Here is a 72089-nt window from a genome sequence, read left to right as displayed (position 1 = left end):
AGTTTTGACATTTCGAGTACAGTCCTGCGTATCTTTGCCTAGGCTGAATCTGTGCTGCATGTCCAGACATCAAACTTCCTGTATTTGACAGGCAAATCAACCAGCTGCGACGACGATCCATACAAAAACAACAAGAATTAGGGAGTGTATGGCATTTGTATATTCAGTGAAAGGGTAGAATGGAAATTACATTACACTATTCTTTGATATCAAAAGTTTCAGCAATAATCTGACTTTGTAATGCAGTAATAGATTGATCAGCTGGTTTCAGTGGTAAAAGTTAATATATTGGATAATCTCTTTTTTTATGGTCCATCTGTTTTATAGGAAGCGTTTCTTTTTTAAGGAAAACTAATGAAAATGACTTGAAAACATTGAGTTTTAACAATAAGGACAAAATAAAGGTTAAAGTGAATAGCATCAGGATTGATTTTTTAGTGTAAAAATGTGGTTGTTCACTTTAACGTGGTTTTTCGTTAAAGTGAACAGGACTGGAAGCTTTTCATTGAAGTTTCCTTTTTTTTTTTTACCGCCTCTATCTGTGAGATTTCTGTTCAAATTTCGTTCAAAAATTGCATATGAAGCTCTCGTGCATGGTTTAAAAATGTCATTTTATAGGTATTTTCCTTATCCGTGAGTTTTAATGACGGCACCATTGACGCTCTCATTAAAGATCATCAATCAGCTCAAAGCCAATGTAATTCTCTCTCTGAAAGTTATGATTTTTTTAGCAGAAATTGTATGTTTTGTTTATGAATTGTGAATTGTAATGGTGATGGTTTTAATGGGTATTTGCAGGAAGAGCTTAAGAACACGACCATTAAAATGGGGGAGCAGAGCAAAGTTCTCAACACTCCCGGGGCCGAAAAGCAGACAAAAAGAGAGCTTTTTGATGCACTAAGGCCATCTCCAACCGAAGGGTCCAGAGGGCCAGAGGGCTGAAAATAGCCCTAAAACCGTCTCCAACCGAGGGCTAGGCCAAAGGGCTCTGGAATCTACGAGGGCCCCACGGGATCGGAGAGGGCTGGAGGGCTGGAGGGCTGGCTATTTTTTTTTTTAATGTTTCCTATTGCTGTCGGTTAAAACCGATAGCATTAAAGAGCTTTTTTTTTTTTAATAGTTCTACTATTAGTGTCGGTTATAACCGACACTAATAGTTTGAAATGTTTTTTAATGTAACGGCTAGCTGAGTCAGCTAGCCGTTGCAACTAGCCGTTGGTTTTTTTATTTTTTATTTTTTATTTATTTATTTATTTTAAACATTTTTTTCTTCTATAAATATGGTGAAGTTCTTTCAATTCTTCACTTCATTTGCAATATTTCCTTCTTCAATATTTTTCAATATTTCCTTCAATATATTTCCTTCAATATTTCCTTCAATATTTCCTTCAATATATTTTCTAATATTTCCTTCATCTATAATATTTGTTTCAATTTTTCAATATTTATTTCAATATATTTTCCAATATTTCCTTCATCTATAATATTTGTTTCAATATTTCCTTCATCTATAATATTTCTTCATTTCATTTGCAATATTTCCTTCATTTTTTTTCAAAAAAAAATGGCCTCATCTGCAATGAAAGGTAGGGCTTGGACTCGAAAAGAAGATGAAGCTCTTTGTAAGGCTTATAGATGGATCTCAGAAGATAGTGTGAGGGGGATTTCTCAAACAAGTGAAGGTGTTTGGACTCGTGTGTCCAAAAAATACTTAGAGTTCTACGAAGGCACCATTCCACCGAATACCCGAAACCACGAAAGTTGTTCTTCAAGATGGAAGAAACATCTTCATCCAAGTTTGAATAAATGGCATCAAGCACTATTAGCAGCAGCAAGTAGACATGAAAGCGGCGCCAATTACTATGACGAAGTTAGTGTTTTTACAGTTTATTTTAAATGTTTAATTATATTACATTAATTTCGTGAATTAATTTCCTAAAATTTTTTTAATTATATTTTCTAGGTACGCCAAGCGGAGGAATTGTATATGGAGGGCAGCTCAAAACCCTTTCAGTTTCACGGTTGTTGGGAAATTTGTAAAGGGTGGGTATTATTTGAAGATCCACCTCAACATAGAGTGGATTCTTTGGAAGCTGCATCCCCATCTGTAGATATGAATGAAGATGGATCTCCTACCATTCAACAAACAAGGGTAGAAAATCCGACTCCGTCCGAAATTTCTTTACCTAGGGCTATGAGACGAAACAAGGCCCGAAGGTTGAGGGAAAATGGCAAGGCAAATGCTGATTACGCCGCTTAACATGAAGTGGCGGCCTCATTTCGATTACTGGCGGAGCAAAATGCCCGTGAGGCGGAAGAAAGGAAGTGTAGACATGAAGAGTGAGCCAAACAAATACGAGAAGAAATGGATGATAAGAATATGGAAATGAACACTTCGAATTACACTCCAATGAGTAAGGCCTATTTTGATAGGAAAAAAAATGAAATTATGGCTCGGCGGCAATTGTTTACCTCTGACTATACTCCTACAATGGCGGATGATGAAGATGATATTGATTATGGATATTAAATTTAAGTCGTTGTAATTTTTAAATTTAAGTTAATGTTGTTTTTAAATTTAATTTGTAGTGTTTAAATATAAGTTGTTGTTTTTAAATTTAAGTTGTTGTAGTTTTTAAATTTAAATAATAAATTATGTTTGGCCCTATGGCCCTTTGGCCCTCGGTTGGAGACGGTTTTTTGTGACAGGGCTAAAACGAGCCCTTTGGCCCTCTGGCCCTCGGTTGGAGACGGAGGCAAATATGGCCATGTACTATTCATTAAAATATTAATATCTTGGGGAATCTTGGAGGGCCAGAGGGCTCAAATGAGCCCTCTGGCCAGCCTTCGGTTGGAGATGGCCTAAGGCAGGAGCTTGAAACCCAAGTGCTCGAAAAGGTCTCTAAGTCTGTTTGGGAGTTGATTTTGGACAACAATGGGTTTGGAAAGGAAATCAGCAGAACTGTTGAAAGGGTTTTCTGTCGATTGAGCGGCTGCGAACCGCCTCTTTTTCCTCCTCTAGCAGATGCCAAAGAAAATGTCAATGCCGATATCAGTGCCAATACTAGTGCCAATGCCAATGTTAATCTGATTACTGATGTCAATGGCAATGTCAACGCTAATGCCAATGCTAATGGCAATGCCAAGGAGAAAGGAAAAGAGAAAGGAAAAGCGAAAGGGAAGGAAACGGCAACACGTGATTCACATGAGAAAGAGAAGTTTAGTATCACTTAATAATTGATAATTTGACAAGGATTTATTCTTGTATAATCGATCTTTCTATGGATTCTAGGATTCAGTGGCGTTATTAATGCATACAACCGACCCTTTGTAGTGCGATAATGCTAATTGGTTGTTGTTGTTGTTGCAATTTTTTGTGGATTCGGATAACTTGTATGATCAGTGGATGTCGAAGTTTTTACACTCGGATTAAATTGGATTAAGCAAGTTATTACAAAATTGTTAAATCGGAATCGGAGAGATTTTAGGGAAATGCCTATTTTGTATGCTCAATCTTGATGAAATTTCAAGAACATCCTTTGGACTCTTCATTGTTTGACAAAAGCATTTCCAAAGCTGAAACCCGAATGCAGTTTTTGAAAAAGTTATTTGGGCTTTAAGATCATCACTAGGTAACGGACCGTACGTGCCATCGATTCCAATAAGAAAGTTAATACTAAGCACTAACTAAACCAAACAAACAGGGAATTAAGCCTATCTAATCCCTCTCTACAAAAATAAAAACTAACCTAACCAGGGGATGAAGCTGAGGCAATATACACTCATCTCCGGTAGGTTTTTCCTTTCATTCGTCTCTGTGAATCATTTCCAGCGGTTGGCCAAATTGTTGTAAGGTGCAAATTCTTCCACAGTCAAATTTTGAGTGAACGATGAAGACGTTGAGTTGTTCTCGGTTATTTGTATCCCTGAGTTCCGGGCAGCCACCCAGCTGCCTGGCTGAGGTGGTGGCAACACCCAGCTGTTCGGTTGAGGCTGAAGTGGGTCATTTGCGCCAGAAACCAAGTTTCGGTTATCAGCCATTTCTTGTACATAATCTGGGTGCTTTATATCAGCTGCTACTGCATAATTCACTTGCTCTGGGAATGAAATGAGTGAGTTGGCCTGGGGCATGACGTGTTTATCGCTAAATTCGATTTGTAAGTCGATCATTAGCTGGTTTTCGAAATTACTCAGCAATTGGGAATCAAGATTAGGGCTTCCTAATCCTTGATTATATACGTTGAAGCTTTGACAAGAAATAGTTGGATTTGCTTGTGCTGCTCCAGCAACAGAAACAAGTCTAGGAAGTTGTTCTCTTCCTAAGAAATCCGCAAAACTGATCATTTCTCGGGTTATTCCTTGATCCCAGTAAACCGGCATTTTTGGATTTTGAACCGCTTGGCTTCCAATAACCTCATCTAAAGGCGAAGAAAAATCCATTACTATATCATCACAAGATATTTGGGGAAACAACATTAGTGTATTGTTCTTCCCAAGAGTTGAAGCCCTAATAAAAGCTTTTCATGTGAAGGAAGCAATAAAAGTACCTGATATTGGTGAAGTGGAATCCTCGATCCTAAGAGTTGGCTTGGGTTGTTCATATGTTTGAACTTGTTGAGTAGGATCAAAACGTGTCTGGACGCACGGCGAAAAGGGTAACTGCAGATTGGAGGGGATTTCCGCCCCGTGTCTATCAAAATTGAAAGAAAATTCAGCAATTCCATTGTGGAAGTCTGACAGAAAGTAAGCAGATCTTTGACTTGGGAAAGGTCTTTGGCTCATCTCTAAAAACCGGTTTTCGCATTGTATGAGCTTTTTGTAGTGTTTGTCAAGGGCGCCTGGGGGAAATTGAACATAATGCCTCCTGCGAACAGAAGATATCGAAAAACTACATCAGCTCAAGTGCTGAAAAATTAGGGTTTAGGAGAAATGTGAAGAGAGAATAAAGATAAGGACCTGTGAATAAGAGCTTGACCATTGGTGAAATCTGATGCCACATTCCACATTGTATGCTTTCTCGGCTGTGGATCCGATTCCCGGTGGAACGTAGGTGGCTGGTTCAGCTGCAAAACATCACCACATTAACACAAGATTCTGAGAACAAAATTACCATAATTAAAGTCAAGTCCAATTAATAGTTAGGGTAAATTATACAAAACTATCTCAACTATTGGGTCATTAACAGTTTCATACCTCGTTTTTAAAAAGTTTCAATGTCATACCTCATCTACGAATTTGCTACAATTTCATACCTTCCGTCACTTGTTCTGTCAATTTCTCCGTTAAATGCTGATGTGGGTTGAGGCGGAACCCATTTTCTATTAAAAAATTAATTGAATATTAAAAAAATAATAATTAAAAAAAAAAAAAAAAACCTCAGCCTTCTTCCCCTAACCCCAAACCAGATCCCCGTCCTTGCAACCCAAATCCAAAACCACCCAAAACCTAGATCCCACCCACGCCAACATCTCTCCCCAGACCCACCTGCTCATTCTCTGCCGTTGCCACATCATTTTGAAGGTCATGAATCCTCAAACCCTCATCGATTGCTTCCTCCAATTCACGCTCAACTCTTTTGCTCTCCTTCAAACTCTCGGATTCGATGTCGTCGTTTCACTTCTTGAAGAACTCTTCCTACGACTCCTTTAGATTTTCATACGAAATGCAGCGGCACATCTTCGAATTTCCCTTCTATTTGCACTTGCAGGCAACATTCGGGTTCTCCTTCTTCGATTTCTTCTTCGTGACGACGAACTTTCTCTCTCGGATCTTGTTCCGGGGCGAACGAACAACCAGGTTTGCGTTCTTGGACGCCGATTTCCGGGACTTCGCTGCCGATTTCGACGCAAGTAAAGCGGTGGGTTTCGGTCCAAGGGAAACATTGGGGTTCGAATTCTCAGTGTATCTCGAGTTATCGTGCTTCTTGGATCGAGACCCATGTTGGTTTTTCACAGGAGTCATTGCTTCGGCGTTCTTGCCGATCAAATCCATCGGAATATGGCGAAAATGAGAGATTAGGAGGTCAAGGGTGGCCGACGGCGAATGCCTGCAGAGGAGGGTGCAATTAGGGTTTAAGGATTTGGGTTTGGGGGTTGGATAGAAGGAGGAGGACGACCGTGGGTGGGAGTGGTTTTGGATTTGGGTTGCAGGGAAGGGGGTTGGGAAGATGGTGTTTAGGGTTTTTTTTTTTTGTTTTATGGTAAATTATTATTTTAATAATTTTTAAATAAAAAATGGGTCCTGCCTCAAGCCACGTCGGCAGAGGAATTGACAGACAACTGACGAAAGGTATTACATTGTAACAAATTCGAAGATAAGGTATGACATTGAAACTTTTTAAAGACGATGTATGAAACTGTTATAATGACCTAATAATTGAGGTAATTTTATGTAATTTACCCTGATAGTTATGAACACGAAGATAAACAAGAGTTACCTCGATTTCTAGAATGCCGGGCTCATTTTCTTTGATAACAGCTCTCATTGCCAAAATATTAGACCACTGCACTTCAATCTTGCTCTTCAAACCCTGATCCAAGATTTCCCACACCAGTTTTCGCTTTGCGTAGTAATATTTCGCCACCAAATCACCTTCATTGTGAGCTACTCTCTGCACAAAACTATAATCAGAATCGAACAAAAAAATTTACTTATGCAACTTCACATTAAGTGTGTCATGGATTGTTTAAAAATTGCCAACCTGCCATGAACCAATTCGGATAAACGATGCATTGAAGTTAGAAGCCTTCAACCTTTCCTTCTCGGTCGTTAACTGAAAAGCATTGAGATTAACTTCGGGTGAACGCTTAGTCTTGATTTTTTCGGGCACAGTCACTTCTGTTAAGTCTATGAAAGAGGGTGTCTCCCCAAGGTTCAAACCAAGAGGACTTAAACTAAGAAGAGTTTGAGCCAATTGAACCTGCAAAGAATGAGTGAAAAAAAAGGTTAAAAAACAATATAGCAAAATGGTAGCATCATTGCATAGGAAAGACATTGCAGAAAATGGGAACCAACGTGTTAAAAAGGAAGGAAATGATAGAAAAAGATAAAGGAAAACCCTAGTTTCCCTTTTTTTCTTTTCTGTTTTTCCAAATGGTAAACTGAAAAGATGAACTTTTTCCAAATGGTTAAACTGAAAAGATGAACATTTAAAAAGAAAATGGAAGAGCAATGCGTGAGCGTATCTATATTGACTTCAATGGATGTACTTTGCACTTTAAATATTAGTCTAAGTGAGTATTGAAAATAGAAGAAAGTCAAAATGATGCATTGCAAAAACCTTAAAAACGCCATGCAAACTCCAAATCAACCCAAAAACAGAAACTAGCATAAATAACACAAAAATAAATCAAGAATTCAAGATCCATCCATCGGGCTGAAAGAAATAAAACAAAAACAACAAACAACAAGCACAATCAAAACAAAAACAAAAACAAGTACAACAACAAAAAAACCTTTTTGTAGGAATCCATTGGAGTTTGTTTGAGCCTCTTATTTGCAGCTTCTGAGATATAAGGCTCACAACAAGAACCAAAACCAATGATACGCTTCGCATTCTTAGAATTCATAGACGAATTTTGCGACCGCTCAGAAGCAGAATCAGAAGCTTCACTACCATCACTATTACTGTTCCACTTGAAATCTCCATTAGAATCCACAACCATTTCTTCTTTTTTGTTCTTATTTCCTTCTTCCTGGTTTTTCGGAGGGAGAGGAGAGGGGAGAGAGAAACGGCGTAAAGAGAGGAAACGGAGGAAAACAAAGCAAATAAACGTGTGCGAGTAGAATTGCAGAGCCAACCATCCGACGGTAGGCTTTGGCTTTATAAAGGGGAGGGATTTTTGGGACTCCTTTTGACGGAGGACTGCTGAGGTATCATTTTACACGTGGATACTTGAACATGACACGGAAGCATTTTGCTCAATGCCATAATTATGATGTATGTTCATCATATATTTAATCATTTATTATCGATCATTTCACTTAATTAATTTATACATTAAATGTTACATTTTTAATTTTGAAAAAAATTAACCAAAATTAAGTTAAAACATAATTTGGAGTATAATGAGCATACACCAAAATTTAGGATGTGAGCAAAAATGCTCCCAATAATTTCCTTATTTGGCTACTCGGCCCCACAAAGTTAAGGGCCATCAATCCCATAACAAAATTAGGGTTTACTCCATTTTTTATTCTCTTTTCTTTTCATATTCGTTTTTCACTTGTTTAGTTGTTCATGGTCTTATTTTCCGAAGGGCGACCTTTGGTTTTGACAAATTCTAATGCTTGCCCAAATGGGTGGTTTTTAAAATTTATTTATGTTCGAAAAATAGCTTCTGTGGAAAAAAAAAATCAAGAATTAAACTCTTGGTATTTGCTGACTGGGTGTGGGCTCTTTCTTTTTAGAACAGTTCAACGGAATTAAGAAGTTGGGTGAGAATCTGAAGACTTGTGCATGACGTGGACCTAAACAGAAATTTCAAATTTTGGCTTAATCACTATGGGGGTATTTGTTTGCCCTCACTAACTGTCACTAGACTAGACTGGACTAATTATTAGTCTAGTCCGGTGTTTGTTATCATCCGGGATTAGTGTTAATGAGACTAGCCAAGACTCGCCTACACTAAAGGGCTTCACTAAAGGTTCTTAGCGAGAGTCCCCGAAAACCATGGGACTAGCTAAGACCTCTCCTTGCTCTCTGTTTCACTCTTTCTTTTCTCTCTCCTCGCCCTGAACTCAAACCCAAAATCAGGCAGATTCGTCACTCACCGCGCGGCGCATCTCGTGTTTATCATCGATCTCGCAGTCGAGAGGCAACAATTCTCCTATGCTCAGATCCTCGACTTGCTCGACCTCCACTCGACTGCGCCTTCATCCGCGACGACACTGTCGCCAAATTCCATGACACCCACCAAAACCCGGATATGGATCTGCCAAAACCCAGAAAACAAAAATCAATTACAAAACCCATATTATATTATTAAAAAATGCTTGAGTTGTAAAAAAGGTGGAGTTTGATGATAATAGTGAAAAGGAATGGAGTTTGATGGTCTGCAATTTCAACATCCAAAAGATGACTTTTTCTGATAATAGTGAAAATGAATGGAGTTTGACGATGAAGGGGAAAGTACAGTGAGAGTGAGAGGGAGTTGGAGGGGTAGGAGAAAAAGATGGAGAGCTTTCGGGAGTGGGAGAGTTTTCTAGAAAAGGGAAGAAAAAAATGTAAAAGATAAGATTTAATTTTTTTATTATTATTTTAGTTATTTAGTCCGATATTGCACCAAACGCTTCACTAAGTTAGTCCAGTTTAGTCTAATCTAAGCCAATCTAACTTAGTCCCTGCAGCTAGTCTAGTATGAGACAGTTCGGTGCAACAAACGCACACTTTCCACTTCAGAGGTTTAATTCTTAATTTGTTTATCACATAGGTTATTTTTTTATTAGCATATCACTATGGGGATCATTTATTTATTTTGTCAAACTATAGATTTTATTAGATTACATATTAAATTTAAATCCACATCATCATGCAAGAATTCAATACTTTTTCACCGCTATGTAAAGGGTCACTCGGGGATCATTTATTCGATTAAGCCTTTATTTTTCGATACTAATTAAAAATAGGAGGCTTATACCATTGATTCTTGAGTATTAAGAGGTATGAGTTGTGACAATTGGATTATGGTGGTGGTGTTGTAAAATCTGTGGATTCTCCGTCATATCATGTTTTTGGCATAATGTTTTATAATATTAGCACGGAATTTGACATAAAACTGTAAGGTGACAGAGAGTTCATAGAGGGTCCAATTCGGAAGAGTTTGCTTAGCATTTCTCATATCTTTTACATGATAGTTAGCAATAACATAATGATTGTCAATTACTTTTTCGTGATCAGCCGGCCATAACAATTACAAACGTACTTTTATAAATGTGTGATAATTAAACATAAATTGTGTGTTAAAAATAAGTGTAAGAAGTATATATATTTGTAACTTATAAAAACAGTATGAATATTAATAAGAACTTGAGACATTGGAGAAAATTAAAAATATGTCATATCAAATATTTGAATATTTATATCGAAATATTCTATAATAGTCATTCTTCGAAAATGTCTTTTGGAAACGACATTTCATTTTTTTTTATTTTAACTCACTCGCACACTTTTATTGTTCTTTGTCGCCATACCTTCTCTTCAGTGTCAATTCAAATTCCATCCACTCTCCCTTTTGTATTATTGTCAATTTAAGTTTTACCAAACTTTCGAAAAATGGATGAAGAATCAAAATGACGATTTTATGAACAAAAACAAACAAAAGAAAAAGTAAAGTCTTACGTAAACCTATAACAAACCCCATACAAACTCCACATAAAACAAAATCTAAACCCCTGTAATAAACCAAACGAAAAATAAATAAACCAAAATCTATAAGAGTTATAATTCATCCATCACAGTCTTGAAAGAATCACAAAAACTAGAAAACAAGATACCAGCAAATAGAAATGCTAAAGAATAAAAACTTTTTGTTGGAATCCATTGGAGTTTGCCAATTTCTAATGCTTGTTAATTAGCTTGGGTAGTTAGAAATGGGTGGAAAATTTTTGTTAGTGAAAACCTTATTCATGACATTTTTAATTCTGTTAATTAAGCAATCTTTCTAGAAGTTTGCTTTTCGTTATATGTACTGTTTATACCATACTTAAGCCTCCGTATTTAGGCATCGTATAAATACTCAGGGGACTTAAATGTAATTATGTAATAAAGGAAGGGGCAAATATGTAATAAGTGAGGAGCCCTTATTCTATAAAAAGACTCCTCACCCTCACAATTAGGGGATGCCATTTCTGAAGTCTTCTCACCCCTCTCACATCCTCTCTCATATTCAGAGGTTCTCTCCCTCACCTCTCAGATAAATACAATAATCAGTGTGGACGTAGCCCAAACATTGGGATGAACCACGATACATCTTGTGTTCTTTACTTTCTTGCAGATTCACGGTCGGATTTACGTTGTTCCAAGACCTCTGGTTTTTTGCATCAACATTTGGCACCGTCTGTGGGAATCGACACGAAAAGTTATGTCGGTTCTCTCTCAATTTTTCACCTCCACCGTGAATCTGCAAAATCTGCAAAAAAAACCCAACAACCCAGAGCTTTTCCAGAAAACTTTCGCAGACCTCCAACCACCTCTTTCTCCTCTCTCAGTTAGTCACACACGGAAACCAAAACAAAAAAAAGAAACTTTCCCATCTCTGTAACCAAACACAAATCGATGCTTTAAACCTGTTCTCAAATTTCGACCTTTTTATTCCATTTCGGCCGATAAATCCCTGAACCTCCCATAAACCGCACACTTCCGCCGCAGCTCACAGTGTCGCAGCCCTATTTCTGATGACCAGCGAAACTCAGCAACACTCAAATGGACATTGATTCCGATTCCCAGAAAATCAAATTCAAATCGCAGGAAGCAGGCGACCCGCCAGTTCCCATGGACTCTGAAAACTCGTCTGCCATAAAAAATGATGGGAAAGAAAATGAGGAGCTTACTAATTCAATGAAGAAACTCCAAGTTGAGGAATCGTCTTTGGGATCAAGGCAGGCAGCAGTGTCCAACTTCAAGAGAAGATCGGTTATCGTAATCGTTGTGGGCATGGCAGGTGAAAAGTGCACTTACTACCAAATTGGAGATGTATTCGTCTGTGAGAACACTAGCCAGGTCCATGTATGTGATGATAATTGCAGAGAAGTCGTTATAGATCCGACCAATAAGCTTTGGGTCTGCACAATACCTGGGCATTGTTTCGATAGGCTCTTATCACCAAAAGAAATAGAGTTAGATGCTGAGCAGCAACAAGGAGCTGTGACAGACGGCAAAGAGGAATAGCACCGTACAGCCCGCGCACTGTGGATGAGGTTTTCACCGACTTCAACTTTGCCCGAGATGGAATGCAAGAAAGGGACTGGTTATCTCTAGTAGCTGTGCACAGCAACGCATGGTTGCTTTCGGTGGCTTTCTACTTTGGTGCCAGATTCGGTTTTGACAAGACTGAAAACGCAGTGAACAGAAACAAAAGCAGAAAGCAAAAGAGAACGACAAAAGCAAAAGAGGGAGGTGCAAGCTGTCACCAATGAGCCCTATTCGTCGGTTCAAGCGAGGCAAACTTCAAAGTTGTAGAGAAAACACAAAAGCAAAAGAAAGGTGCGGTGGAAAAGAGAAAAGCAAAAGTAAAGAATAAACACCTACACTGCAAAAGCAAGGAATAAACACCCCACCAGAATGATGTGATTTACTTTTTTGACAGATGTATGATGTAATTTATTTTTCTTATCTCTCGGAGACATCTGTATAAACCCCATCAGAGGGTAATAATACCAACAAAAAAAAAGGCAAAGCCCAAAGTAAATGGGCTGGAATGTTGTGTGGAAGGCAAAGGCCCATAAGCCCAAAATAGCACTAACCAGGTGACCAAAAGTACGCCCAGTACTACAAAAAATTATTCGGCAGCCTGCCGCTATTACCACCAACCAGGTGACCAAAAGTACGCCCAATACTACAAAAAATTATTCGGTAGCCTGCCGCTATTACCACCAACCAGATGATCAAAATTACACCCAGTACTCCACAATTATTCGGCAGCCTGCCGCTATTACCACCAACCAGGTGATCATAACTACGCCCAATACTCCAAATTTATTCAGCAGCCTGCTGCTATTACCACCAAGCAGGTGATCAAAAGTACGCCTAGTACTTTAAAATTATATATGAGCACTACTCATGTCAATCATACATAAACATTCATGAGCATCACTCATATCAATCATACATAAACATTCATGAACATCACTCATGTCAACATTCATAAGCATCACTCATGTCAACATTCATGAGTATCACTCATGACAACATCCATGAGCATCATTCATGTCAATCAACATAAACACTCATGAGCATCACTCATGTCAATCAGCTTCAAAAGCTTCATTTACAAAAGCTCTAGCTTCAAAAGCTTCATTTACAGAGCTCTAGCTTCAAAAGCTTCATTTACAGAGCTCTAAGCTTCAAAACTTCACTTGCAAAGCTTCACCTACAAAGCTTCAGTGCAGGGTATACAAATACCGCCTCCGAACAACCGCCACTTCGGCCTATACATGGATTCAATTTGAAGTCTCCAGCCAATAGACTCTATTGACCGAAGACTTGAGGGACTACATTATGTACCATGTATTGGGCCTCAACTGGGCCTTATGAAAAATACAAAATACTTGGGGGACTTAGCCCATCACTTATGTATTGAGGAGCGAGCCCTTATTTTATAAAAGGGACTCCCTTATTTTCATTAGAGAGCACTCATGAAAAATACTTGGGGGACTCTAGCCCATCACTTATGTATTGAGGAGCGAGCCCTTATTCTATAAAAGGGACTCCTTCACCATCATTAGAGAGCATCAACTCTAGCCCAAAAGGGGCTCCCTCACCTTCAACGCCACAAGTCGAGCCAACCAAGGCAACATAAGCCACGAGCTGAGCAGCCTCGCAGCATATGCTACTTCTAGTTGAGCATCATTTCAGATTGAACACCGCCTCATATCGAGCATCAGTTCAAGACAACATCTAGTTACTTCGGCCTATACATGGACTGAATTTCAAGTCTCCAGCCAAAAGACTCTCTTGACTGAAGACTTGGGGGACTACTGTTTATACCATACTTAGGGCCTCCGTATTTAGGCCTCGTATAAATACTCAGGGGACTTAAATGTAATTATGTAATAAAGGAAGGGGCAAATATGTAATAAGTGAGGAGCCCTTATTCTATAAAAGGACTCCTCACCCTCACAATTAGGGGAGGCCATTTCTAAAGCCTTCTCACCTCTCTTACATCCCCTCTCATATTCAGAGGTTCTCTCCCTCACCTTTCAGATAAATACAATAATCAGTGTGGACGTAGCCCAAATATTGGGGTGAACCACGATACATCTTGTGTTCTTTACTTTCTTGCAGATTCACGATCGAATTTACGTTGTTCCAAGACCTCCGGTTTTGTGTATCAACATGTACAATGTTACTAATGAAAAGGAGGGACTTATTTGTTATAATCTAGCTGGTTTTTATGTAGTTTTATGGATAATCTCTATTTAGTGCAAAAATTCATGGAGAAAATGGTGCATAATGATTTTTTACATTATTTATAACTGTTTGAACGTCTAATGTTTGTGAAATTGACGGTGTGTTATATGTTGCACAAACTGTGTGATTGGCCTTAAGGGACAAAAAGCATTGATTTAGGAGAAGTTGAAGTTCCATGAAGAATGTTTTTCATATATATTACATTTAGGCTTTACACTTATCGTGTCATTAATTTAATGAAGGACTACACAATTATACTACTCATAGGCATATATCATTATTATTTATATATCATATGATGGGATATGAGAAAATTGAGACTACAGGACTAAATTTGAAAATCACTCAAAAACTAAATGGTGTGAAAATGTAATTCTTGTTGTAGGCCTAATTTATGAACTGTATTTAGGACTAGAGAGGGAGAGGACCGGTGGCAAGAGAGAGAAAAGAGAGATTTAATTATGAGGTGTGTGTTATTCCACCCCATTGTGCCTTTATTTATAGTAGTAGGGAAGGTAAATTCCTTATCCCAATAGGATTACAACTCTACTAGGATAATATATAGTCTAAGAGATATGGTAAAATCCCATAAGGATATCCTAGATATGTTAGGATTTACATGATCACATTCCTAATCTAATAGGACTGCAACACCCGCCCTTGAGTGTGTAAATACTCAAACAAATGGTGCATCAGGCATTCAACAATGAAGTAAGTACATTTGATGAAGTCATTGACACAATGAGCGAATGCAAGTCTCAAATCAACGGAAGATTGCATAAAAGGTAAAACTCACAAAACCTCGCTATGGTAAAACCCAATGTGGGATAAAAACCCATAAACTAAGGAGAAAAGTAAGAAGTTGCATTAAGTTAAAACTATACGTCTTTTGGATGCAAGTAAATGAGCTCACAATGGTATGACCAACCCAAGATAGGTGCCTCGTCAAAACCTAGTTAGGTAGCAAAAACCCAATGTGAAAAATGCTCCTAATCGTAGGGAAAAATAGTACATTAGGATCAAGTGAGTATACTTCTGAATACTCCTAATGAGTTTGACAAAATTTCCAAATGAAAACTACAAGCATTGCATATGAATAGTTAGGCATACCAATTTCTCGGACAAGCTTCAGGAAGGTTGACTTTGGCAATGACGTCGTGTAGAGGTCGGCAATGTTGTTTGGGATCGGCTTGCATGACTTCAATCTCCTGATGCTTTACTGATGTAGATATAGACGTAATATGTCTTGGCGTTGACTTCATTGATGTATTATGTCTTGGTCGGGTTGATATATACGGCATAATCTTTATGGATCATTGTTGGGACTTAACGATGGATCTCAACTATGTCTCACATGTCGCATAGTGAAGTAAGGTGAGTCTTAGAATGATTTGAAGATTTCACAACTAAGGTCATATCGTGGACCTCCAAGATATTATATCCCTTAACAGTAAAGACATAACTGTTCGGGGATGTGCCTTGTGCAGGTTTGATAAGTAATTTGTGTCAACATAACAAACAAGGCAAGCATCATTCCGAGGATTAAGGGGGTCGGATCCGTTCAGGATGTGTTGGGATTAGCCTAAGTCTGTAATACCTTTTAGGGTAGTGGATAAACGTCTTTAATACCAATTCATTGGCTGCGTGTAGGCGCATAGTTGTATCTTTACCAATAGATCAACAACGAATGAGATGTCCTATCTAATGCAATGAGCTATGTACAACAAAGCGCAAAGTTGAACTGACATATGGAACTTTGAATTTCATAACCTCTTCAAGGGTCTCATTTGCATATATATCATAGGTATACTCAAAGGTAACACCTTTGGGGTGTAATCCAACTGGTAGACCAAAGTACAATCAGAACAACGCTTGAACTTCAGGTCAAAGCATAAACGAGTTTTCCCAAGATCTTTTATCTCAAATTTCGTCTTTAAGTGCGAGACAATTTTCTCAAGCTCTTCCAGAGTCTTAGTGAGATTCATGTCAACAACACAAACTGTAACTCTAACAATTTGGAATAAAACTTCATAGTTTAACACACAAGGACATACTTTCAAATTCTTAACTGATCAAAAATCACTTAGGTATACCATATCCGCCGGATTGCTTCAATTTGTAAGTGAACTCCTCAAACAAGTTGAGAGGGTGTTCCATGCTTTGAAAATATTTGAATTAGTCCATGCAATTCTTCGAGAAGTTTCATGTAAATCTCTGTATCAATATCCCCATGGAGAAATACTAACCACATTTCATGATGTTGCAGTCAATCACATGGCGTTTGAGAGAAACCTTGCGCCGTAAGGCATGCATCATATCGCACTATTTCATTCATCTCATTACGCTTCATTTCCCACTAGTAACACAACAGGGTTACCTTGGGCAATGTAGGAACTATAGGTCCAAACACACTTTGGTAAGGAATTTAACCTGGATTGTGATTTTGGTTGTCCAATCAGTTCTACGTTGTCACTAATCAACGAAACACGGTTCAATATTATCATTTTTCATTTATGTCAATAGCTACCATATAAGTGAAAATATCATCGATGATATTCTCATTCCAATTTCATTATCTTATCCAAACTAGTATACTAGACCAAGAGCGTCAAGCCTCGAGAGTAATTCGGATTAATCTCATGAGATGAAAATGATTGAGACAGCGATCAAATATGGATTCATGTTTGTGTCGTGATCTTCATCTTCTAAGGAAATGAATCTTATGAACTGAGTGATCTATTATGCTTCAGGCCGAGACAGATTGATTGGCTATCCGTCGGTGTACCAGACCATCCAACAGGGGCAGTCAAACCGTCCAATAAGGATGGCACATCCTTCGAGGATGTTGACTCGACGTCCGTTAAGTACGTCTATCCTTGTAGGTATGTGTACAACTAGTATATGATCTTGTCACTTTAGTTAGATCAGAGGAATGTGTTTGGAGCAACATTATAAAAGTTAGAATTCATCGCACTTTCTTATCACACTTGTGCGGTACGGGGGTCGAGATGAGACATAGTGGGCAATATCCACGTAAATTTACTTCGTTCTACATGAATGTTGACGTTCTTATCTGCCCATAAGGCGGGAATATTGTCTCATTGAAGTGACAATCCGTAAATGAGCGGTAAAGAGATTGCTTGCAAGGGCTCTAAAGAAGCTAGTGTGAAGGAGAATCATGATCAACAAAGATTCACAACCTTCTGTGATAACCCATATTGGTACATCGCGATGGTGTAACTTGGCACATGGAATGCACACCCAAATGCGTAAGTACGAAACGTCAAGTTCATACCCAGTAACCAATTGTAACGTCAAATAAGTTGGGTGGCAATGGGCCTCAAGGCGGACTAACATAGATGCGTACAAGATTGCATAGCCATAGGTAGAAACTGAAAGCTTGGTGTGTTCACCAAAGTCCAGGTGATCAATTAAATTGCGCTTTATGATCACTCAGCGAGTTGTTTTTGGGTAAACATGGAAATTTGATGTCCAATTATAAACCCAAAAGATATACAATACTTATATATAAAAAAAAAAAAAACCTTCGATATCAACTCTCCTGCATTATCTAGTCTTCCAGACTTTGTGGGATAAGTAGGGTGGTGAACCCTTAAAATCAGCTAGGAGGTTTAGTAGCAATGTGTGTGGACAAACATGTAACCAGTTTGTCGATTCATTAATCAAAACCATAAGTATTCATATGGTCCACATTTTGGTTAGATTAGTCCACAAATATTTCCTTGAATCTGCTGTGAAAAAAGGGTCGTTTCGTATCTTTGCTATGGATAATGTAAAAAATCAATTTCCCCAATGAGCAAGCTTGGCTAATTGTGCTTGTAAGCACAAGATCCTTACTTCGGGTAAGGACATGCGTCGTGGCATCATTGATCGACCTAAGTATCCCAAATGGCTTGGCAGAATATAAAGTCTCTTAAATGGTAATATAGTATCATTCATGCAACGAGGAGTTTGCCAATGTTCTTAATCAGGTTGGATATACCTAAATCCGTTATTAGAGATGTGATTTTTACGTACAAAGTTAGTGTGCGTAGTATTGCATTCATCCAAACAACTAACTTTCCCACATTCGTACCTCATCACGTGTTTAAGTGAATTCGGTCACATGTATTAGAAACATGATTTAATTAACTTATATTCGAGGACAACATCGATAAGATTATCCTTAACTAAAACAAACACCAAACTTGAATCCATAGAAAAATGTTCAAAAAGCAAACCAAAGTTACTAAGGGGATGCGACCAATATGGCCATCCAAGTCAAAATTATGTTATTCCAACAATGTTCGGTGGAGCAAAATTAGTCTCACATATTGACTACGAGAATGGTACTCCTCAACGACATTGGTAGAGGCACCAATAGGTGCATAACCAGTGATCTATTTTATCGAGATGGAAGTAGATTCTATAGGGTTGAGGTTTGGGGATAAATATCCCTTATTCTTGAAGTTTTAGGTCTTAGGTGCCAAAGATCACACTTCAAGCATGATGCCATACCTTGGTTGGCCTTTATTTTACCATATGTTGTAAAAACAAACTCAAAATTTGATTGTGAGAAAGATAGACCCATACTTGGGTTTGAAAAACTCCAGCCAAAGCTGAAAGGTCTGTTCAGTAGGCCACTGCCGAAGTAGAGCAATATCATTTGGTGCACTTTTGTTGAAGCATAGCATGCCCTTTGGTGAACCTCTGTCGAAGCAGAGTATGTATGTTTGGGGCATCTTTGCTGAAGTAGGGCACTACCACTCGGTAGATTCCAATCGAAACTAGGTTTATTACTGAGGTACCTTTCTCTCACAAGTGTGGTAGTAATCAGATCCGAGAATTTGGTAAAACTTCCATTCTTTATATTGTCGCTTCAGAAGCAAGTTAGAAACTTGGAAGGACGAGAAAAACATTTTCCAGTCAAAATTTGGTTAAATTTATAAACTTCAGAATCGTACTCATTCATGGACGTAATTATGGTGTACTTTAGGCAATATCTTTCATGATTAGACAATCCGTAGAAGTGATCTAAAGAGTCATGGAATCCTTGTTCGGGAGATATTTTCATTTGTAATGCTTCTGGCATAAGTCTTCACATGAAGATCATGGTGGAGGCTTATTCAGCTATTCCATGCCATGGTTGGCTTCAATGGTTTCTCAGCTTCTTGATAGTCAAGTGGAGATTCACGTCTTGTATCCACATAAAGTGGTTTCGGTTAGAAACATCCAAATAAGTGAAATCGAACTTGTAACAGTTCGACAACCCACTGAATGGAGGGAACAAAATTATGTTTGGTGATATGAGAAATAAAGCATCCATATGCATCAAAGTTAGAACATTCGGGTTCTAAGACATGGTTTTCATGAAAAACGTCGGGTTTTCATGGGTGTATTATTTTATGAAAACTTCGAGTTTCAAAGGCACTAAATTCAAAACTACAGGTTCAATTTAGTTATGAACGTCTAGTTCATATGTAAGGGTACTTGCAAGAACATAGAATACAATATACAACTAAGTGTAGTGAATTTGTGGATTGCTTCAAGAACCCAAGTATGAGTGTGTTGGGACTACGAAAGATAGTTAACAATTCAAAGAAAAGAAATAATTTATTGAATCGTTAATTGCCAAAAAGTGAGCTTTAGGCCAATAATTTTGGATTAATTGTTAGATTAATGAACTGCGTAAAGATAAAGATGCCAAGTCATAACAGTTCATATAATTTTAGTTAGAAAATCATTCTTGTTATAACTGTATTATTACATCTGTATAGTTTAGTTAGGTGGTTATGTTTACAGGCTGTCATAGATATTTTGGTACATAGCCTTAACTATATATAGATATCGAAATGTAAGTGTAAAGACGAGTTGTGAAAAGTAAATGAGAAGAGGAATATTAAGATAGAAAACATCTCTCTGTTCTTTAAGTCTCTTTATGGTATCCATCGCCACCGCCTTACGGCTCTCTTCGATCATCCTCCCTTCCGCCGTGCTCTCGTCTCCGTTCACTCATCTCATCTTCGATCTGTGAGATATTACCAGTGTTGTTCTTCGATCTCGCATCTTGGATCTTGCATCTTGTTATCTGATAGCGTCGCCCACCGGTTCCTCTTCTCCGACTCCGAATCCCAAATCCTCTTCTTCAAACCCTAATTTGTCTAATTCGTACGCTTCTCTCACGATTCAGAACATCGGCAGCATGGTGCCGATCAAGCTCAAGCGTTCGAATTACCTACCATGGTGTGCTCTCTTTGCCCCTAATCTTCGCCGGTACAAGCTTCTCGGACTCATTGATGGCACTGAGCCCTGTCCGGCGCCATTTCTACCAGATCGATCGATCAATCCTGCTTTCGAGAGTTGGTATGAGAAAGATCAGAATCTTCTCATCTGGTTCAATTCAACACTCTCTGAAGAAGTCATTCCCTTCACTGTCGGCGTTTCGTCTTCCAGAGATCTGTGGCTTAAACTTGAGCAGCGCTTCGGTGGTGTTTCTGATGCGCACATTCATCAGCTTCGTTCTCGCCTTCAGTGCATTCAGAAGAACTCTCAATCAATGGCGGATTATCTGCAGCAGATCAAAGAAATTTCAGATTCCCTCACTGCAGCAGGCGCTTCGATTTCAGATCGAGATCTAATTGCTGCTACACTGGCTGGTCTTCCTGATAAGTTCGAATCATTCATCGACTCCATCATGCTTCGTCTCTCTTCCACATCTCTTGATGAGTTACATGGATTATTACTCACCAAGGAGCTTTCCATGAATCGACGGAAGCAACTTGCCTCTTCTGCACCTACTGAACCGTTTCATGCTCTCTCGGTTCACGCTTCACCGCCTCTTCTTCCTACACCACCTCAGGCTTTTGCTACTCAACAGACTCCTCTCCATAACTCTTCTCGATATAACTCCTATCGTGGCCGGAATAATCGATTTTCTAATAATCGAGGACACATAGGCAATCATCGGGGCAACTACACTCATGGCTTCACTTCTGGATCCAATCGTGGTCATCATTCCTCCTATCATGGTTCATCTTCATCGGGTGCTCGTAATCCCTGCCAGATCTGTAGGAATCCAAGTCATGAGGCAATCGATTGCTTTGATCGCATGAATCCAGATATTTCTGGTAAAATCCCTCCAGCAAAGCTTGCTGCAATGTGTGCGCGCTATCAATCCAAGTCCTCTTCTCCTTCCTGGCTCATTGATTCTGGAGCAACTTCTCATATAACCAATGACATCTCCAACATCTCGTCTCCATCTCCTTATACTGGTGAAGATAAAGTCTACATTGGTGATGGTAAAGGTCTTCCCATCACTCATACTGGTTCCTCTTTGTTACATGCTCCTTATCATTCCTTTAAATTGAACAATGTACTTCATGTTCCTCAAATGAAGCACAACTTATTGTCTGCTTTTCAATTTGTTAATGACAATTCATGTTCATTAACCCTTGATTCTGATGGATCCTCTGTAAAGGATCGTTCTACGGGGAAGATGCTTTTGCGGGGACCAGTTAGAGATGGCTCCTATCCTTTGCAAAGCTTTCCTTCCAGAGGTATCTCTTCTGTTTCTTCATCAGCATTCGTCAGTATTAAAGCTCCAGTGAAGATTTGGCACAGTCGATTGGGTCATCCCTCCTCTACCATTTTTCGGAAAGTAATCTCTAGTAATCGTCTTGCACTGCATGGTAAATCCTCAGTTGACTTCTTCTGCTCAGATTGTGCCATTGCTAAGAATCATAAACTGTCTTTTTCTCCTGCTAAGTCATCAACTCCTTATAGTTTAGCTTTAATTCATTGTGATGTATGGGGACCTGCCCCTGTGACTTCTGTGAGTGGTTTTCAGTATTATCTGTTGTTAGTAGATGATTACACTAGATATAGCTGGTTCTTTCCATTAAGACGAAAATCTGAGGTGTTTTCTACCTTTGTAAATTTCAAGAACTATGTGGAAAAATCTGTTGGCAATCAAATAAAGACTATACGTTCTGATTCAGGGGGTGAGTTCACTAGTGCTTCTTTTCAGTCTTATCTCCATTTGAATGGCATTTCTCATCAGTACAGCTGCCCACATACACCTGAACAGAATGGATGTGTAGAACACAAGCATCGACATCTTGTAGAAACAGCACACACACTGTTAGTAGCTTCTCAAGTCCCTTCAGTTTATTGGGTTGAAGCCTTCTCCACTGCCATTTACTTGATCAACAGGTTACCCATTTCTGGTCTTCTAAAATCTCCATGGGAGTTACTATTTCACACACTCCCTGACTACACTCGCCTACGGATCTTTGGGTGTAGTTGCTTCCCATGGTTAAAACCTTATGTTCACTCTAAACTTGATGGCAAAAGCAAGCAGTGTGTTTTTCTTGGGTACAGCTTACAACATAAGGGTTATAGGTGCTTAGACACAGCCACTGCCCGAGTTTACATCTCTCGGCATGTTCAATTTGATGAGAACTCATTTCCCTTCACTACCAAGACATCTTCATTCTCTCCTTCTACCCTTCCTATCTCTCCTACCTTTGATCTACATTTTCCTATTTCTACCCTAAACTCTGCTCCAACATGCTCTCATCCTATCAACCCTATTACCCCTGCTTCTTCTCCTATTGCTCCTGTCTCCCAAGTCCTGATCCAATCTCCATCACCTTCTCCACCTTTGCCAAGTCATAACACACATCCAATGGTCACTCGATCGAAAAATGGTATTTTTAAGCCTCGGGCCTACAATGCTACCAAACATCCCCTCTCATCCTCTATTGATTATATCCCCACAACTTACAATCAAGCTTCTAAGTTTGCTGAGTGGAGAACTGCAATGCAAGCCGAATTTAATGCCCTCCAATCCACTGGTACATGGATCTTGGTTCCTTCTTCTTCCAATCAGAATATTGTTGGCTGTAAATGGGTATTTAGAATGGAGAAAGGAAAAGGACAAGGGCGGTCTTGCTTGGCGCGAGCCTGATGGAACAGTTGACAGGTATAAAGCCCGGCTTGTTGCCAAGGGATTTCACCAACAAGAGGGTCTAGACTATCAAGAGACATTCAGTCCTGTCGCAAAGCCTGTCACCATTCGCATACTGTTAACCTTTGCTGTCCAGTTTAATTGGTTTCTTCATCAACTCGATATTAGCAATGTTTTTCTTCATAGTGATTTAAAGGAAGAAGTCTTCATGCATCAGCCACCTGGTTTCAGTGATCCAAACTATCCAAATCATGTGTGTAAATTGAAAAAGTCCCTGTATGGACTCAAACAGGCCCCACGGGCATGGTTTGATAAGCTGTTTCAGTCTCTTCAGTCTCTCGGCTTTACTCAGTCCTCCTCTGATGCATCTCTCTTTGTTCTCAAAGCTCCAGTTCTTGTGGTTGTACTTGTCTATGTAGACGATATATTGGTCAGTGGTCCGGATTCTTCAGCCTGCCATCTGTTCATTCAGAAGCTAAGTTCTTTGTTTCCTGTCAAAGACTTAGGTCCCTTACATTACTTCTTGGGACTTGAAGTCCAACGCACCACAGAATGATTATTTTTACATCAAGGGAAATATTTGTTAGACCTTTTGCACAAGACAAAAATGGAGGGTGCTAAGCCTTGTTCGACACCTCTTGGTACTGTCAAACTGGATCACAGTGGTACACCTTTGGCAAATCCAACCGAGTATCGATCCATTGTGGGAGGTCTTCAGTATCTCACTTGGACTCGGCCTGATATCTCCTTTGCAGTCAACCAAGTATGCCAATTTATGCATACTCCTACTGACTTACATCTGCAAGCAGCCAAGAGAATTTTGCGCTTTCTCAAAGGTACATCTTCTCATGGCATCTGGTTTCTTAAGGGTCCTCTTACTCTATCAGCATACTCTGATGCAGACTGGGCTGGCTGCCCATTTGATAGACGATCCATGAGTGGATTTTGTGTGTATCTTGGCTCCAATTTAGTCAGCTGGAGTGCTAAAAAGCAGTCTACAGTAGCTCGTTCTTCTACTGAGGCTGAATATCGGTCTCTTGCTCACACTGCCGCTGAAATTACCTGGATCTGCAAGGTTTTCAGAGATTTTGGTTTCCCCTTCACGCTCCAACCTACCATCTGGTGCGACAACATCTCTGCCATTTCACTTGCATCCAACCCTGTTTTTCATGCCCGAACTAAACACGTGGAAATCGATTACCACTATATCAGGGAGCTGGTCCTTGCCAATCTGGTTAAAATTCAGTATGTCTGTAGTCAGGATCAGATTGCAGATATTCACACCAAATCTCTGTCTAAACATCGGTTTCTCTTCCTTCAATCCAAGCTCTCTCTTGGAATTCCTAGTCTTTCCAAGCTCAGCTTGAGGGGGTGTAAAGATAAAGATGCCAAGTCATAACAGTTCATATAATTTTAGTTAGAAAATCATTCTTGTTATAACTGTATTATTACATCTGTATAGTTTAGTTAGGTGGTTATGTTTACAGGCTGTCATAGATATTTTGGTACATAGCCTTAACTATATATAGATATCGAAATGTAAGTGTAAAGACGAGTTGTGAAAAGTAAATGAGAAGAGGAATATTAAGATAGAAATCATCTCTTTGTTCTTTAAGTCTCTTTACTGCGGGTGACTTTAATTAATTCAATAGATCATAACCATTCAGATTTGATCGTACACGCAAAATAATAACATTTGGGTTAATCTTAGCAGGAATGCTAAAAAAATTATAGCATTGGATTTAAAAAAGCATAGCCTAATATCAGTGGGTTGATTGTCTTGTATGGGGCAAGGCCCTAAAGAGGTTTACTAGGCCACGGGTTGCTATGAAGGCAGCCCAATCATGGTTGTAGGCCATATGCCGGTTCTAGGAAGGAACCCAGCGGCCCAAGCTGCTAATTTTGGGCCAAAATGGCATGGAAGGACACGGGCCCAACACATGTACGATCTGGGGTGTGGGCTAGAAGCCCAACCGCAGGTTGACTTCGATTTTGGGTTGTGTGAACAAGCACAACCATCTGGGCTGGCTGTGGTGGTTGCGGGCCATGATAGGTGGCAAAACCTAACAAGCCGAGGCTTGCTACAGGCGAGCCAAGGCTAGGACAAAGGCCAGCAAGCACAAAAGCTTGCTGGCAAGTTGGGCCAAGCTGTAGGGATAACCTAGCAAGGCTGCAAGCTGCTGGTGGGGTTGAGGCTTCAGGCCCATGGAAAACCCAACCTAGGCTGAAGCATGGTTGTCTGTGCAGGAGTAGCAAGCCCACGGGGCCACTGCAAGATGGTCCATGGTGTTGAAACGACGTCATCCTGGTGATGACATAGCTGCAGGCTAGCCATGTTGGCTCGGCGGTACGGCATTGAGCCGCGGCTCAACCACGAAAAATCCCAATTTTTTTTTCGAATTCTAGGGTTAAAAATAACCCTAATTGATTTTAAATTAATTTCGATGATTTGACTCACAAATTCCACATAGTATAATTGCGTATTGCATGAACAGATATATATATATATATATATATATATATATATATATATTGACAAAATATATGAACACATATGCAATATATATAATTGAAATGAAAATATAAATATAGGGGGTTCATGCATCATGGGGAATGTTTTCCTGCTTCAAGGTCGTTTCAAATATCTTAATTTATTTTAAAAGAACCTAATTGGCAGAAAACGATTAAGCCTTTGATTGTTTAGAAGAGCCTTTTCCTATGATCCTTCAGTTCCTTAGCTTCTGGCAAGAACATGTTGATAACGTGTTGTAGGCCTAATTTATTGAACTATATTTAAGACTAGAGAGGGAGAGGGTCGACGACAAGAGGGATAGAAGAGAGAGATTTAATTATGAGATGTGTGTTATTCCACCCTATTGTGCCTTTATTTATAGTAGTAGGGAATGTAAATTCCTTATCCCAATATGATTACAACTCTAATAAGATAATATCTAGTCTAAGAGATATGATGGAATCCTATAAGGATATCCTAGATATGTTACAATTTACACAATCACATTTCTAATCTAATATGACTGCAACAATTCTCTCTTATATAAAATAGTTTGTTTTTAAAACAGAGTTGGCATTGTTAATGAAATAATGAATCGAGTTTAACCCAACATTTTCTCTACCAGGAATTTGCTTTGCGAAAATATCTTTGGTCCATCAAAGTCAACCAATAACATTAGTGGCGGAGCAAGTATGGGGTCATTGGTTGTCATTGATCCAATAACTCCAAAAACCCCAAATATATTTGTCTATACATTGTATTCGACCACTATAAAGAGTTAAGACAAACTAAATTACAACCTCCTCTCATACTTCTTCTATTTGCTTCTATAATATTTGTCTTTGTTTTCTCTCTTCCTGTATGAAATACTTTAGTTAATGAAAAGCATTGGAAGTCTTCAACATTACTCCATAGTATCTTGCATTCACCCTCGACAAGCCTCTACAAATAATAGTAGTTGTTGACATATGTTGGCATAAACTTTCGACATATATTGACAGGAATTGGCAAGTACCTGTTAGATGCTTGACGAAATGGCCAATGAAGCTTTTTGGTTGATAATTATGACCCCCCCTATTTGAAAATCATGGCTACGTCACTGAATAACATATATAGGCAACAAAGAAGTCACATTGCAATAAATATGCGTTTTAGCGAGGGAGACACTTTGAGAAAATAAAAAATATACTTTGATCCAATTGTTATATGGGAGTAATTCAACTATTTATAAACACATCACATGCAAGGTCACTCTTTTTTCTGATGTGGGATTGCTACTTTCAAGCCTAGCTCGCGGGACATGGAGCACATGTAGCCATTGGGCTTTGCATGTGAGACAACATGCTTTAATATCATGAAGAAAGTTGAATCCCACCATGAAACTAATTGTCAATATTGAGAGCATCCCAACAATTTACACAAAGCGCATATTCATTATAGGGTTGTGCTTCCCCAATTCATTTAACGATAAGGACAAAATAAAGGATAAAGTGAATAGTACCAGGATTGACTTTTTAATGTAAAAATGTGATTTTTCGTTAAAGTGAACAGTATCGGGAGATTTTCGTTAAAGTTCCCTTCATTTAAAGGTATAAAGTTATAGAAACAGGGTTATCACCCTAAGATACATTGATCGAATTGGGTGAAATATATATGTTAATATATTTATACTTATTAGTTTCTCATGTCGTTACTGCTAAAATTCATCTGTTAATTTGTGTATGTAAAAGTACTATTAATTTGGATTAAGAAATGATTTGTATAAATTTCAACTTACCAAATTTCCATTCATAAATGATTTGTTTAAATTTCAACTTATCAAATTTCCATTCATATATGCTCAGCTTGCCCACAGTTCATGTCAGTTTCAGTTTGTCCAATCTAAGCCCTATCCCATAATTTAGGGCTCGGTTAAAAGTACTTTTAAAATGGTTAAAAGCGTTTTTGGTGAAAATGTTGGATTAATTCTTAGTAAAAATGCAAGTGAAACATGGAAAAGCACTTGAAGTGCTTCATATAAGAAGTACATAACTAACGCTTCTTGCATGAGTCACTTCAGTGCTTTTGGAATAAAAAAATCCTTTCTCCAACAACGCTTTTAGTCATTTTAAAAGCGATTTCAAACGATTCTTTAGTGCAATTGCAATAGTCTGCTTGTACAAGAAAATGCATTGTTATTTTGTTTTTTTTTATTGGAAACAAGAAAGTGATTGTAAACATTTCAATAATAAAAATTAATTAATTTTTGTATTACACCATATCCATTGTGTTTGCTGAAAATGAATCGTAAACTTTTCAAAAATTTATTTTATTTTTGTATGGGAACATTATTTTATTCATAGTATTCATTTTATTTTTGTCTGCGCTTTAAGCATTGTGACATGTGATTAGTGAAGGGCAAGTCGATGATCTTTAATGCACGTTATATAATTACATAAGATTACCAGCCTAATGCTCCAATATGTAGCACATACAAGACGTCGGCATAAGAGGATGATGATTTCTTATTAGTTGGTGATTAACACAGAAGTACTATTAACAATTAACACATGATTACTATTAACATGAATTGTTAGAGATGATTAGCACCTACCCCACGTCATTAATTATAGAATTTGAATTAATAAACCCACGTGTTAACGAGGTAGAAAACAATATTTACTTACTTCGTGGCAATAACAAATTATGTCGCAAGTTATTAAATTAATTAAGTGGCTGCTTGCTGTTGTAATCAGAACTTTTGGTGATTGATACATCAGCAAACTCAAGTGTAATTTTTAAGTTGATGGGATGATCCGATATGATAATTGATTAACTTCACTTGCCTAATTAGGAAAAAAATAATGAATATATGAAACTGGTGTTGGAAATGTTCCAAGTGGATGGGGGTGGCAATCCAAAACGTGAGTGAATATAGTCTATATTATCCCGCTCGTAAATGCATTGTTTTTAGACAAACCTACCAAATCAAATCCACTAGGCCTCCAAATGAGAACTTTTGTGCAACACTAATGTCAATGTAGCATTATTTCAAGTCGAATATAAACTGATTAGGAATGTCAGCTTAGCTAGGGTTTTCTGTCCAAAGGCACTTGGGGACCCCTCTACATTTGATTTTAGAGTACATGCATGCTTAAAGATTTGCTGAGAGATGTTATTGAAAACCTGACCTCGGGGTGGGTTACAACTCGTAACTACACTTGAGTGACAAATCTTTTACAAAAAAATAGCATTTTTTCCGAAAGAACGCATTATAAGTTTTTTTAGAGTCTCAATAATAAATTTCTTCACGAAAACGTAAAGTCAAAACGCAAATAATATATAGCGGTACTTGTAACACTTCATGATGTGGATATATCATATCTTTGCATGATATGGATTAGATTGGATAATGGTAGTCGGGCGCCTCCTATTTGCCATATAAAGTAAAAAGGCAAAATGATGAAATCAATTTGGTTGAATGTCACAGGCTCAATTTATATTTTGCAAAAATTTCCTCCACTTTTGACTGATTATACGCACATGATTTAATCTTAGACCTCTCTTCTTTTCTTTTCTTTTTTCTTCCAAAAAAAATTATAAAATAAGAGCAAGCACAATTTCGATAGTGAAGGTTTTCATAGATTCAATTCAACTGGTTTTTGGGGTCCCATTATTTCTGTGACTTTAAAAACCTAACATTCCCTTTGATTTTCCTGGTGGAAATATGACCCAGTGTAGGCCCTCCTTTTTCTCTTCTTCCTCGAGTCATGGCATGCTACTACTTAATCTCGAAGGTTCATGCATGAAATCTTGATGGGGTCCTTTAAATTTGGATACTTTCTTCCTTTCTTGCAGGCTGCAGCTTTATCAGATTTTGGATGCACTCATTAGGGTACCCAAGTTGGGAAATCATTAGGGTTTCCCAAGCAGGTTCATCACTAGGGTTTCCACGTAGTCATTAGGGTTCCCACGCAGGTTAAATTTGAGATTTGGTTTTTATTAGATAAATGCTAAGTAAACTCTCTTTAAAGTTGAACTCTTCGTAAAATAGTGCAAAAAACGTGAGGTGGCAGAAAATCAACGGAGAATACCACTTTTGAGACATTTCTCTTTTAATTAGGGGTGTGCTATCCACACACCCCAAATTACTTCCCACACATCCCTTGTTAATTTTTGTCCGTTAATCTTCTTCAAATCATCTGATCCGACGGCCGAAAATTAGAAGGGTGTATGATAAGTAAAATGAGATGTGTGGATATCACACCCCTTTAATTATTGGTAATGATTTAACATGGTTAATCATGCAATTTAAGGGTCTTATCAGCATTACTTTTCGATTATCTGCAAGCTTCGCTGACATGTAGCTATGCACGCGTGATGACATGGCAACAAAAAGGAGATGTAATCTTCATCATATCACGATTGTAATTAAGTTTTATTTTTCTTGCAAACTATGGTAGTGTCAAACCATCGTCAAAGATACTAATCAATGTTAATCACTTTAGTGGACGTGGGAAATCTCATGTATAAGCACAAGAAAATTATCTTATGATTTTACATGTTATGTTATGTCATGTTTTTAAGAGTATTATTAGGGACGTCTTTGACATTTGGGTTTTGTACAAGTTTTACAAAATATGGGTTCTCCTTAAGATAGTATTCCAAGATTTCATTTTTGGACAATGTAATTCATGCCATATTCAACTAACAAAAAATTTCAACTAATTTTTTTTTTCATGATTTAGGGTAAACCCTTGAAAAAGGAGCAAGGATGAAGAGGTAGAGGAAGACGCTTTGTGTTTATGTGAGAAAATAATACACAAGTTAATTATATTTTTATTGTTTAATTGTTAGATAAATGTAGAAACCTAATATCTTGTATAGTCATATGTTAACTGAAAACTTTTTATTGGGAAATATGTAATATATAGGAGGATGAAAAATTATGGGGCCTTCCAAAATTTGGGCTCTAAAATTGGAGTCCTGTTCCGATGAAATGTTTGCACGTCTTCAATGTTGTCATTGAAAAGTACAAATTACTGATAATTTAAAACATACAACTAAATAAGACTTTAAATTTCAAATTTACTGTTTGACAACGTAAAAGTGTCTAAAAAACTATACTGTCATAGAAGTAGTTTAGGTTGGATTGATACTTGATAAAGTCGTGTAAATAGCATGTGCATTCAATCAAAATCTGAGACTAACTTCTAAAGATATTGGCAAAGCTCAAATCTTTCATGCTGGTTTTGATTGGCGTTTGGAGAGAGAGAGAGAGAGAGAGAGAGAGAGAGAGAGAGAGAGAGAGAGAGAGAGAGCTCCACCACGGCTAAGGAAAAAAAATAGTATCTCATGTTGATACAAAGGATTGCAGATGGAGGAGTTGTCTTAATCTAAAAAATCACACTCGGCAGAAAGCGAAGAGCCTTCTTTTTTTCTCCAAAACAGTTGATGGTACTCAAAGAAGTTACACCGGCCCACTTTCTGACTGTCCAATGAGGTAAGAGGTGGACATACATAATGAATCTTCGGATGTCACCATAACACATCTTGGACGATAGGCAGTGCTATGCGTTTAACTTTCTCATATTACATTATATTATTCCTCTGAAATGTTATAGTGACGTTTGAGGTGTGCATATGTAGGTCTCTCAAAAAGAGGAATAAAGACTTGCATGAAATAGGGAGGTCAAATTAACTGTGCCTGTCATGCGCAAGTGAAGTTTAGGGGTGTGGTGCAAGTCTTTCTAAAAAATGATTTGCATAAAATAAGGACACAAAAGTGATGGTTTTTCAAACCAATTATGAGTATATGCCGTTCGGGTGTGCATGTAAGTCTCCTTAAAAATAGGAATTACATAAACTTGTTAAAAAAATGTCAGTTCTTTTTTAAATCCAAGTGTCAATGGAAACAAAAAGCGAGATCATTATGAAGACAATGGCCTTGTCAAAGAGCACTCGAGCATATTCTGACACACACTCCTTCAAACTCATATTTCACACGGCACATTTTGGATGGTCAGGAAGAGATTGAAATGCTAATATATGCTAATAAGATGGGAAATAATGTAATCAAATCATAAACGCACCACCACCAATCTCAATTGTTTTGATTCATCCTTATTCAGCAGCCCTCAGAAGAAACTCGTTTGAAAGTATTTTTAAAATGATTAGGTGAAATACTTTTTGTACCAGTTCTTAGTAAAAAATAAAGGGAACTTTAACGAAAAGCTCTAAGTATTGTTCACTTTAACGAAAAACCACATTTTTACACTAAAAAATCAATTATGATACTATTCATTTTACCCTTTATTTTGTTCTTTTGGTTAGAACTCAAAGTTTTCAAACCCTTTTCATTAGTTTTCCTAAAAATAAATAAATTCTAAAGAAGCACTTCAAGTACTTTTAGGACCCAAAAATATTTTCTCTAAAAACGCTTTTAGCATTTTTGAAAGCACTTCTAAACGAGCCTTAAATTTATAAAATAAAATATAAAAAAACTAACTTCCATATTTATTAAATAATTCGAAAATTTCCCTCATTCGTTCCACAGATATATCAAAATTCTGCTCAAATGTGCTTGTTACAAAATGGGGCAATTGGATGCTTCAATTTCACCAGAACAGTAAGACAAATATAAAAGTGAATAAATTTAAATAAGAAAAAAAAAACTTGTGCCTTGCAGCCATCCAAATGATTTATCTCTCTTCTAATTTGGCTTAGCCCTGTTCTGATGCTTATGGGGATGGTCCTGACCCAAGGACGACAAGAAAACACGCACCGGGCATGTATGCCAGTTTCAGTTCTATCTTGAGAATTGCTGGGGAAGAAGGCCTATTCGTCCTTGTTCTGGCCATCACCGAAAGCCAAATCGAATATCTGATTGTAGTCCTCTACAAAGTGAACATCAAGACCTTCTTTTACATTAGGGGCAAGCTCGTCGAAATCCCTCCTGTTGGCTGCAGGAAATATAATGGTCTTCACTCCTCCCCTCCTCGCTGCTATAGTTTTCTCCTTAACCTAAATTGTATGCAAACATGAAGTTTCGATGAGTTTGAGATGCACCACGACGTACACAAAAGCATTACAGCAAACTTCGATAAAATTTCCTAAATAGAGAATATAATGCAACTTAAACTCTTAATAAATGTCTGATCGCTTAACCTACCCCGCCAATTGGAAGGATCTTCCCAGTTAGTGTTACTTCACCGGTCATTGCTAAATCTTTCTTGACAGGCTTCTTCATGGCAATGGACAGCATGGATGTTATCATGGTGCAACCAGCACTAGGTCCATCTTTTGGTGTGGCCCCAGCAGGAACATGTAGATGAAGCTTGGAATCGGCAAAGAAGGCATTGCTTGGATCTTTATCGAGCAATATCGCTCTTGCAACTGTGTGAGCAATTTGGGTACTTTCTTTCATAACATCTCCAAGTTGACCAGTTGCATGAAGGCCTCCTTTCCCCTCTCCTTCCTCAACCTGAGTGGTCTCTATGTACAAGGTGGAACCGCCCATGGCAGTCCAAGCAAGACCCATCACAACTCCAACCGGAGTCTGATCATAGAGGCGTTCAGCATGGAAAACAGGTTTGCCAACAAAATCAGACAAGTTTGGTTCGTCAACCAAGATTTTTTCAACTGTTTTTGTTCCTTCACTTTCCTGAATTTTCTCAGTCTCTTTCGCATCCTGTAAAGACGAGTACAACCATTTAATCCTTCAGTTGGCAAACACATTCGGATAGCAGAAACAGATGAAATGGGATTGAATTGAGGGGCAGTTTAACAAGCTTCTTTAAAATAAGAATCATCTTAAACGCTCTCAGGTTGGAGGTTCATAAAGATTGCTAATATTGCATGAAGAAAAATAATTCTTAAGATTGTACTCAAGTTGCACCATTACTCATACAGCTTATGAAGTAACCTCTACCCGGTAACTTTATATGTTATCACATACCTTTGAATCCGTAGGTTCATCAGTATCTGCAACCTCAACTTCACCAACTGCAGGTTCGGCTGGGAGATCCTTCTCTAAGGATCCAGTTGCAGTCTGGTCCACGCTTTGATCTACTTTATCAATATCTTCTACTTTGGTTTCAGAGGTCTCTACAACCTGAGCTGCAAGAACTCCAGGTTCGACTGGGAGATCAATCTGACTAGTGGGAGACTTTTGGTCAGCAACTGCAGGTTCATCTGATGCTCCTTGTCTAACAAGTTGCAGAGCTATCTGCCAGGGCATAAAAGATAGGTTAAAGAAATAAGGTCACAAATTTGTTCCACATTTTCAAGCAGTAGCTCTACAGACCTAAACTTTAAATCAAGTGGATAGAGTTTTATGGTTCGTCATATAGAAAAGGTTCAAGTTTGTGGTAGTGATCTAAATCTAGATATTGGCGACAAACCTTGCGGTAGATCTTTTCTATGTGCTTTTGGAGGTTCCTAACTCCTGCTTCGCGGCAATAATTTTCTATAAGAGCAAGAAGAGCTGCATTGGTCACTTCAACCTGTTCAGGTTCAATTCCACATGCTTCACGTGTGGTCTTCTCCAAATAATCTCTAGCAATGTGCATTTTTTCATCAGTAATATACCCAGCTATGGAAATAACCTCCATTCTATCCAAGAGAGGATTCGGTATATTCTCCACAACATTTGCTGTACAAACAAACAGAACCTGTAACAAAATTTCCAAAGGTAGGATCAAGTTAAGAACAAGAGGAATAAAAAGAAACCATCTGTAATCCTTATTACATTTCATCCATGCCGCAAGGCCCGCAACTTATATTCTAAAAGACATTAATTATACTACTCTAACCTTCACACAAATATGTCAGATTGCTTGAAAATTGCAATTATACTACCAGCAAAAGTAGGGACATCAGAATGCCTAAAAATCACATATTAAAAACTAACCTTTGACAGGTCAATTGGAACATCAAGATAATGGTCAAGAAAATTAGCATTTTGCTCTGGATCAAGAAGCTCCAACAAAGCACTTGCAGGATCACCAGCATGCCCCCTTCCCAACTGCCACAAGACAAGGCAAAGTTAAACAACCATGAACTTATTGCAAAACTCAAAGCACTTCTGGTTTTGTAAATAATCATTTTAGAAACCTTTCCTCACTCTAAACTACAAAAGAGACCGACAATATGATGTCTCTCAGGTACAATATGAATCAAGCCAACCAGCCATAATATATTACCTTGTCAATCTCATCAATCAGAACTAAAGGGTTAGCTGTTCCCACGTTTTTAAGGCATTGTACCATCTTTCCTGGCATAGCACCAATGTAGGTCCGACGATGCCCCTGGATGTGATTTTAGAAGTATATAAGGAATAGCTCATGTTGTATAGTTGTTCTCAAAGTTTCGGTGCACAAAGCTTGCTAAATACCTTAATTTCAGCGACATCGGATAATCCTCCCACAGAGAATCGGTAGAAATTACGGTTCAAGGCACGTGCAATTGAACGACCAATGCTGGTTTTGCCCACTCCAGGTGGACCAGAGAGACAAATGATTTTCCCTGTGATAAATATGCAGAATATCAATAATCCGCACTGCTATCATGAAAACTAGCACAGATTTGCAGCATCTTTTACAACCTTGGATATCAATATAAAATAAGAGTTAAATCAGTGCCTGAGAAACAAGATAAACAATGCAATGAGGCAATGCTCCTAAATCAAGGTAGACAATTGTGAAAGATGAAAACTATACCAACCTTGTGACATTCCTCTAAGTTTCCCGACGGCAATAAATTCCAATATCCTTTCCTTTACATCACTTAATCCATAGTGATCTTCATCAAGAATCTTTTGAGCCCGAAGAACATCAAAGTTCTCATCACTGCATTTGGGATTTGGATAAGAGAAGTTAGAATATTTAGAAATCTGCTAAAAAGTTAAAAATACAATAAGGACACATTACTTCAATTAAATAACAAAATAATGCTTACCACAAAATAATAAGAACAGGACAGTAACTCAAATAATATATCTTATATACCTATCAAATATATCTTTTTATAGTTTTTTTAACATTCTCACGCTAGTATCCATTATCCCATTTTAGATTTATATAAACGAATATTCATTACAGATATTCCTATCCAAGTATGGCATGGTGTTAAATTAACAATAAATGGCTTTATAATATAGTTCAAAGAGTCTAAACAGATTATCTTTCAGCATCCGAGCCACAAATATGACATCAATTATTGGAATGTCGATATCCTTCGCAATTTGATTAACTAAATTGAATAGTGCAAAAACCTGTAATTTCCCCATGGAATGGAAGTCAACCAATCTAGGTAATTACGCGTCACATTAAATTCACTTGAACTAGCCTCCAAAAGCTGCAGTTTTGTGAGCTCTTCTTCTATAACTTGCAACACATGAGGTGGGCATTTTTCCCTGTTTGGTTCAAGTCTCTCCCTGAACTTTGCTGCACCACAGAATCACAAAAATGATGCAGCCGTTACCTTCATGTATATGAACAATCAATATTTAGAATAGATTATCAATGTTATCTACAAACATGCTTGAGTCACATTCAGATAAAAACTGATGTGAGAAAGCACCAACAGCGGCCATGATGTGCACATATTTGCAAACATGGTTGCGAAACTTAATGTTATACAAAGTTGGTCTTAGTCCCGATTGTATGCATCATGTGATCACACAATGCAATACATAAACAACGTTTGTCTTACTAAACATCTATAACAATATAGAGAAGGCCAAACATATATTTGTTTTCGACTTCATGGTAATGTAACAGCCTTTGACTTTTGCAAAGGCAGGGAAAACAATACACACACACACACACACACAATATCTAGGTTTGCGAGAGTGTTAAACTTAATAAAATAAAAATATTAAAAAATAATACTAACCAGAAAGTGCTGTTTTGTCATCCGCCTCCAATCCCAGTTCCTGCATCATGTCAAGCCCCGTAAGGTTACATAATCCCCAAGAATGAAATAAAGGAATGGATATAAAACCCCTCGTAAAGAAAACAGATCACTGAGAAATCCTCATCCACATCCAAAGGGGTAATGGCATAAAAAATGTCTGGATGGTTGGAGCGGGGAGACAAACACCTTTTTTATTGCTTTAAGCTGCTCATTCAACAAGTAGCGGCGTTGTTCACCACTTATCTTCTCTTCAATTGCCTTTGCAATAGATTCCTAGATATAACAAAAAAAGGAATTAACAAAAGAGAATCAAACCAGTGGAGAATATATGCTACAAAACAATGACATACTGGCATGTCATACCTGAATCTTGCTGATTTCTATCTCTTTCTTCACTAGTTCCAGTGTGAGCTTTAAACGTTTATAAACCTGAGCAAAAATTGCACAGTTAAAAAGCATTGTCGATATGATAAGATTGAGTATAAATTCACATCAATCATCCCAGTTACGATTTGATAACCTATGCTTACATCTAGCTCTTCAAGCACTTGCTGACATTGAAACTTGTTTGCACCAGATATAGCCGCTCCAAAATCTGCTAACCTTGGAAAATTAAAATCACCTATATGCTGCACAAATATAAATAGGAAAAAAAGGTTTCACATGTTGCAAGCAAATAAATTTATTTTGAAGTACAGACGCATTCAAAATGAAAGATGCCTTAAATTTCACAGATTATGAGAAACTGAACCTGAGTGTATGTTTGAACATGATCCCTCCAAAGGGAACTAGTCTTCAGAACGTCTCTTAAAGTCGATATAACCTCAAATGACGTTGCCTTTATGACATCATCATCCTTGTTATAGGGTTTGTCCTGAAATACAAAGTATAAACCCATAAGAAAAAGAGAGAAAAATCTACTTTATATGTGGAACCTCCAAAAGTAAACAAACTGAATGGGTAAAAATTGAGACAAATGTGGACCTTGAGATGGTCAACTTTTACAGTCAGAGGATCCTCCTCAACCTGCAGACAAGCCATAAGTTTGCTTAGTTTAACTATACCAATTTGAATTATAAATGTGTTTTGAGCGTGTGTTTGCACATGCAAAATCTACAGGCACATACTTAAATACTGAAAAGTTTCACTAGACTAAAATGTTTTAATCAGTTCAATGAAACGTGAAAATGAACCGCGAGACATATATGAGGTGATGAGCCAAAAAAAGATGCTAAATATGCCTGCTAAAGCCATTGACCAAAAGTTCATGCTTACTGATTAGTTTCCCTCACCATCTCTGTAATTCGAAGTCGCCTATGACCAATTAGAACAACTTGGTCCCCTTGAATGCTTGAAATCTGAAATATGAAGACAACAGGTATAAAAATTCATAAAAACTGAAGGAAATTCTACTGTATGTCCAGTTAATCCACAGAATTAAGGGCATATGGAACTTGGGAGTAAACTAGATACCTGGGCAAGAGTACCGACTTCATGCAGACGGTTAAATAACTCCTTCCCTTTTAAGTCTGTTATGTTTTTATCTGTTTCAGAACCTGAGACCACACTAGGGTCAGTCCCTGGCTCATCCTTGAGAAGAAAAGCACCAGCATATGGAGCATGCCGTTTTCGGCTTTCTTGTAAAGCTGCCAACAACTTAGGATCCTACATCAGAAGCGACACATTAGTTAGTTCAGTAAGTCAAATGTTGTATAACACCTTGCAGTAACTGCAATTCAAGAATCGACCCAACAACCAAAATGCCAACTTGATTTTCACTGTATCCAATAGTCTCATGTACCTTCACATAAATTGGCATGTAGAACCCTGGAAAGAGCGGACGATGCGGCAATGGCAACGCTAAAACCTGACCGAAAGGTAATAGGAAACAAAAATAAATGGATAGATAGGGTATATAATTCATGAATCCATCATCCAACTTATCTGTTGGTTCAGAACACACAAAATTTCTGGCTTTCTACTTAACAAAGCAAAACACTTACACAAACAAACTTGAACAAACCATCCCAAGAACTAAAAACATCCTTAACAACACAAACACCAACATAAACTGAATTGCGAAATTTAAGATTACAATTCAAAAACACAACAATTAACAATAAGTTCCTATATCTTCATTTTCTCCTAATCCAATTAAACTATTTTAGCATAACCAAAAGCTCCAAATCCAAACCAACCGTTAGATAATCGTCGAGTCTCGGATTTGTGGGCACAATTGCCGATGAAGATTTCGACTCAGCGGCCTCTCCCTCTGCCTCGGCTTTCTTTACCTCGATTTCCGCCACCTGATCAGACCCATCTTTCCCGTCCGAGCAAAAATACGCTCGGCCAACCGAACTGGGCCGAGTCAACCCGGTGAGCGAGCTAATAACTCGGAGAAACGGCGAGGCGAGCTCGGTGGGCCCGGGACGGAGCCCCAAATTAGGACCCAGGCTGTGGATTCGGCCCTGGAGGCATGAGGAGGAAGAAGACAGAAGCTTCAGCATTTGTCTTTGGCAGCAAATCGATTGAAATTGTGGGAAAAATCGGAAATTGAATTTAGGGTTTAGGGTTTTTGGTAGCCCTAGCGGAGCAGTAGTGGGTTCGAGAGAACCGCCATTGTTGCGGAGCTTAAAACTCCTTGAAGCAAAAGATAGATATTGGGTTTCTTCAAGCGCTTGAATTTAAAGTTAAAGCCCTTCATAAACCCTTGTCGCTTGTACTTTCATGTGACGAAAATGCCCCTGCAGTTATGAAGAACTACATAAAGAATGGTGCGCGCAAAATGCACGATGCATCCAGAACCCCTGAAGTTTCCAGAGAAAATTTCTTCAAACTCTCCCGGTAAACAAACAGAACCTTCGGCTTCTCTGCTCCACACTCTGCCTCTGCGTCACCAAAAATCCTACCGTGCAGTCCTTCAACATTCCGCTCGTTTCGGAGCTGCTAGGGAAGCAGCACTGGTCGGAGCTCAAAACCCATCTCAAAGGCTCGAGCTTTGCCGCAGCTCTTCACCAGCTGTTCGGCTCCGGCGCCGACCAGAGCTAACTCTCAGGTGCTCAAAGATATGAGCTTTCTTAGATGGGTTCGTCCGAAACAGCAAAATGCATTCGATTTCTTTGATTTTTCACATGGTTTCAACTTTCAATGTGTATGTAGCAAACCATTTTTGTACAATTTCGAGTTCAATATGTTGGTGTTGGCATATGTGAAAAGTTTGCAGACACATCTGGGTTTTGGAGCTTTCAGAGAGCTCGAAATTATGGGTTCAAATTATCTTGTAATCCTTTGTTGAGTGCTTTGTTGAAGGATGGTGAAATTGGTTATGTTGAATAGGATACGCCAGAGCACAGTAGAATTTTCGATGTTGAATGCGTATGGTGGAAGGATTGGGAGGAGAAGTAAGGCTGATTTGTGTAAAGTTGGGAAATTGGACAAGGCAAAGGATGTTGCCAATGACACGAAGGCTTGGGGAATTTCACCAAATGTGGTTGCTTATAAGACTCTGATTGATGGGCTTTGCAAGATGGGTGGTTTGGGGAAAATGTACGAAGTTGATGCCGTTTTGACGGAGATGGTGTCGAATAATGTTCGCCCGAGTCAGGTTTATGTTTAATACTTTGATTGAGGGGTTCTGTAGTAAAGATGAGAATGCAGAAGTTGCGATGAAGGTGTTCAAGGCGATAAGGAAGCAGGGTTTGAAACGGACTGTGATTACGCATAATTCACTGATTGATTGGGGTATTACTGCAACGGGAAGCTTGATGAGGCAGGTGGTTTGCTGGATGAAGTGCTTGGCTTGGGTGTGAAGCCAAATGTTGTTACCTACAATGCCCCTTATAAATGCATTTTGTCGAGTGGTTTTAACGACATTAGAAATCAACGCTTTGCACCCAGTCTTAATATGTTGGTAGATGCCTGTTGTAAGGATGGATTGATGGAAAAAGCAAATGTGTTGCGCAGTTTAATGTTAGAGGGAGGGATTTTCCCAACACTCTGGCATTACTGCCGGATTACTGATTTGTGTAGACAGGGAAACGTTGAAATTGCCATGAAGATTTTACATGAAATGGAGGTGAAGGGCTTGGAAGTTAATCTCATAAATCAGTAACACATAATGTATGAATAGATGGATTGTGCAAAGAAGGCGAGTGAAGAAAGGCATTGCGATTCTTAGACCAGATGGCAGACGATAAAAAAGGGCCTTGTTTCCAGTAACTTGACATACAAATACTCTGATGGATGGCTAATGCAGGGAAGGAAACCTCAGGTCGGATTTGAATGTGAGAGAACAGGTGGAGAAACAATGCGCGCGAGCAAATGTAGCAGTGTATGATGTGTTGATCATAGGATATTGTGCAAAGGGCAAGCTTGAAGATGTGAATGAGCTTCTTAATGAGATGTTGGAGAAAGGGTTGATAGTCAAACTACTTACAAAATAATATGAAAGGAAATGACTGATAAAGGTTTTGTTCCTGATATAGACTGGCACCTTTATAGTCTATCTAGCTCTTAATTATCAAAATGAGAAACCGAATTGGTTTCAATCGCACCCTAATGAAGTGTATTTTCTTCTGCATCACCGGCAAAGCATAATTCAGTAAGCATCTGCACACCAGTGATCATAGTACTCTCGTCTCTTTGGTCTCACCTCTTAAATGTTATGATCCTTAGCTGAATGTTTCGCAAGCTTCCACATCATTCTTTATATATTGTGACTTCAAGCTTCTGCCAGCTCTGAGAATTCTCATGGAGAAAAGAAGACGAGGCCATGTATCTACTTGACATTCGATTGGAATTTGTAAGCCATGTTGGCTAAATTTGATTCAGTTTAATAATACTCTTTGATTGAATGTTTGAGCTGTGGACTACAGCAGAAGCCTAAATTTGATTCAGTTTAATAATACTCTTTGTTGTCTCACAAAGTTATGGGGACAATAAGTTGTAGTGCAACTCTCAAACTTCTTTCAGCTAAAAGCCTAAATCTACCAAACTATATGAAGTCAAGGCAGATGCGGTTTAGGCCAGTTGGGCAAAGCAGTGTGGCTCGCTTTCTTGCACTCAAGTTCAAATCCTCCAATTCATGGTTAATATCTTTTATTTCTAAATTTGTAGGTAAATTCTTTTTTGGGTTCTTGACCCCATTTTACGACAAAAAGGAAAAACCACCGGTCCAAGAAAAAGATTGGCAAGAGGAAAATGTAACAGTATTACTTAGAGTATACATGAACGTAGTCATATTGGTTAGAGCATATGTGTCTTCTTTATTTATTCAAATTTAAATCTTTCTCAAAACACTTTAGAGATTAGTTTAAAAGTACAATAATGTGGCAATAGACTTGAGCTCAAGTGTTTCGAAGCACCGAAGCACTTTAGCTAAAGTCCTAGGTTCGACTAGGGGAAGTAATAATTAAACCGACAACAAAACGCAGCGTTTTATTGTCTAGTCGCTCGAATCGAACCCCACAGGAGAAGCCCATCCTAATCTTCATATCTGGAGTCTTGACTTCCATTCACACGGCTTAAGAGATTCTTCATTGTCATTGAAGCTTCTTCATTTCAGAGCTTTTCTAATCCCATCTCCATTCACCATACAAATCCAAAATTAGGGTTTTTCTTTTCTCCCCAAAAGGACCTTAATAATCCCATGGATTTCCAGAAGAAGAGAATCCAACTACTGCTCTTCATAGTTGGCATCATCGTCCTCAGTATAACAGGTACACAAACACATATATACATCTAAAAATTTTCAATTTATTTTGTATTTATGTGAAAACTGATTGGGAAGAATTAAAAGTTTGAAGTATTACTTTCACCCATCTTCTGGGATTTGAAAATTTTCTTACTTGATTAGGTAAAGATCTGTTCTTTTGGTTGTTTCATTGGCTTAGGGTTTTGGGTTTAGGATCTTCGTATAATTAGGTCTCTCTTTTAGGATCTTTGTAAACCCTAAATCATTGCAAACAAACGGTATGAGTTTGAATGAAAATCCCAAAATTTTATGAACCCAGATTGTATAAGGGAAATTTTATTTAAACGTATGTAACTTATTTCTACATCTAACTTAAATTTTAGTAGTGGTGATATTTCCACCCGATGTCTTATTTCCTTACCCACCATTTAATGATAATGTTAATAACATATTTATCCTTTTAAAAGAAGACTTTTAAACCCCTATTTAATTCAGTACTAAAATTTTGAAAAAACAAAAAATAATAATAAATAATGGTGGGTGGGGTGTGATCTTTGGTGGAAGAGGTTGGGAAAGATTTGGGTTAGAATCGACAGAAAGGTTGGAGGAAGGAATGGGTGTGTACTAGACGAAGACGAGAAACTTCATTGGAGAAAAAAGAGAATTGAGTGTGAGATCTGCGGTTTTGACAAAAAAGAAGGAAGAAGAGTGGTCCCAAGTCTGGGGTCTCTGCAGGACGGCGATAGATGTGAAGGAGATGATGAATGTCTAGATCTTAGGTCTTGCATTTTCTTTCATTTTTTTATTTTTATTTATTTATTTATAATATTATTTAAAGATATATTAGAGTTATTTAAAAATATATATAATATGGCTATTTTGGGAATAATGATGGGTGAGGAAATAACATTTTTTTTTTTTAATTTTTTATGGTGGGTGGTATTATCATGTGGGTGAGAAAATAGAACACTAAGATGGGTCTAGTAGCACTCAATTTTAAATGTTGATTGTCTATTTTACCCTATTGCATAATTACTATTAAGTACAAAATAAAATTAATAATAAAACTCAAATTTATCAATAAACCCAAATACTATACTTAAACCATACAATCATTCTTTGTTTATCCTACTTTATTCTGACTAAAACCCTAAGGGTGCGTTTTTTTGGACTCGTTAACTCTCACTAGATCGAATAGGACTAGACATTAAGGTACTCTGGTGTTTGTTGCTCATATGGACTAAGTTAAGTGGGATTAAACGAGACTCGCACGGACTATCTCTTTCACTAGGAGGTCTTAGCCAATCCCCTAAAAAACCATGGGATTGCTAAGACCTTGCTGCGTCCCATTCTCTCTCTGCGTCGCATCCTCTCTCCTCTCATCTGCTCGCTTCGCTGTTGCCTACACTCGCGAACTCTCCTCTCCCTGCTTGCTTCGTCTGCCCGCTTCGCTGTTGCCTGCCTACACACGCGAACCCAATATCTCTTCGTTTGGGTTTGCATTTGGAGTCTAGGTTTCGTGATTCGAATATGGGATTTGCACTTCCAACGAAGTTGGGTTTTATGATTCGAGCGAATTTGGGATTGGATCTGGGTTTTGTGATTTGAACATGGGTTTTTGCAATTCCAGCGAATATGGGGTTTTTTATTTGTGCGAATTTGTAAAGATCTGCAAAATATTGAGATGAAGCTGTGGTTGCAGAGGCTCCACATGGGGATTATCAGAAGAACCCAATCGAGCAGACAATGATTCTGGGTTGTGAGGATAACATTTCAAGAAAAAATGGAGAAAAGGGAGAGCTTTGTTGACAGAGAAAGTGTGTTCTGGAAAATGGTAAAGGAAAAAGAAAAAAAATATTATTTTACTTATTAGTCCGACATTGGAACAAACGCTTCACTAAATTAATCCAGCTTAGTCTAGTCTAAGCCAGTCTAACTTAGTTCCTGAGCTTAGTCCAGTGCAACAAACGCACCCTAATAGTTCTCGTAGAGAAAAACAAGTTTTTTTTATTTAAGGATGGTGATTATGAAGTTTTGATTCCTCCAACCAATGTACGATTTTGAAATTTTTTTAGATAATTAAGCAGCTTGATTTTTTTCAATTTACAACTGCACACAATTGAAATACTTACGCAACTTCTCCCCAGAGCTTTTATCGTCTTTCCTTGTGCAATTTATATCCTAGTTTGTTCTTCGGTACCATGCTAATTAGGCCTCCGCCCAAAAACGTATAACATTTCTTACCTTTATAAATTGCACAGGGTAAACAAATCCTTTAGAGAGTACCATGAGACATTGAGCAAGGGCTTCCTATGAGAATAATATCAGATTCAACATATACTCTTCAGATTACCATGGAACCTAATCAAATGATTCGCTTTCAAGACACAATGCATAACCTATATTCACCTATAAATCAAACAAGGAAGGAAATATATAATGATGTTAAGAAGAATGCTTTTACGGAAGCCATTGAAGGGGTCAATTATGAGAGTTTGATGTCTATGTATGATTGTCTAAGAATCATGCTTGGAAAGATTTCAAAATATTGTCAACATCTATAGAAGTGTCAGTCTTGTTGTTAGCCATGGCCGAATTCACACCCCAATTCTCGGTGTTCATTTCCAAACGGTGTAAGGATAGAGTTAAAAATCAAATGGGTGTAAAAATAAATCCACATATTGAATTAGGTTTATGGGGATATATTAGGTATTAAATTGGGTTTAAAGAGATATTAATAGTTTAGTTAAAAATCAAATGGGTGCAAAGAGTAAGTTAGGTGTAGAAATAGGTTACATGGGTTTAAATAAAATTTCCCATTGTATAATTAGGTCTCTCTTTTAGGATCATTGTGGTGATGTGATTTGTGTATGATATTTGATAGCATGGAGTATCAAATATCAAATCACCCATTGCCACATAATGCTCTAGCTTTCGATGCTGCGGCGTATTGCCAATGTTTAGGAAATTGGGTGTCTTTCTTATTTTGATACGAATCTGTTGAGGGGAGTGGGAATTTGATTTTTCCTGTAGACCTGAGCTGATAGCTACATAACCTTACAAGGTTTGGGACTGGAGTACCTCGTTGAAACATTGCTCGGAGAAACCCAGTGGGAAAAACCCAAGTGAAGGAAAAAGTATCCCGCACCCTGCCACCCACGTTACAAATCAGTATAGAGAACTTATAAATGAAGATGAATCACTATTTTGATGTTAATGTTTTGTTGTTGTTGTTGTTGTTTAATATTACATTTTGTTCTGGACCTCTGGTTGAATGGAGATGCAAATAAAATGTTTCTATTCCTAATATTTTACTTATGTGATAGTTTAGCGTCTGGAGTTTGTGTTTGTGTTTGTTTAGGTTTTGTAAAGCATTTTGCGATTTACTAATATATGTTATGTAATGCAACATTCAGGGTTTTAGTATTTTTGTATAGAAAATGTGTATCCACTACTTATTTAGATTATTTTTGCCGTAGCCGAAAAATGTCGGCAACTGCTTGGGGAAGAGCGTGCATCTCAGAGTGGGAAGTTTACAGTCTTTGACTGCTTTGATATGAGTTCCGGAACACTAGCTTGTGCTGTGAAAGAGGGAGTGAAGCTGTATGTTAACAACATCAGAGCTGCTCATGTTGAGACGATAAAGCATAAAGCGATTGAAAGTGAATTGTCTGATGCATTGTCGCAGGGGATATCTGCTAAAGATGCAGCCAAACAAGCACAGGAAGTAGGAGCAAAGGCAGCGAAGCTGGCAACTCGGAAAGCCAAGCGGATAATAGGTCCTATCATCTCGTCCGGATGGGACTTCTTTGAAGCCATATACTATGGTGGTACAATTACAGAAGGGACCTTCAGGGGCACGGGAACCTTGTTTGGCACCTATGGAGGAGGCTTTGTAGGAGAGCAAAGGCTTGGGAGATTTGGTTACCTTGTGGGAAGTCAATTGGGCAGTTGGGCAGGAGGTAGGATTGGATTGATGGTATATGATGTGATTGATGGAGTGAACTACTTGCTCCAATTTGGTCTACCCGAAAACAGTGAAGTTCGTGAAACTTCTGCTTATGAAAGTTCTGAAGGTTCTGATGACATTAATGTTGATGAAGTCCCCACATATGAGAACCCTGAAGCTGAAGCCTACAAAACCTATGAGAGCTCCGAAGCATATGAACATTCTGAACTGAGGTGAATGAAATGAATTAGGTCCATTCTGTTCTTTTACGCGCAATCTTATTCTGTAGATGTAATATAAGAAAATAGGTCCGGTGACTCGTTCAAATTTGTGTAATTCCTTTGCATACAGATGGTATATCCACAGAATTGCATGCTTCATTCGTACACCGGAGTCTTTTTTCTCGTTGAAATGCATCAATAAACACCATTTTGCTATCGTCTTACATTTGATACATGGCTATGTTTATTCAGAAAAATAGGGGAGGGGTAGTAAGCTAGTAAGCCTCTCCCATTGAGGTCTCTTGAGTAAATTGGGGTTCTGAAATAGAAGAGACTCACTTGGCAAGTTGGCAACCCAACCCTTGGGCCTAGGCTTTGAACATAATTTCAACAACTTTCCTCTAGCTTAAGAGTTGGGCGAAAGGTCTTTTTCTGCAATAAATTAAATCGATAACATTATTGGACTGAGATGAGCTAAGGTTCCTAGATTTGGGCAGTGCTACAACCGGGACGTTAATGTGGCGGTATCTATTACCCTTTAGCACGTGGGAAGTTTGAAATATCATAACATTAACATATTTGTTTCATGTAAGTGGTTCATCACAAGCAAAACATTAAAGCAAATACAGATCAATTATAGAAGCTAAAAAGTTGTGTACCAGTTTATTCAATTATAGTTGTCATGCTGTCGGCAATTCCTTTTGATAGGCAATATGTAAAAACCAAAAAAAGGGCTAAGACCCTCTCTATAAAGTTCTTAAAGAGACTTGTAGTATGTACTGACCGTGGAATGAGTAGTCTATCCTCCCCCCTAAACTTTTAGAAACCATAAAAATTATATTTGTATCCTGTTCGAGTCACCTGTCATGTCTAAAGTTTCCACTTGTAGAGATGAGTCCAATCAAGTTATGAAGAAAGGGGATCAGGATCCTCTCCTGAGCTAAGGGTGAGGATCCTCATGAGCAAGCTCATCGGGTCATTGAAATTTTGTACAAAGGTTACAATTATTATAACTTTTAGAGGGAGCCTCTGTTTGTAACCGTTGAATAAAATTTCAACGGTCCGATGGGCTTGCTCAGGAGGATCCTTACCCTTAGCTCATAAGAGAATCCTGATCCGAAGAAAGGAACAAAGGATTTCGTTTCACCACGAAAAGAGATTTGAAAGCAATCTGTGAATTTGTGAGGGCTCAAGTTTCGGCGTTGCATGGACTAGCAAATAGTGTGGGTGAAGATCTAATATGCCCATCACACTATCAGGGCCAGTGTAAGGCACATGGAATCGTGTGGGCAACACACACTCGTTGCTCAAATGGCCACGGTTCATTTGACTTCATCCTAACCAACCAATATGCTCATGGCCTTTGCTTTAAATTGATTCTTATTATTTAAAATTCATAAATTAAAGATACGAAGCACTATGATTAACTAGTGCTTGATGGCATAGAGCAGGCCTTCCAATACTTTATGTTAAAGAAAGCAGTTGATACACACAACTTAGGATTGCAGAATAATAAATTAGGAGTGTGAATAGCATCTCTCTTGAAAAAACGAAAAAAAATTAACATAAGCAATTGAAGATCCTACCAAACAAAGATCTACAATATAATATCCAAACACACAAATCATATATGTCAGAATTAATCCATGACATCAACTTAGCACATTTGAAAATCATTGTCAAAAGTTTTCACCAGATGCCCACAAAAATGCTACCATCTAGGAGGGAATTTTGGAAGTTATGTAGACCGGATTAAAAGAACAAAAGTTAATTTAATCAAGTTAACCACATTCAAATTTATGATTTAATGCAGATGTGATTTTAGGGTAATGCTAGAGTGATCACATTTTGAAAAAACATATATGATACAGTGTGAGTTTGACTCGAAATATTTAAAAAGTTCCACAAAATAATCATAGCAAAAGAAAATTAAAAATGAACGTACCAAAATAATTAAATATGTATTTTACTCACTAAACAATCTCAAATTCCCTAAATCCATCTTAGGTCATGGAAAAATAACGAGTTTGACTCGTCTCGTTATTTTCTTTCCATAAAGATATCTTGGATTGAAATGGACTCTAGAAACTCCTAAACACTATTCCATTGAAATTTACAGAATTAGCTGCAATACTTACATTTATTTAGTATAATCATCATCTGAGAATATAACTCATTTTAATATATGTAGTTAATACATGTAAGTATGTATTTAATACAATCACAATTTGACCGTTGAGATTGTAATTGTATTTAACACATGTAAGTATTATAGTCAAATTTAACCAATCTAAAACTGCTTTTCCAGCCCTACTTCACAACAATAAAACATATCCCCGGTAGAGGTTTGACCTATTTCTATTGGTGGTCATACCTTTATCAGGGTCGTAGTACAATGTCGTTTACCCATATGTGATCTCCCGGGTGGCGGTACAATGTGGTTTACCAAAATGTGATATCCTCGTCAAATATCTTCTATGATTTCATATTTATGAAAAGAAAAATATATAAGTTTTCAAAGTTGAACCCACTATTTCTGAAAAGAAATCACAATTTCAGTGTCGAGTAGTCGCGTTGCAGCTATCGTTGGGAGTGAAAGTGGCCAAATTGCCACAAACAAGTAGACTTTATTTCCATCCCTACATTGCATGATAGACTTTATTTCTATCCCCACATTGCGTGCTTCATCCCTTTTTTCTTCCGACCAAAAGGGACATAAAAACATTATCAAAACCCAAATAACCCTATCAGTGGTCTACATCCATGCTTTATTACCTCCCTCAGTGGATTCGATTTCAAAAATTAAGATTAAGGCAAATAAAAATTTTCTTTTTTATACAAGGAATAATTTAACTTTATGTGTGTAAGTTTATTTTACGTTGTCGGTTCTAAGTCCGGATAAAAAAGGTGGAAGAGGGCGTCAAGTAATCGACAGTCAAACAAAGATAAACTTCCAAAGGCGAAAAGCATCTTGTACTACCTAAAAGAATGATTGTATGGGAGTAGGATTTTCTTTTCTCTAAAATCTCACTCTTCCTATTTTTTTCCTCTCATACTTTTCTCTTTGTTAGTCTCACTCTTCCTATTTTTTTTCACATATTTTTCTCTGTCTTTTTCTCTCTATAAAAAAGTTAACACAAAATGTTTAATTGTAAGTGTTCAAACAGGAAGGGACTAGAGGAAAAGGAGAAGATGGAAGAGGAGAGCATCCAGATTCATTTGTATATCGTTTCTAAACCATTGAAAGTAGAAAGAGAAAATTAAAGCTGAAAAAAAAAAGGAATAAATAATATTAATATAACAAAAAGTTGAATTCGAATTAGGAAAGGGGCTTTTACTGATTGGAATTATAGTGGCCATCCAGTTCCTATAAAGCCAACTTAATCTTCAGCCAGAGAAAAAACAGAATTAGCATAGTGGAAGCTACGAGGCACTTTGACAACGTCTAACAAGTAAGAACTCAGTGTATATGACAACATTGTAGATACATAAAGGCCCCACACGATATGTGTTGAAACAGCAGCATAGGTTTTGTCTTCAAATACAAAATAGGGGTGTGCTATTCACACATCATTTTTTACTTCTCACACACCTCTTGTTAATTTATGTCCGTTGATCTTCTTCAATTCATCCGATCCGACAGCCGAAAACTAAAAAGATGTGAGAGAAGTAAAAAGGGGTGTGTGGATATCACACCCCAACAAAATATTAACTTACTGTTGTAACACATTTGAATATCTAATTTTTCCAATCTACGACATCCGAATATCCGATGATGTAAATCGGGACCGATTTTGTGTTTTAGAGATTGAGAAAATGCATAACCGAATCATTAACTTCGCCCAAACTAACTTGAAATTGTTTCTAAAATATATGGAAGAATATAGTTCCAATAAAAATATATATAAACAAAGAGAAGTGATCGACGCACATTCATATTCATTTTTTATCTTTGAATTAAATAACCGAAGAAGAATTACGGGACATATATAAACAAAAGTGTGAATGATATACAAAAATCATTCCCAGAACAAGTAGCAGCTATCATCATTTTGATTTTGAATGAAGAATTTGGGTGAAGAAACTTCAAAACTCAACCAAAATTATGTATTTATTTACTTTTAATCTGGACAATTATATTATATGGACCTGACTATGACATTGTTTATAGTTAGGATAAGGCAAGTGGGTTTCACAACAAAATGTCAAGCCAATTGCTATGGTGTGAACTGAAAGATGCTGATAGTAACTCATGAGGCCAACACTCAAGAAAATGTTTAAATTACTCTCTATATAAATCAGTATTGTGTGAAAGTATAAATTGGAGAATCTTTATCCAACTTACCTCGTCTTGGAGTTCATGGGGATCTAAGCTAGGCCTTATTTAGGTTAAGGAATTGTTTCTCATTATGATATTGATCATGTAACATCAAACATCTAATTAGGTTTTTTAAGTGTCTTCATGTCTATTTGTTTATGTGTTACTTTTTTCTCTTCATTTAATAAGAAACATGCGTTGAGCTATCATGCATATATAATGTGTAAAACTTTGTATCTTTGATGAAGATATACATTTCGTGTTTTACATTGTTCTACTTTGAAAATCTAATATAGTCTACATTTTTATTTACAAACTCCAATGGTAATTAAGAGTAAGTACTATTGTTAAATGTATGATCTTATCAGTTGTCACAAGCTTGTGATCATGAGTGCCTACCATAAAAAGGGTTTTGAGGACTCCTTTCTCCCTTTATTTATTTATTTATATTTAGGTCCCATTTTGTGCATTCAATGTAAGAAAAAAAAAGATGGCATCATTTCCTCCCATCGCTCTACATCACATATCACTACTTTTCCCTGCTAAACTAACCAGAACCGTTGGTAGGGATGGCTTGCTACTTTATCTATTCACATACATATTTTTATCTATCACACACCTCTCAATTTTTAACTGTCAAATCGAATGAACTAAAAATATCAATATACAAAAATTAACAAAAATATGTAAAAATTAAAAAGAAATGTATAAAAAGCACTACCCTACCTGCATATCAAAATTTGTAACTCTGAAACCTAGCTGTATGACTTGGGATCATGGCCATGTCCTCAATTCCGAGAAAAGCCAAGTTTCAGGTTTAAAAACTAGTAAGCACCATCGACTCTGATTGGTAAAGCGTTGAAGGTTAATCTCACCCTTGAATGATATTGTAATGAAAACTAGGATAAACTACATTTTATAATCCTCAAGTTTGAGGTAGTTTTTAAATGGAGTTTAAATTTTCTCATATAACATCATGAAGTTATTAAAATTATATCAATTTATACATTTGTCTCTTTGAATGTCTAATATTCCACTCAATTGAGGACATGCTATATGTGAGACTTATTTCCAAGTTGTCAGACAAACCACACTGTCACTAATAGAGTTTGGACCAAAATGTGCAATTGGTTATCGTTTTAAGGCACAAAGCAACGACTTAAGAGAAGTTCCATATTGAGTAAATATATACTTCACATTAGCCTATACACAGTCATACAATTGATAAGCATAAATTGATACGATTTCAAAACCTAATGGTGCAACATTAGAAAATTGAAGTTCGCTACACCAAAACATACGTTTTATGATGTGCAATGCATGTCGTAGAAGTTGTTTACGATGCACACCGGGCAATCAGTAAAAGGCCATGCCTTAAAAAAGTTCTCATCATTTACTACGTGCATTTTCACGCCTTAAATAAAGAAAAAACACATTGTAAAAGCTTTTTTAGCATTTTTCTAAACTATTATCACCATAATTACTTTCATTGTTATGGCTTGCATGTTTTTAATTATCTAAGGTGTGCACATAGTGTCACAACCCGTCCCAAAATATTATATTTTTAGGAGTGAAATGTCAAATATGCCCTTGAGCGTTTGTGGTGTTGTGTGGTTTAAATTTTGGATTTGGACCAATTCGTTAAGTCCCTAATATTTTGGGACCAATTAGAACTAAAGGACTTAAGGTTTTGTGCTAGTTGGTGACCCAACTAGGACCACACGTGCATACCACATACTCAGATCTCTCTCTCTCTCTCTCTCTCTCTCTCTCTCTCTCTCTCTCTCTCTCTCTCTCTCTCTCTCTCTCTCTCTCTCTCTCTCTCTCTCTCTCATTCCTTTCGAATTTTCTACAAATTTTGTATAGTGTACGGACAAACCTTGGATCAAGCATTTCGTGCACGGATCGAAGGTTTGAAGGGTGGTTTTGAACTCCTAGCAAGCCCAGGAATCCAACCATACCCTTGGTTGAACTCAAAACCTTCGAAAACCAGAGAACCAAGAACCTCCGATTCGAGGTACTATTCATGCACACGTAAATGTGGAGTTTTTGAAAGATTCTAAGGTTATAGGAAGCTTTAGATCGTCTTCACGAAGCTCGGAGAAGAAAAGTGAAGTGATTTGGACGTCGGGAAGTTGAATTTTGACGAGTTGCAGGTTTAGCCGGATTATCGAGGGATTTCCGGCGAGCTCCGTCGGTTTTAGGACTTTTGAAAGGTAAGGTTTTGTTCTACTTGTCTTAAGCTTCATTTTGGTATAACATTTGTGAAATTTGGTTGAAAAATGGAGAAGATATTAAAGTTTTTCGAATTTCCAGTTTCCGGCAACCGTAACCGGCGATTCGCCGGAGAAGAAAGAAGAATATTTCGTCGATATTGATGGAATATTCCTAACAGCAGCTAACAACATCATGTTAGTTTTAACGGAATATTCTAATTTTTAGTGAAATATTCCCTAACGGTGGTTAAGGATTTCGTCAAGGTTGGCCGCGCGTGGGGGTGCGTCTGGCCATGCCTTGGCCGGCGCATGGGACGTCGGAAAATTTTTCTAAAAATATGGGGATGTTCCTGAGGTTAGTAGATCATGGTGGTATATTCAAAAGCCCCATTTGAGCTTTGTATGAGAAGTTATTACCTAATTTTGGTTATGTGCTTTAAATAACGTTTATTCAGTTATTTCGTATATAGGTGAGACCTATCCTAAGGACGAGCGCCATCATCGAGGCTCAGGGGCTACGACCCTTCAACATACCAATGAGTGGGCTTTTGGTTTTCCATATATACCTATATACTTGAGATTTTTCCCAAAAAATGAATTTAAATGAATATATGTCTTGGAAATGCCATGCAAGTATCTATCTATTTTAATTATGCATTAGTAATTGCATACATTCATGATTGGTGATGCAGACGCACAGGTAAGTGCCAGGTAAGTTCATAAATCAAAGGTGTTTGTCCCATACTTAGGGCCTCCGTATTTAGATCTCGTATAAATACTCGGGGGACTCAAATGTAATTATGTAATAAATGAAGGGGCAAATATGTAATAAGTGATGAGCCCTTATTCTATAAAAGGACTCCTCACCCTCCTCATTTGGGGAGGCCAATTCTTAGGCCTGAGATCCCCAAAGCCTTACTCTCACCCTCACAAACAGAGGAGCTCTCATCCTCACATATAGAGGCTCTCTCCCTCACAATCCTCTCAGAGAAATACAATATCAGTGTGGACGTAGCCTAAACATTAGGGTGAACCACGGTACATCTTGTGTCCTTTACTTTCTTGCAGATTAACGGTCGTATTTATGTTGTTCCAAGATCCTCCGGTTTTGTGCATAACAAAAGGTATGAGATTGTTTCGGTTATGTGAGATATGTTGTAATGTATTGAGAGCTCATAAACCTGCACCCCGGTGTTAGTGCTCCCACCCAGAGTTAGGGCACAGTCCTTCACGTGATGTTCACCTCCCGCACCGTATGCTCACCTTGGATCCAAGTTAGGTGCACATGCTTGTCGTACAAACCACTTTAGGTGGTTCCGACTCGTAGGTGACCCGAAATTATTCGCACAGCCTTCACGTGATCGTAACACTAGAGCATATTTACTTTACACCTAGTCTTGTCATGCAAACCACTGTAGGTGGTTCCGACTCGTGTGCAGGATTTGATTTGATTTGATATGATTGAGATTGGTTCTGAGCTATATACTTAGTAGTGCAGTTTGAGTTAGAGAGATTTGGCTGATTCGATATTTGATATTTATATATTTTGCCTGGTTTACCTATAGCATTGCATTGAGATACTTTGGCATGGCATACTTATGAATATCGTTTTCTGAGCATGGTTTTGAGATATGTATATATTCTATTTTTTCTGGGAAAATTATACACGTTTTATAGCTAGGGGTTAGAACTTTTGAGAAATGAAATGATTTTGAAAAGCTTTGTTTTTGCCCACTCACACTTAATGTTTTGCGCCCCTCCATGTTTTAAGTAGAAGTGTTTGGTGGATCACGAGGATTCTAACGGGGGTTCTGACAGAACATCATCATGTAGGATTTGATATTTATATATTTGGCCTGGTTTACCTATAGCATTGCATTGAGATACTTTGGCATGGCATACTTATGAATATCGTTTTCTGAGCATGGTTTTGAGATATGTATATATTCTATTTTTTCTAGGAAAATTATACAGGTTTTACGGCGAGGGGTTAGAACTTTTGAGAAATGAAATTATTTTGAAAAGCTTTGTTTTTGCCCACTCACACTTTCTGTTTTGCGCCCCTCCATGTTTTAAGTAGAAGTGCTTGGTGATCACGAGGATTCTAATGGAGGTTTTGACAGAACATCACCATGTAGGATCACCCTTGGGTGCTATATAATTAGTACTTATTCTGCTTGACTGCATCTAGGATATTTATGCTCTGGTTGTGTATCTCACACTTAATCTCATACTTGCACCTTATCTTATATAGTACTCTAGCTAATTTGGTTTTAGTTTATTTGTAATTTCTTATATCTCTATTGCTTCCGCACTGTGCACATGGCTACATCACCCTCACGTGAGGGCCAGCATGCCTCGATCTAGGTTGAGGTGTGTCACATATTGTTCACCTTAGATAACATTTATTAACTTCACACTTTGACAACATAACATATATAATATAAATATTTGTTGGCGTGAGTTGTAATAAAAAATAGCATTGTAATTATTGTTATTATTTTCCTTTTCAGGTGTATTTTCTATTTTAAATAGAATATTAATGTTATTTTCTTCCTCAACAAGACTATGTACTACAAATATATGTGCCTCCATAAGAAAAATAATATACAAGAAAATTCTAGCATTTTTGTACAAATTTGGATAATACTAGGGAAATAAATTTTTTATTATCAAAGAATATAATTGTTGATAATTAAATTATTAATTAAATGTCAAATATTAAATTATTTAAATTTTGATTTTCTTAACATTATTCTAGAAATTTTACATAACTCATGAATACTAATTGTTACACTAATAAAATAAACTGAAAATATGAGTACACCCCTTGAAATTCAATTTTCTTTAATTAAAACCCATCATGATAAATTTATCTAACAAAAACCCAATGACAAGCAATATCCCTAATTAAGTTTGACTTGGCAAAATTTGTATTTTTGGATGTCTAAATTACCCCTAATAACACTTACTTTGGGTCTCTCACTTATTATCTCCATTTATTTTACATTATTTCATTCAATTAAATGTTCAAATATTTACATGATACCAATGTTCCTTATATAGTTGTTTTCACATGATGCTAACAGGTAAATTAGTATATCCTACAAATATAAAAAAGTTAATTTATTCAAAATTATCAATATTTTAAATGTGACATAGGTAAATTATTTTGCACAACATATATAACAATATAAGTTCCTAGTAAATTATGTAATGATATATGCAAAATAATTTACCTACAAAATAAATAAATAATTTTATTCAAAATTAATTAAATACCAATATTTTGCAAAAAAAAATATATATATAACAATTTACCTACAAAATAAAAGAATGTCGATTGATTGCACACTCTATATAATAATAACAAAATGTGGCTAGTACATATGTAATATCACATGAAAAATAATTTACCTACAAAATAAATAAATTTTTTTTGCCAATTGATTCAAATTAATTAATTACATATTATTTTACATAAAAATATAGATAAATTATTTGTACGCATATATATAATTTTAACAAAATGTGTCTAATACATACATGCAAAATAATTTACCTACAATTATTGTCAAACAAATAAAAGAAATGAAATATATGATGGTAAGAGAAGTATAAAGAAGATAATTTTATAATAATAAGGCACTTATTTCTCACAATTATGGTGGATAATTAAATTCATTAACATAATTAGAGTGTTGTGGCACAATTGTATATAGTTTGAAAATAATAAGTATTTATTTGTTTACATGGCAATTTACTTTAAATTTGGGTCTTATTTGAATGTTTAAAAAGAAATAAGTTTTTGTCAAGAAAATAAATGTTGAATAGACTTATACGTAAAGAACCCTAAAAAAAATTTGTGGCAATCGAGGTGCGATGGACCTACAATCACAATGCATTATAAATCAATAATCAACTCGCAACCCCTCACAACATGGACCCCACAAGTGCCCATAAATAACGACTCCCTGGAGGATGTCACCAAGCCGTGGAGATTCTTCTCAAGGGTGTTTGAAACTTCGAATTTTCAATCTTATTTCCCAATAGTATTTGATCACCATATCCTCATAGTGTCGACATGTGTTGCCAGGGAGATGCTTTGGTACAAAGAGTTTGCGAATTGTATGAGAAAATCTCAAGCCTTGAGAGCCTCAAACCCTCCCAAGATGTCGACATGCTCTTTACCCAACTCGTTCTCACATGCATACCACCAAGTCCAATCGATGTTTCCAAGTTATGCCAAGGGGTGCAAGAAATAAGGTCCAACCTTATAAGGCTATGTGGAGAGGCAGAAGGACTTTTGGAGAATCACTTCTCGACAATCCTAGGCTCATATGAACACCCTCTCGACCATCTCGACATTTTCCCTTACTATTCCAATTACCTCAAGCTTAGCAAACTTGAGTTCAACATCCTTAGCCAACACTTCACTCGTGTGCCTATAAAAATTGCCTTTGTGGGTTCTGGCCCTCTTCCCCTTACCTCAATTGTCTTGGCCTCAAATCACCTCACCAAAACCTCTTTCGACAACTATGACATCAATGCTTCGGCCAACTCCAAGGCCCTTGGCTTGGTGTCTTCCGATCCTGACCTATCGAAAAGAATGGTCTTCCACACCACAGATATAATGGATGTCACAACTGCTTTGAAAGACTATGAAATTGTGTTTTTGGCTGCTCTTGTAGGCATGGACAAGATGGAGAAGCTGAAAATTATCGATCACTTGGCAAAATACATGGCTCCAGGAGCAACTTTGATGCTAAGAAGTGCACACGGTGCGAGGGCTTTTCTATATCCAGTGATTGATCCTTGTGATGATCTTAGAGGGTTTGAGGTTCTCTCTGTGTTTCATCCCACCGATGAAGTCATTAACTCAATTGTCATCGCGCGTAAGTATGCATTGCCTGTTCAGCACTCATCACCAATTGATTCTCAGGGTCTTAATGCTGGTGCCATTATACTTCCCAGCAAGTGTTGTGAGCTTGAAGCCTTCAATCCCCTCCATAAACATGGCAACATGATTGAGGAGTTGGCCTTTGAGGAGCAGCTTTCTTAAAACATCCTTGGATGATCTTTCTTCATGCTTTCATCTATGTTGCTCATATGCATGGAAATAAAATCCATTTATAGTTGGTTTAACTATTATGTGTTTAATGCATATCTGACCTGTTTATCTAGCTACATATTATTGTGGCATATCCAATATGTACTATGGAATCTTAAATTTTAATAAATCACATGGAAATTGGATCCTTTTTTTTTGGATACATAACGTTTGTTGTTTCATTTTGCACTTATGAAAATGAGAAAATTCCTATTCAGATTGTTAATACTGGAACGAAAGGAAAAAAAATTGATTTCAACACACTCTGTTTCTCCATTCCTTTATTCGATCTAAATGTTACACACAACACACAATAAAGCCTTTTTCCACTAGGTGGGGTCGTGGGGATGCAACACGAGAACTTCCCAGGAGATCACCACCCTAGTACTACTCTCGCCCAAACTCGTTTAACTTCGGAGTTCGGATGGGATCCGGTGCATGTGAGCTGGTATGATCGCATCCCAAGGATTCGACGTAAGATAGGAGTGTCGATTGACGACTACCTGACGCACTCCCCCTCCTCCCTTATCCAGGCTTGGGACTGGCAATGTAAGATAAACTTACATAGGCAGAGTTTCGACCTAAATGTTAAAAATAAAAAATATAAAAAGTGTGTGCCGGGAGTAAACAGGTGTGTGGAATTCAATTAGGGTTTATTTTGTTAACAAACAATTAGGGCTAATGTGAGTCAGTTACAAGATCAATTAGCAAGTACAGGAATCTCCAACCTATTCACAATATTCCAAATTAATTAGGGCTGAGAAGGTTGTAACTCAAATTATTCCAAAGTTTGCCAACCATTGATATATGAGACACTAGCTTGCTCATTAATGTTTACTCTGACTTCTGTACCCCAACCAGTTGGGTTTAGGTTAAGAAGAAGAGGTTCTATATTATATGGTTCCAAATAAATTTCTCTCTTTTTTTTGGTACATTGGATGGTTCCGAACCTAGCTTACTCTCACCCTCATTATTAGGCTAACCCCACTTGATAAATTTCCTTTTATGTATAATGTGGATAAGCATGTAGGGTTTTCTTCACAGTTTGAGTGGAGGGGATACCTCTGAGAAAAGAAAAGAAAAGATTGAGAGAGACCAGAATTTTGTTGGGTTTTGCAGTCATTTCATTGGATGAAAATTTGCAATATTGATTGATCCTCGGTTGAAATATTTAGTGTTTTTTGCTTTTTTGACATATTAAAAGGCTGTCACAGTAGGCTATCTGATTGCAAGTCGTTTAGTAAAACAACATTTGATTTGGGTGGCTTTTGTCTAACTTTGATTTGTTCGAAGAGTTTCCCCATTCGTGCTTGTGCTCCTCTATCGATCCTTGTTGCTTTCACATCACATCTCATCTGAAAAGACAAAGATGTGTCTGGCTCTTGAAGCTCCATTAATTTAACATTTTCCCTAGTGGATGCCTATAATTTATCAGCCCTCATTGTATATCTTTGCATTGTGCTATGACTAACTGACCAAGGTTATATATCTGTTATCAAGTCTCTTAACTAATGCCAAGTATTTTAGTAGCTGTATATAGATTTCCATCTGCAATAAATTACAAGATCCAGTGACTAGAGATGCATGAATTTCATCCAATTCTAAAAAATAATTAATTAATTATCTAATTAGAAGGAGATAAAAGAGAGAAAGCTGCAGAATCTTAATTACAGAAATATTACAAAACTCATGTCATTTCATTAGATGAAATTTGCAACATTGATTGATCCTCGGGTGAAATATTTAATGTGTTTTTTACTTTTTTGGACAAACAAGGCTGTCGCAGTAGGTTATCTGATAGCAAGTCGGTTAGGAAACAACAACTGATTTGCGTGGTTTTTGTCTAACTGTGATTCGTTCAAAGAGTTTCACCAATCGTGGTTATTCTCCTCTATCGATCCTTGTTGCTTTCCCATCACATCTAATCTGAAAGGCCAAAGACGTCTGCCTCTTGAAGCTCCAATAATTTAACATTTGCCCTAGTGAATGCCTATAATTTATCGGCCCTCGTTGGATATCTTTGCATTGTGCTATGACTAACTGACTAAGGTTATATATATATCTGTTATCAAGTCTCTTTAACTTATATCGAGTATTTTTCTAGCACAAATTACAAAATCTAGTGACTAGAATAAGGTTGTTTAGCTTTATATAGATTTCCATCTGCAACAAATTACAAGGTCCTGTGACTAGAGATGCATGAATTTCATCCAACGCTAAAGATTAATAAATTAATTATCCAATTAGTGGGAGATAAAATAATGTCAACATTAGAAGAGAGAAAGCTGCATAGAGCCTTAATTACAAAATATTAAGGGGAAGGTACAGAGTAGACTAGTGGAGACTTTCAGGCCTTGAGTTCTTGTACATGTATTTTTTTACCACATTCATTGTCCGGTTATTTAATTAGCTAGAAAGCTAGCAAAGTATACTTGATCGGAAATATATGGAATGGAGAATTCGGAAGTTTCCTAAAAACTATATTTATTGTTTAGATTTGGGCTTGTTGCCCATATCAGTGTGTTCTTCCTTATGCACTCAAGTTTGAATCTCCATCCCCTTAATTAGAAGAATTAGTGCATATAGAATATCGGTTGTATGAAACTCTTAAAAATATATGATTCATTATTTTGGTACATCGATCTAACTTACTATATCAATGTTACATTTACTAACAAGATTTCAGTTAAGTGTATAAGAAAGTTAAAGAGGAAAAATTCGGCTGGGGCTAGGGTTTGTAAACTGTAAGCTCATGCATATGCATGTGGATATATATATAGTGTCGAGTGTCGACATAAAGGGAATGTTGTCATGCATAGCGCACTTAAAATAAGGGCGCTTTTGGAGTGGTGAGTGTTGCCATATGTAGATCTGCAATATGAATCTCTTTCTCATAGTGTCGACATGGGGTGTCAAGGAGAAGAGGTATGGGACTATGGGAGCAAAGCACAACAAAGTTTATAAGTTGTATGAGAAAATCTAAGGGCATCGAGAGTCTCAAACCCTCCAAGATGTCAACATTTCTTGAGTTAGGTTATGGATATATGCTGCACCAAGCCTTGTACATGTTATAGAAGTGTCCAAAGAAAAACAATTATTAACTCACATATTCCAAGTACTCTTTGAATTTTTGGAATAGTAAATCAATAGTAGAGTATTAATGTATAAGAAATTAATTATAATCCCTACAAATTTATATTGAATTTTTATATGTGTTTGCATTCAATTTTGAACAAGTGAACGCAATTCCGTCATGGCTTACATCAGGATGAGCCACACTTTTATTTGTTCATTTGTAGACTTGAATATTTTTTTTCCAAGTATAGCCCTAAATCATTTTGGGTGATGAATACTTAAAATCACCTACATACTAATGTAGTTTGAATTGTGCGTTTTGGACTTTTTTGGGTATGTGCATATATAACATTACCTAATAGCCTAGATAACCAAATTTAATATTCATGTAAATTTAATGGCTATAGTCTGCAATATTTTTATTAGGGACACCACCTTGAGTGAGTTGACCATTCTTATCACCAAAAGAAATTGACATTCCCTTGCATCAATTGACCAACTATATCGATATACACACAAGAGTTTCTCTACCTATAGCCGATTTAAGAGATTTTATGTCACTAGTTTATTATGTGACAATCATTTATTGAATAGTGACGCTACCGAGATTATATAATAGTTGCATGAGAGAACATCTCCTAATTCAAGACTCTTTCACTAGTTGCATTTTTCTAACTTATCAAATAAAATATGAGTTTTTCACACTACAAATAGAGAATAAATTACATAAAACAAAAACGTAATGTCATGCCACGGATCTAGAGTCTATAAAAAAGAGTGACCCAGGTCGAAGGGGCATGACACATAAAGATGATAGTGCTCTTAACCTATCACGCGTTATCATGTAAAGATTAAAACTCATGCCATATTAGAATATAAAAATATATATGTAAGTTCTTCTCCACAAATCAAGATGTAAAATCATGAATAAAGTTAATTCACACATGACTAGACTCTGAGTTACTATAACCAGTAGGATAACACTTGGGCACTCATGTGAGTAATCTATGTACTTAATTTTTTATTTGGTCCAATTAACAAATTTCACGTGTTATTTATTTTTTAAAGCTCAAGAAATATTAATAACATGTTCATTTTTTTTTTCTAACAATAAAATATGTGTTAAAATAGCATGGAACAAATCAAAAGGTAAATACTCGAGACCCAAGTATTCCTAACCAGCATAGGCTATTAGGCATAACTGGCTCCAAAACACTTGCAAAGATTTCAATCCCAAGATTGAATTTGAGATAATACTGACCTTAAGTAGCTAGATAAAGAGGTCAGAAGGCATCCCATCCACACTAGGCACATCAAAATTGCTTGGTCGGAACTCGGAAGACATGCACTTAATTGCCACATTTAGCTTTTGCCAATTGATATTCATGTGCTCGAAAGTGCTCCTCGCACGATTCATGTTCTATTGTTCTGACTTCAATTATATATCTCAAGTACATAATTCAACACCTTATATATTAATAATCTCGGTTGAATAATATTTTTGGTCGATCCCGACTTGAAGATAGTGTGCTGAATTAATAATTTATTAAATTAATAAGATAATACATTATAAAAAAAAATATCATATAGGTCTCACATTGTAACATCCCACATCGTCCAGGGGAGTGGATCATGTAAGCCTTATATGTATATTCCCAACTCTACCTAGCATGAGGGTTTTTGGGAGCTCACTGGCTTCGGGTTCCGTAGGAACTCCGAAGTTAAGCGAGAAAGGGACTAGAGCATTCCTAGGATGGGTGAACTATTGGGAAGTTCTGCTCGTATGAGTTCCCAGAAACAAAACCGTGAGGGCGTGGTCGGGACCCAAAGCGAACAATATCATGCTATGGCGGACTCAAGCCCGGGATGTGGTGGGGGCCCGGGCCAGGATATGACACACATAATATATAAATTAATAATTTCCTGCTACTAGAACTTTTGTTTAATTAAATAGAGTTTTTGCTCTATTAAATGTTCATAATGGAATAATGTAGTACATTGAACAATGTACAATCTATTTTTAGAAAAAAATAAATAGATTTATGAATTTTACTTGGTTAAACAAATACATAGATTTGTTAGTTCGTAAAACAAGAAACTAAATACAATGTACAATATTTAAGAAAATAAAGAATACCTTAATAAATTATTAAGTTACATGTTAATCGATAAATTAATAAATTATCGATTATTTAATTTTCGCTAAATAAACAAATTTTCTTTAGTTCCAAGGATATTAATTTATAAAGGTTTAACTATAGCTAGCAACATGCAAGATAAATGACAAAGGGTAGTGCTATCTACACACTCATTTTTACTTCTAATACACCCCTCTCAATTTTCAGCAATCGGATCGAATAAATTGAAGAAAATCAATAACCTAAAGTTAACAAGGGTGTGTGAGAGACAAAAATAAATGTGTGAATAACATTATCCATAGGGCAATAATACTTGATTGAAATCCAATTCCACCTTAAGCAAGAGTTCCAGGACCAACTATTTTTGCTTTGCCACGTCCAACAATTATTTGGCCTCCTCTCACAAAAGGAAGGATATAAAATATATATAACAATCTTTCTGGCAAACAATTATTTGGCCTCCTTTCACAAAGGAAGGATATATAATATATATAACAATCTTTCTGGTAGCCATTAAACCCGATAACCTTGGATAACCAGGATATATGAAAATTCGGGTATATTATGGATATAGGAAAAACAGTGAACTTTATTCAGTTGTGATTTTGGGTATGATTATATGGGTCCCAATCCATATCCGTCGCCGAATCCAAACCGAATAATATATAATATATTTCATATATAATATATATTTTTTTTATTTGAGTAAATCTCTACCATTATTACTATATTCATTATTCACCGCATAAATATTTAGTATATAATATAATAGTATTTGTTGAACCCTATACTATATTCATTATGCATCAAACATAATGCTTATGGGAGATATCAATAACCAACATCATTAATGTTTATTCAATACTCTTATTTTTATACCCTCCAAAATTCATTCATTGTTATGTTTTTTATTATTGGACATGGCTATTTAATAATGAAATTAGTATCTACTAAATTATTGTGCGTCGATTGGATGAATATAATTTTTTGTTTTTGACGAAGATGAATATAACCATTAACCGATGGAAAATCCGTTATCCAGTGAGTATGGTTATGGATAATCTCAATGGTTAATTTATGAATATGAATATTTTTCATGGTTATAAGAATAAATATAACATTTCCGCCCCCAAACCGAACTATTGTCATCCCTATCTAGTAGAAAAAGTGCATTGGTTGAGCTCAAAAGAAAAGGATAGGCTCAGCCCAAAGGAAACCATCTACACAAAACCCAAAAAAGGGTCCAGGAGACCATCAAAAGAAAAGGATAGGCTCAGCTCAAAGGATATATCACAGATACAGAATGTACAACATTTAAGTCTTAACATTACTACAAGTCTTAACATTACTACATTTAGGTCGAATATTAGAATCAACCAAATACTTGATACAATGATATCACATATCATCGTGAATATTTCCAGTTCCAACACCAGTGTCAAACATCATAGGTCCTCCGATGCTCCCGCCGACGCCTTCCTTGAGAGCAAACCTCATGTCCTCAGATGGTTTCCAATGCCTCTTCCTCTGGTTTATGAACCAGTTGTTAATCTGCTTTTGGTCCAATCCAGTCATCTCAGACAGCTGGAGTTTCTCCTCTTCCTATGTACACATCATGTTTACCATCGTCAAATTCTGAAATAATCCTAAACACACACAATTGGGGGGCGAACTTGCATTTGAAATAAGCCTTTACGCTATATATGGATGAATTACACGTTATAGTCCATGTTTGTTTTCCATTAACTTTAATTTTAAACCAGAAAAGAGATGACATTGTAATGAAATTACCGTAGGATATGGCCACCTATAGTGAGTAATCCACCAGTCCGATAGGGTACTCCTGGCATCCTTTGGTAGTTTCCCTTTCTTTCTTTTCTTTAAGAACTCCTTCCTCAAACTGCTAAGGTAGCCACTGTACTTATTCAGCAGCATATCTTTCAGTTCCCGATCACCACTAGAACGAGCACCACCAGTGTCTTGACCCTCTGCTGCTTCCACCTCCCCACAGCTAAGTTCCTCCTCTGAACTGCCGACCCCTTCATCTGCATTACTAAAAATTAGTCCGCAATCCTATGTTAAGCATATAATATTGCAATTTACATGCAAGTCTCACTGTCCCCTAGCATCCCAGCTACTCAAACTTTAGAAACGACCACTAAATTAAGATATCTCAACTGAATGTACCATGAATAAAGAAAGGAAAACATAACTTGGGGTTTTAGAAAAGGATTATTGATTGGAGATGTTATATTCACACTCCAAAAAATCATCTTGCACTCCTTGTGCATGATGATCTTTTTAAAGTGCTAATTACTTTTAATTCAATAGTCAGGCCAAAAGAAGTAGATTAATTTTAATGAAAAATAATGAAAATGACTTGAAAACTTTGAGTTTTAACTATAAGGACAAAATAAAGGGTAAAGTGAATAGTACTATGTTTGACTTTTTAGTGTAAAAATATGGTTTTTCGTTAAAGTAAACAGTACCATGAACTTTTCGTTAAAACTCCCTTAATTTTAATTACTTTTAGCCGACCAGAGATTATGGATCATTTAACCTATCCCCATTATCTTCTACCCAATAGTACACCAAACTTGCGATCGAACTAAGTTGACTAGCGTAGGGTGTTCCTACCCTTCATCCAAGTTCGATTTCAAAGTTCTCTCCATAGTTTATATTAGATTAATTAGAATATCACTCGAATTAAATAAAATACAAAAACTTAAAATCTAGATTTCATTCACAATCTCTTCCTAATAGGATCCCTCCTATTATTAGGAGAACTTACTTATGTATAGAAATGAGAGTTTTTATGTAAAATGAAGGCAGTTTGTTTTTTCTAACTGAAGAAAAGAATTCTCTCTTCAAAACCCTTATATGATCCATTCGCCTTAAGTGGTTTTATAGAGAAACACCGCTCACATATTTCCCTCCATAAGTGATCCTGGTCCTCCTAAAATAACTTCCAAACAGTCATAGAAGGCTTAGTGAAACAAGTGATATCTCAATTGAGTTATGAGGGAGCATAAAAAACACCATCATGTTATTCTCATCCCAAATGTCTATGATTTGTCGATATATAAAACAAAAACCAATTAAATGAAAGCCAGTTACAATCTCGTACGCATACAACGCCCTTTGGACTGATGAATAAACAGATGTATATACATGTACGTATCTTCTTCTTCATACAATTAGAAGAAAAAAGAAACCAAAACCTAGACTGGATGAAAATGAAAGGAAAATGTATCTATAAGCCACTGAGATTAGCCGAGTGGTGAGAGTGGTTAGGGTGATGAGTACGAGTAGGTTCAGGGTTCAAAACCTCATACATAACTAAATTGAAAAAGGAAAATGTATATACAGCGGAAGAGATTTATTTATACCAGAGTGATAGTCCCAGGTTTTTGAGAATGTCCCTTTACAGAGGTTGCTAAGTTGAGTTTGAATGTTGGTCAAGAATGTGGTTGCTTCATCGAATGGTTTAGATAGCTCCTCCTTGTATCTATGGAGAACCTCAATATATGATTCCTTGCAAAACAAAGAAAGAAAAAATATAGATGTAAAATTTCACATCATTTAAGTCCTAGTTTTTCTGTACATTTTCCTTTCTTTTCTCAGCAATCAAACAGAATTTTATGAGTTCAAAATGCCACAAAAGAAATAAGTAACGTGAATAACTAATTAATATGGTGTAGAAGCTTCAAAGTGGATAAAACTGTATACCATGAACTCGTCAAGTTCTGGATCAGCTCCTATCTCACTGCAAGTGCTCATGGGGTGGCTTACCCTTCCAATTTCTTCAAGCAGATTTTTCATCTCCGCTGGTGCTCCAACCTATAAAAATAAAAAAATTATTTTACGAAAAACTCCAAATAACCAATCAGTATAATTAAAACCCTGCATACTGTGTGCTTAATTAACAAATAATGCCCAGTGGTGAGGGTGCGTGTAGATTGATGGTAGGAGTAGGTTAGGTTAAAAGCTCGAAACCCTGAATGTAACCAAAATATTCAACAAATAATGCCACGATTTTGTAGCCTCTGTTACTTCCAGTTGCATCTTCTTTTTTTTCAAGGTACAGTAAGTACTAAATAACCAGAGAATAAACAAGAAATCATTTATGTTTGCAAAATTCAATAAGGATAAAAGAATATTCATGCACTTGTGCATTATTAATTAACCTTTTGGCATTCAAGGTATGCAGCAACTAAATCAGGGAAACGAGGATGACTGGCTATCTGGGACTTTATCAGATCAGACATATGATCGGATCCCAAACCCTCCGTCGCAAATAACAGCATGTTATGATCATCCACCACATGACCACTGCCATGAAACCCACCACAATTGGCGCTGCTAGTACTAGTAGCCATATTTTCAACTTGCTGATGAACGTTCACATGATCATCTGAGCCTGCAGATATCACACCTGCGTTCATCCTGTGAAAATCCTCCATACGTATATTTTTCTCAAAGAAAAAAGGAGCTAAATTAAGCAACAATAATGTAGTGATACTTGTGAGTGAGAGTGCAAGTGTGAGAGAGAGAGAGAGACAGAGAGAGAGATGGGTACTAGGAACCAAGGTTTTTCTTTCTTTCTTTTTTGTTTTTGTTTTCTTGTGGGGGAGTTTTCACATGGAAATTGACCAGACTTTACTTTCTTTTCCGAGAAAAACCTGAGAAAAATAAAAGACAGAGAGAAAGTGGAGATGGAACATCAAGGACCTGTTGTTTGTGCGTGTGAGAGAGAGAGGAGAGGTATACAGAGCGAGACTTCTATTACACAGAGGATAATAGGATGAAACGGTGTAGGCTTTTAGAGCCCGTATATATAGAGGTCCACCAGTTATCTTCCTCAGTGCATGGAACTTTGGAATTGCCTTTAACTGTGACATGACATTCTTGGTACGTTTCAGAACCCTATTGGTTCAGAAACTGACACGTCAATGGTTGGTAGGTCCAGATTCTACTCTGCCTTCATCAAAGGCTTTACTCTCCTTGTAGGCTTGTACTTTATTACTACTCACCCCATTTTCCTGTTCTTTTCACCGCCACAGACATGGTTGGAAAGTGTGGGAACAAGAACCAGATAATTACATCATTTAAATTGGGATGTGTTATTCATGTAGACATCTTTTTTTACTTCTTACATATTTTTTGTTAATTTATGTCTGTTAATTTTTTTCAATTCATCCGATACGACGGTCGAAAATCAAAAAAATATGGGATAAGTAAAAAAGGATGTGTGGATATCACACCTTTTTAAATTTAGGTAAAAAATTCACCATCAAAGACCTGGTTGGATAGTGTCGTAGCAAGAAACAGAAAATTACAGGATCAACCTGATGTTGCATTTAAATCCAGGTAAAAATTTCATTGGTCTCAAATGACATGAATAATTGAATTTGCTGCATGCATGCATGCATGTTGCCATGCTTTCTCTCACACACGAGGTATGTGCAAGATGCACACAATATTTACATGGGTTCTACTTGTCTACAAATCACAGTTTGAAACATATACAATATTTCTTTTGTGATTAAATTACAATTTGGAAAAATAACTATCCCACTATTTTCCTATGAGATCTATAAGTTCTTTTACACGTACCTTCTTGGAAGTCTGTAGCATAATAGACATTTTCTAGTTTCTACCCTCAAAAGTGATTGACTATTGACCCAAAAACACATAAATGATTGTGTTATCTATCTTTTAACAAATTTTTTCCCCTGTTTTTCTATTCTCTTATTAACAGTAGAAGACTAGAAGTCACTCTTTTAAAATGAGAAAGTGCCATTTATCTCAATGCAAAATCTAAGGCGGGTTTTAATTTGTATTTTTATTTTAAGTTTCTTTCTTTTATTGTTCCAAGAGAAGGGAGAGTATATGATGTGTTTTCTTAAAGAAATCTTAACTGAGAGAGAATTACCAAAAAAATAATAATACAAGAAGAGGGGAACATACGATTGGACCCTAAAAAGTGCCTAAAAACAAGCTACAAAACAATAAAGACACCATGAAGGAAGACAAACTTGTAGGCAAGAATGCTAAAAAACTACGAATGAAAAAAGAGGAGATATTATGTCAAACAAGTGAACGCAAGGGTAACTCTAAATTGACTAATTTGTCAATAGCCACATTCTCTTCTCGAAACATATGAAGTAACGGAAAACAATACGTTGCAATTGGGAAAAAAAAAAATTCCAATGAATCCAGAGGGGCCAAGGAGGAGAAAAAGAGCAGGAAGTGAAGCAAAAGATCACCTTAAAAGAGTCACTTTTAAGTCACAAATTTTGTCAACCACGTGTATGAATAAATTCTACAGCAAAGATGACAACTTGAATCTTCGCATGCAAGGAAGTATGATGCCCTGGAATAAACCACTCAAAAATAACTCGTAAAATTTCGAAAACTACACCACAAGTTGTGAGAAAATACATATAATCAAATATCAAGGAATCAAACATTTTAATTTGAGCATAGTTGGTAAAATATGAAACGAGTATTATACGTATAACACGTGTAATATTATGGTTCAATGTACACACAACGCAGAAGGAAAAAAAAACATTAATGTTGTAATCTCGTCCACGCTACCTACCCGCTTCAGGGCTAATATACTATTCCACCTGATATGAGCACCCTGATGCTTCTATGTGAACTGAAACTAAAGTAAATACTCTTATTTGAAAATGAAAACTAATGAAAATAATTTGAAAATTTTGAGTTTTAACAATAAGGACAAAATAAAGGGTAAAGTGAATAGTATCATGATTGACTTTTTAATGTAAAAATGTGATTTTTCGTTAAAATGAACAGTACCATGAGCTTTTCGTTAAAGTTCCCTATTTGAAATGGCCTACAAGTTGATGGCTACTTGTATTTGGTCAAACCACTTGTTTTTATTTGTCACTTTTATTACTCCTTAGCATTTCTTGTACATATTCAACCTAACTCTTTGTTTTATTTTTTGGTTGACAAGTGCGCGCTAAAGTTTTAACTATGTACATAAATATTTCTCTTATCACATTGAAGCCAGAAGGAGAGACAAGGGTAAAGGCCGACTATTTGTTCCTGTGGAAGCAACAGAAAGACCTGTTTAATAAGCTTAATTTACTGGACATAATTCGGTTGAAAGTAATGGAAAATCGTATTGTTTTCGTGACCTATCTCATGTTTAATTGTATCCCTTAAAATTGCATAATGTAGTTAATAAATTTACGTGTAAGACAAGTATTATACATGTACATACATTTTTCTTTTAAATATTTTCATTTGTCGTACACTTATCAATGATTTCTTAAAATTAACGTGTAAAAAAAAACCTTCAACGTACTATACACATACAAACATACTTTTGACATTTAATACACATAATTTTTGCACATTTTTTAGTTATAATTCTACAAGTATTATACACCTATATACATATAATTCTTCGTAAATGCTTCGCGTATTGTTCTCTACCCTATTATATTAATTACGTTGCATAACTAATAAGAAAGGAAAAGGTAATTGCCACACTAAAAAGGCTTTTTTTTTTAGGTATTTTGATATGGATCCAAAGTAATTAAAAATTTGATCTATTTCAAAAGTCAAAAGTCACTAAAATGGATCCAAAGTAACTAAAAATTTGACCTATTTCAAAAGTTAAAAGTCACTAAAAATTAGACATATTTCAAAAGTAAGCCTATAAAATTGGACCTATTTCAAATTTTCCTTTTTTTTTTTAAGTACATCGATATTTTTACACTAAGAAGAGGAAAAGTTCGACTAAGCCACACAATGGGCAGCCTAATTTGGCATCAAATTCGCTATCCATGAGATACAAACCTAAAATCTCTTACTTCTAAGTGAAAATGAATATCACCAGACCATAGTACTGAGTGGTAAAAAAAAAAAATGCACTTAACACTTCTTATCTGCCTCGTTATTGCTGTCGGACTATCTCATATCCGATCATCATTATATTTGGTTGATAATGCAACCTTTTGAACACCAAAATATACGGAGCTAGGAAAAGTGTAAAAGAAAGGATCCTGGTTTTTTGTTTTTTTGTGTCTCACATGATTTTTCTAATTGATTACTGAACAACATTGTCTTCTTTTAAGCATCAAGGATTGTCCTATAATGTTATTATGGTAAATACCAGATACGCCAAAAAATAGTAAAGGAGTGACCAAATGTATGATGGTGCTTCTGGGCAAATGATTGCGGTATGGTTTGGGGTTGAGGTAATTTTAAAAAAAATTGGTATCAAAAAAAGTTGGGGGTCATTTTTGTGTTTGGTAAACTTCCAGCTTCAATTTTTTTTCACAGTTTTTGGTGAAAAAAAACCAAAAAACAAAAGCAGCAAAATGCAGCTTTGAAAACCTGGCTTTTCAGCTTCTGCGCAAACCTCTAAAACACAGGTGAACAGTGACCCTTTAATGAAAGTTTCTGGCAATCCTACCCTGAGCTCTCTCTTTCGCCTCCACACTCCTCCGTTAAACCCACCACTCTCCCACACCTCTTCGCACCCCCTCCGCCTTTCCTGCTCCTTCAAATCCACAAAACCCCCCAAACCACCTTCTTTATCCGCCTCAACAATGCCGCCTACCAGAGAAAGAGTCATCAACTTCGGAAAATACAAAGGCAAGATGCTAGGCACCCTCCATTCAGCCTACCTCAAGTGGGTCTCCAAAAATCTCTGCGCTCGAGACTTCGAGGACTGGGCGAAACTCGCCGACCAGGTGTTTGACGACGTCGTTTACTGGGACCATATTGAGTGGGAGCTGGCGGAGAACGCCCTGAACATAAATCAGAGGAAAACAGACCCAGCCTCTGACGTCGTTTCGTCCATTAAGCTATGGCGGCTCTA

General features: G+C 36.9%; 6 protein-coding genes and 1 non-coding gene across 7 annotated transcripts in view; 3 read left to right on the top strand and 4 right to left on the bottom strand.

Moving 5' to 3' along the window:
• The window catches only part of LOC103423545 (peptide chain release factor PrfB2, chloroplastic-like), a 3498-nt gene extending 3190 nt beyond the window's left edge, over positions 1-308 (top strand). Inside the window, exon 7 of the mRNA XM_008361631.4 lies at positions 1-308. This exon is cut by the window's left edge and continues 139 nt beyond it. The gene's annotated coding sequence lies outside the window, so the exon portion shown is untranslated.
• Positions 309-3589: 3281 nt separating this feature from the next.
• On the bottom strand, positions 3590-7664 carry LOC114820038 (uncharacterized). Its single transcript, XM_029089911.2, has 6 exons — positions 7455-7664; positions 6701-6919; positions 6437-6610; positions 4957-5063; positions 4548-4864; positions 3590-4418 (listed from the first exon to the last, which is right to left on the bottom strand). Exons 1-6 carry the CDS (start codon positions 7662-7664, stop codon positions 3823-3825), a joined length of 1623 nt encoding a protein of 540 aa, XP_028945744.1. The 3' UTR covers positions 3590-3822.
• A 24418-nt stretch (positions 7665-32082) lies between these two features.
• Positions 32083-39933, bottom strand: LOC103450854 (lon protease homolog 1, mitochondrial-like). Its single transcript, XM_008390256.4, has 19 exons — positions 38703-39933; positions 38306-38371; positions 37978-38169; positions 37797-37862; positions 37489-37530; positions 37256-37378; positions 37035-37133; positions 36868-36933; positions 36691-36777; positions 36484-36523; positions 35861-36032; positions 35311-35435; positions 34982-35112; positions 34791-34895; positions 34499-34612; positions 33990-34259; positions 33545-33814; positions 32759-33277; positions 32083-32610 (listed from the first exon to the last, which is right to left on the bottom strand). The coding sequence occupies exons 1-19, from the start codon at positions 39009-39011 to the stop codon at positions 32425-32427; spliced, it is 2982 nt and encodes a 993-aa protein (XP_008388478.1). The 5' UTR covers positions 39012-39933; the 3' UTR covers positions 32083-32424.
• Positions 39934-41820: 1887 nt separating this feature from the next.
• Positions 41821-46583, top strand: LOC103450856 (uncharacterized). The gene is made up of 2 exons (XM_008390257.4): positions 41821-42221; positions 45676-46583. Exons 1-2 carry the CDS (start codon positions 42152-42154, stop codon positions 46380-46382), a joined length of 777 nt encoding a protein of 258 aa, XP_008388479.1. The 5' UTR covers positions 41821-42151; the 3' UTR covers positions 46383-46583.
• Positions 46584-56852: 10269 nt separating this feature from the next.
• Positions 56853-58161, top strand: LOC103450853 (nicotianamine synthase-like). Its single transcript, XM_008390255.4, has one exon. It carries the CDS (start codon positions 56985-56987, stop codon positions 57960-57962), a length of 978 nt encoding a protein of 325 aa, XP_008388477.3. The 5' UTR covers positions 56853-56984; the 3' UTR covers positions 57963-58161.
• Positions 58162-58354: 193 nt separating this feature from the next.
• Positions 58355-58472, bottom strand: LOC114820250 (5S ribosomal RNA). The gene has a single exon (XR_003767744.1). It is a non-coding gene; the product is annotated as a 5S ribosomal RNA (ribosomal RNA).
• A 6021-nt stretch (positions 58473-64493) lies between these two features.
• On the bottom strand, positions 64494-67841 carry LOC103413942 (homeobox protein knotted-1-like 1). The gene is made up of 5 exons (XM_008352373.4): positions 67411-67841; positions 66953-67063; positions 66613-66757; positions 65015-65268; positions 64494-64825 (listed from the first exon to the last, which is right to left on the bottom strand). The coding sequence occupies exons 1-5, from the start codon at positions 67684-67686 to the stop codon at positions 64622-64624; spliced, it is 990 nt and encodes a 329-aa protein (XP_008350595.1). The 5' UTR covers positions 67687-67841; the 3' UTR covers positions 64494-64621.
• Between the last annotated feature and the right edge of the window lie 4248 nt (positions 67842-72089).

Source organism: Malus domestica, chromosome 12, assembly GCF_042453785.1.
Source record: "Malus domestica chromosome 12, GDT2T_hap1".
Taxonomy (NCBI): Eukaryota; Viridiplantae; Streptophyta; class Magnoliopsida; order Rosales; family Rosaceae; genus Malus; species Malus domestica.
Note: the sequence above shows the minus strand (reverse complement) of the source record. Positions and strands in the feature narration are given on the sequence as shown.

Excerpts from the sequence above, each read along its gene's own strand:
- LOC103450856 (XM_008390257.4), top strand. The coding sequence starts at position 42,152 with ATGGATTTCCAGAAGAAGAGAATCCAACTACTGCTCTTCATAGTTGGC. Across the intron at positions 42,222-45,675 it reads CATCGTCCTCAGTATAACAG|CCGAAAAATGTCGGCAACTG; the intron begins GTACACAAACAC and ends TTTTTGCCGTAG.
- LOC103413942 (XM_008352373.4), bottom strand. The coding sequence starts at position 67,686 with ATGGAGGATTTTCACAGGATGAACGCAGGTGTGATATCTGCAGGCTCA. Across the intron at positions 66,758-66,952 it reads CAGAACTTGACGAGTTCATG|GAATCATATATTGAGGTTCT; the intron begins GTATACAGTTTT and ends TTGTTTTGCAAG. Across the intron at positions 65,269-66,612 it reads AACCTGGGACTATCACTCTG|ATGAAGGGGTCGGCAGTTCA; the intron begins GTATAAATAAAT and ends TTAGTAATGCAG.
- LOC103450853 (XM_008390255.4), top strand. The coding sequence starts at position 56,985 with ATGTGTTGCCAGGGAGATGCTTTGGTACAAAGAGTTTGCGAATTGTAT.
- LOC114820038 (XM_029089911.2), bottom strand. The coding sequence starts at position 7,664 with ATGGTTGTGGATTCTAATGGAGATTTCAAGTGGAACAGTAATAGTGAT. Across the intron at positions 6,920-7,454 it reads CAATGGATTCCTACAAAAAG|GTTCAATTGGCTCAAACTCT; the intron begins GTTTTTTTGTTG and ends CATTCTTTGCAG. Across the intron at positions 6,611-6,700 it reads TCCGAATTGGTTCATGGCAG|AGAGTAGCTCACAATGAAGG; the intron begins GTTGGCAATTTT and ends AGTTTTGTGCAG.
- LOC103450854 (XM_008390256.4), bottom strand. The coding sequence starts at position 39,011 with ATGCTGAAGCTTCTGTCTTCTTCCTCCTCATGCCTCCAGGGCCGAATC. Across the intron at positions 34,613-34,790 it reads TGATTGATGAGATTGACAAG|TTGGGAAGGGGGCATGCTGG; the intron begins GTAATATATTAT and ends GTCTTGTGGCAG. Across the intron at positions 33,278-33,544 it reads ATGAACCTACGGATTCAAAG|GATGCGAAAGAGACTGAGAA; the intron begins GTATGTGATAAC and ends TCGTCTTTACAG.